Source organism: Oncorhynchus kisutch, linkage group LG12, assembly GCF_002021735.2.
Source record: "Oncorhynchus kisutch isolate 150728-3 linkage group LG12, Okis_V2, whole genome shotgun sequence".
In the NCBI taxonomy this organism is placed as follows: domain Eukaryota; kingdom Metazoa; phylum Chordata; class Actinopteri; order Salmoniformes; family Salmonidae; genus Oncorhynchus; species Oncorhynchus kisutch.
This window is the reverse complement of record NC_034185.2, coordinates 50,722,910-50,794,824: the sequence shown is the minus strand read 5'-3', so window position 1 is coordinate 50,794,824 and position 71,915 is coordinate 50,722,910. Positions and strand designations below refer to the sequence as shown.

At 42.6% G+C, this 71,915-nt stretch overlaps 4 protein-coding genes and 1 long non-coding RNA gene across 7 annotated transcripts; 2 read left to right on the top strand and 3 right to left on the bottom strand.

Moving 5' to 3' along the window:
- The first annotated feature begins 13,620 nt into the window (after positions 1-13,620).
- LOC116376552 (uncharacterized) lies at positions 13,621-14,179 on the top strand. Its single transcript, XR_004211996.1, has 2 exons — positions 13,621-13,844; positions 13,945-14,179. It is a non-coding gene; the product is annotated as an uncharacterized LOC116376552 (long non-coding RNA).
- Positions 14,180-22,922: 8,743 nt separating this feature from the next.
- LOC109901138 (uncharacterized) lies at positions 22,923-27,437 on the top strand. The gene is made up of 3 exons (XM_020497181.2): positions 22,923-25,278; positions 25,372-26,307; positions 26,529-27,437. Exons 1-2 carry the CDS (start codon positions 24,038-24,040, stop codon positions 25,478-25,480), a joined length of 1,350 nt encoding a protein of 449 aa, XP_020352770.1. The 5' UTR covers positions 22,923-24,037; the 3' UTR covers positions 25,481-26,307; positions 26,529-27,437.
- A 1,990-nt stretch (positions 27,438-29,427) lies between these two features.
- LOC109901137 (E3 ubiquitin/ISG15 ligase TRIM25-like) lies at positions 29,428-32,140 on the bottom strand. 2 transcript variants are annotated; one of them, XM_031837773.1, is made up of 2 exons: positions 31,708-32,140; positions 29,428-31,457 (listed from the first exon to the last, which is right to left on the bottom strand). In XM_031837773.1, exons 1-2 carry the CDS (start codon positions 31,794-31,796, stop codon positions 30,605-30,607), a joined length of 942 nt encoding a protein of 313 aa, XP_031693633.1. In that variant the 5' UTR covers positions 31,797-32,140; the 3' UTR covers positions 29,428-30,604. The 2 variants fall into 2 exon arrangements, with proteins under 2 accessions (XP_031693633.1, XP_031693634.1); XM_031837774.1 differs by having other exon boundaries at positions 29,428-31,446.
- A 10,343-nt stretch (positions 32,141-42,483) lies between these two features.
- Positions 42,484-50,534, bottom strand: LOC109901136 (pleiotropic regulator 1-like). The gene is made up of 15 exons (XM_020497180.2): positions 50,332-50,534; positions 49,904-50,010; positions 47,168-47,298; positions 46,998-47,051; positions 46,580-46,673; positions 46,220-46,313; positions 45,989-46,090; positions 45,634-45,726; positions 44,932-45,081; positions 44,698-44,799; positions 44,491-44,593; positions 44,084-44,192; positions 43,779-43,918; positions 43,231-43,424; positions 42,484-43,001 (listed from the first exon to the last, which is right to left on the bottom strand). Exons 1-15 carry the CDS (start codon positions 50,338-50,340, stop codon positions 42,942-42,944), a joined length of 1,542 nt encoding a protein of 513 aa, XP_020352769.1. The 5' UTR covers positions 50,341-50,534; the 3' UTR covers positions 42,484-42,941.
- A 2,637-nt stretch (positions 50,535-53,171) lies between these two features.
- On the bottom strand, positions 53,172-59,442 carry LOC109901135 (fibrinogen gamma chain). 2 transcript variants are annotated; one of them, XM_020497179.2, is made up of 9 exons: positions 59,089-59,442; positions 58,916-58,963; positions 58,253-58,436; positions 57,762-57,846; positions 57,212-57,342; positions 56,436-56,569; positions 56,028-56,212; positions 54,802-55,079; positions 53,172-54,509 (listed from the first exon to the last, which is right to left on the bottom strand). In XM_020497179.2, the coding sequence occupies exons 1-9, from the start codon at positions 59,149-59,151 to the stop codon at positions 54,319-54,321; spliced, it is 1,299 nt and encodes a 432-aa protein (XP_020352768.1). In that variant the 5' UTR covers positions 59,152-59,442; the 3' UTR covers positions 53,172-54,318. The 2 variants fall into 2 exon arrangements, with proteins under 2 accessions (XP_020352768.1, XP_031693632.1); XM_031837772.1 differs by lacking the exons at positions 58,916-58,963; positions 59,089-59,442 and adding an exon at positions 58,794-58,798.
- Between the last annotated feature and the right edge of the window lie 12,473 nt (positions 59,443-71,915).

Here is a 71,915-nt window from a genome sequence, read left to right as displayed (position 1 = left end):
CATCAGAGAGAATGCTAAAATATAATGTGCTTTAGGTACATATTTCACACACTGTGCATCTCTAGAGTAAGCAGGTGTCCCTCATTCCATTGGTCTAAGTAGGCCTACCGTGCTCCCTGGGAAACCAAGCCGCATACGCATTGTCTTAGCCACATTCTCATGCTACCTCCCTCTTAATTAAAAGACAACCAACAGGAGCTACAGCCAACTCTGCCAGAATGTCCTTATTTTGCTTGTGTCAACTGCATTCTATCTGGAGGGGAGAAGATGCCATCTCATGTGATGCCGTCATACCAGTGGCACGACCAGGCCCTGGTGAAAAGGATCTTTGATCGACCCTAAGAAGACAACCTGCCAGTGTGCATGGATATCGAAGGAGGGGTGACAGGGAACATCAATGACGTATAAATATTGCCCTTTGGATCAATCAATCATATATAATGCAGACAGTATTAAGTGATATTGTCCAAAAATGTGTGTAAAATACAATCAATGCACATTAGGCTGAATCAAACACAAATAATTATTTTAGAAAACAAATACAAATATGTGAATCCAGGAACCCTGTCCTCACCCATGTGAAGTCAAAATTTCAAACCCAGAGACTTCCAAAACGCTTGCGAAACAGACCAAGTAGACCAGGCCTGGGTTTTGAAAAGTCAACAATTCTTCCCTACCTGTCCATTATCTCTAACTCTAAAGACACAACCTCGATTCTAACCAATGTCTTCAGCTATTTTATTTTTTAATTTTACCCCTTTTTCTCCCCAATTTTGTGGTATCCAATTGTTAGTAGCTACTATCTTGTCTCGTCACTACAACTCCCATACGGGCTCGGGAGAGACGAAGGTTGAAAGTCATGCGTCCTCCGATACGCAACCCAACCAAGCCGCACTGCTTCTTAACACAGCTCGCATCCAACCCGGAAGCCAGCCGCACCAATGTGTCCCGCCACATTCACCTACATCCACAAACAGTTCAAAAGCTGAGTACGTCTTTAATCATCAACTCGATTCAGCAGCTGGACATTTTGTTTTGAGTGGATGGTTGAGGGCCAGAACATAATTACACATCATTTCTAGATTGTACATTTTTAGAATGGGTGGCTGGTAATGATCTGGTCCTGATCATCTCTAAAACTAAGAGCATGATATTGGGTTCAAATCATTCCCTAAATTCTAGACTTCAGTTGAATCTGGTAATGAATGGTGTGGCTGTTGAGCAAATTGAGGAGATGAAATGACTTGATGTTAGCTCATGGTAAAAACATATCGATTCAATGGTTGTAAAGATAGGGAGAGGTTTGTTTGTAATAAAGAGATGCTCTGCGTTTAAGACACCACACTCCACAAAGCAAGTCCTGCAGGCTCTAGTTGTATCTTATCTTGATTATTGTCTAGTCATATGGTCAAGTGCTGCAAGGACGGATCTAGTTTAGCTGTAGCTGCTCTTCATTGTAATCAGAGGGCTAGTATTAATACGAGGCATGCCAGTCTCTCTTGGCTAAGAGTTGAGGACAAACTGACTGCATCACTTCTTGTTTTTATAAGAAACATGTGTTGGAAATTCCAAATTGTTAGCATCGTCAACTTACACACAGCTCTGTCACATACACTTACCCCACCAGACATGCCACCAGGGGTCTTTTCACAGTCCCCAGGTCCAGAACAAATTCAAGGAATCGAACAGTATTATACAGAGCCATGAATGTATGGAATTCCCTTCCATCTCATTAGCGCAAGGGTTGAAGAGCAAAGCTGGTTTCAAAAAACTAATAAAGCAACACCTCATGACACAATCAAATCAAATGTATTTATATAGCCCTTCGTACATCAGTTGATATCTCAAAGTGCTGTACAGAAACCCAGCCCAAAACCCCAAACAGCAAGCAATGCAGGTGTAGAAGCACGGTGGCTAGGAAAAACTCCCTAGAAAGGCCAAAACCTAGGAAGAAACCAGGCTATGTGGGGTGGCCAGTCCTCTTCTGGCTGTGCCGGGTGGAGATTATAACAGAACATGGCCAAGATGTTCAAATGTTCATAAATGACCAGCATGGTCGAATAATAATAAGGCAGAACAGTTGAAACTGGAGCAGCAGCACAGTCAGGTGGAAGTTGAAACTGGAGCAGCAGCATGGCCAGGTGGACTGGGGACAGTGGACTGGGGACAATGCCTCTCCCCCATGTGACCTACTTTTTGTGTGTATGTACTGACATGTATATGTAACTGATAGATGCACATTAGATGTTAATATTTTAAATGAATGTACATTTTCAAGTATTTTGTCTGTAATGTATTTTTTGTTATGTGTCGGACTCCAGTAAAACTAGCTGTTGCCATTGACGTCGGCTAATGGGGATCCTAATAAACTCAAATCAAAAACTACTGCACAAAGCACAAACAGATATCAAATTTGATTTCAAACCTTGCTCACATTTGTATACGATCAAGTTTAAATTATGCATAAGAAATACTTTGGAACAGGTTTCCAAAATGTAAATCAATTGGAGATTTCCTGGTGTTTTTACACTCTTTTATGTCCAACACTTGGGGAACCCTGCTTTAAAGTAGAATTTTCCCAAAAACAATTGTGGGTATATTATATAAATAATCAAAGCAACATAACTTTTGATTTAAATACACATTTGATTGAAATTCATTCCAGTTGATAGTCTTCATTTTCAGCAAATACAAGCATTTATTATCCATGGTTTAGATGTACAAAACAGTTTCCATTTTCATTTGTTGACACTATTTCAGAGGACATCTGTGGATATTCTAATCGTGTGCCATGTCACCTGAATAAATATACTATTTTGTAAATATTGATGTATTTAATGATTTGTAAGTTAGTTCCATCGTTTAATCAGTGTGTGTGATTGACAGGAGATATGATGAGAGGAGATGAGTTTTTACCATCATCATTATCACAGGGGCTGAAGTATGGGTAGAGCTTCTCAGCGAAGGTGCAGCCAGTGAAAGAGTAGATATGAGACTTGGCTTCCACATCATAAAAGGAGACCTGACCCTCCTCATAGTCCACAAACACCCCCACCTTCTGGGGTTTCTCTCTCAGGGAGAGATAAACTTGAGGGGAGGCACAGGCTATGTACTGATTCCAATCTCTCAGGACCACAGTCCAGACTCCATCCTAAGAACTAGGTGATATAATCCCCTTCCTGTCAGTGGACTCTCTGGCAACTCCTGAATTGCAGTCAGTCTTCCCCATAACCGTCACCTCATAGTAAAATCTTCCTGAGGAGAAGCCATCCTTTCCAAGGACAATTAAATACGGATTAAACCTTTTTGGATTGCCAGGAAGATTGTGGTATGTTTTGAAGTCTTACATGTTTTCCATCCTCAGACAGATAAAAATCCCTCTAAGGTCAGGGCGTGAAAGTGACGTTGACATGCTGCTCCCCACCCAGTGCTGGTTGCTCTGTGCTCTGGAACAGAATTAACCCTTCACATGTCTGATCTCTCTTCATTCTTGATACATTCTTGGTACAAAAGTGTGAATCAGAAATGCCTAAACAAGGAATTACTGCAGATGTAAGAAGTTATTTTTAAAGACATCAACTACAATAGAATTCACAGGGGATAAATACATAGGTACACCTCACACACATGGTTATGGGATTAGCAAAAAATAAGACACCTGTACCAGTTCAGATATAGAATTGAAATGTAATCAAGATTGAATTTGCATCCCAATATTACATCACAGAAGACTGAAATATTGCAAAACTGTTTGACATAAAACACCGGAATTTCGGCTTTAAAAAAAAAATGTTTATTCATTCTGAAATTCTGAAAAATATTACCCCCCATGAGGCCATTAGGTAATTGGACGGCAGGAAGGGCTACATAAGCAGCAGGAAAAATCCCAGATTGTGCCATAGGCTTGGGGTCAGTTTTCGGAAGTTTGGATGACTGAGGTGCCCAAAGTAAACTGCCTGTTACTCAGGCCCAGAAGCTAGGATATGCATGTGCATGACAGTATTGGATATAAAACTCTAAAGTTTCTAAAACTGTTAAAATAATGTCTGTGAGTATAACAGAACTGATTTGGCAGGCGAAGCCCCGAGGACAATCCATCCATGATTTTTTTTAGGTCATTGAACTTTTCAATGCTTTTCTATGGGAAAGCCTAATTAATTAGGACCCAGATTGCAGTTCCTGAGGCTTCCACTAGATGTCAACAGTCTTCAGAAATGTTTAGATGTTATCTTTGTTGAAAAATTTAAAAGTATTCGTATTCTGTCACTCAGAAGGACTCTAGTCTTTTGGTGCACGTGAATGAGTGTGCGCTCATCGTTGTTTTTCTCTGGTATTGAAAACAGTTTATTCTGTCTTAAATTGTATTGATTATTTACATAGTAGGGTACCTGAGGTTGGATTAGAAATGTTGTTTGAAATGTTTGGACCAAGTTTACAGGTAACCTTTTAGATTCCTTTGTAGGCATGTTGGGCGAGTTGGAACAGGTGTATTTCTGAATCAAACGCGCCAAATAAACCACATGTTTGGGATATAAAGGACTTTATCGAACAAAACGACCATTCATTGTGTGACTGGGACCCTTGAGATTGTAAAAAGATGAAGATCTTCAAAGGTAAGCGATTTATTTTATCGCTATTTCTGACTTTCGTGATGCATCTGCTTGGTTGGAAAATGTTTATGACACGCTCCGGTGAGGGCGAGCACTTGGTTATTTATCTCCGATATTGAATATACTATTTTCCATCTTCAATTTGATCATTTATTTACATATTAGGGTACCTGAGGATTGATTAGGAATGTTGTTTGACATGTTTGGACCAAGTTTATTGGTAACGTTCGGGATTAATTTTGTATGCATTTTGAACGGGGGGAAACAGGTGGATTATTGAATGAAGCGCGCCAAATAAACTTACATTTTTGGGATATAAAGGACGTTATCGAACAAAAGGACCATTTGTTATGTAACTGGGACCCTTGTGATTGCAACCAGATGAAGATCTTCAAAGGTTTATTGTATCGCTATTTCAAACTTTCGCGATGCATCTGCTTGGTTGGAAAATATTTGTAATGCTTTTGTATGCAGGGTGCTGTCCTCAGTTAATTGCATGGTATGCTTTCGCCGTAAAGCCTTTTTGAAATATGACAAAGCGGCTGGATTAACAAGAAGTTAAGCTTTTAAATGATGTAAGACACTTTTTCTACATGGACAAGTCCCTCATGGCGAGGAGAAGGGAGGCGAGGCTGGGTGGGAGGTTATGGCTGCGTCCTGATTCTCCACCAGTCATGGATTTAAAAGGAATGGATTGGTGTAATAATTGGCTAGAGGGAGTTTCCACTGTTGTTAAATTCATGTTGTGCTCACTTTGGAAGAAGGATGGAGAATCGGGACATTGCCTTATAAATGCAGAGGTGGAAAAAGTACCCAATTGTCATACTTGAGTAAAAGTAAAGATACCTTAATAGAAAATGACTAAAGTAAAAGTGAAAGTTACCCAGTAAAATACTACTTGATTAAAAGTCTAAAAGTATTTGGTTTTAAATATACTTGAAGTATCAAAAGTAGAAGTATAAATAATTTCTTACATTAAGCAAACCTTGTTTTTATTGACGGATATCCAGGGGCACACTCCAACACATCATTTACAAACAAAGCATTTGTGTTTAGTGAGTCCGCCAGATCAGAGGCAGTAGGGATGACCAGGGATGTTCTCTTGAATAGTGTGTGAATTAGACCATTTTCCTGTCAAAATGTAACGAGTACTTTTGGGTGTCAGGGAAAATATATGGAGCAAAAAGTACCTTATTTTCTTTAAGAATGTAGTGAAGTTAAAGTAAAAGTTGGCAAAAATATAAATAGTTAAATAAAGTACAGATACCTAACAAAACAACTTAAGTAGTACATTTTATATAGTATATTTTTGCTTAAGTACTTTACACCACTGTATATGTCTGTATACAGTGCCTTGCGAAAGTATTCGGCCTCCTTGAACTTTGCAACCTTTTGACACATTTCAGGCTTCAAACATAAATATATAAAACTGTATTTTTTTGTGAAGAATCAACAACAAGTGGGACACAATCATGAAGTGGAACGACATTTATTGGATATTTCAAACTTTTTTAACAAATCAAAAACTGAAAAATTGGGCGTGCAAAATTATTCAGCCCCCTTAAGGTAATACTTTGTAGCGCCACCTTTTGCTGCGATTACAGCTGTAAGTCGCTTGGGGTATGTCTATCAGTTTTGCACATCGAGAGACTGACATTTTTTCCCATTCCTCCTTGCAAAACAGCTCGAGCTCAGTGAGGTTGGATGAGAGCATTTGTGAACAGCAGTTTTCAGTTCTTTCCACAGATTCTCGATTGGATTCAGGTCTGGACTTTGACTTGGCCATTCTAACACCTGGATATGTTTATTTTTGAACCATTCCATTGTAGATTTTGCTTTATGTTTTGGATCATTGTCTTGTTGGAAGACAAATCTCTGTCCCAGTCTCAGGTCTTTTGCAGACTCCATCAGGTTCTCTTCCAGAATGGTCCTGTATTTGGCTCCATCCATCTTCCCATCAATTTTAACCATCTTCCCTGTCCCTGCTGAAGAAAAGCAGGCCCAAACCATGATGCTGCCACCACCATGTTTGACAGTGGGGATGGTGTGTTCAGGGTGATGAGCTGTGTTGCTTTTACGCCAAACATAACATTTTGCATTGTTGCCAAAAAGTTCAATTTTGGTTTAATCTGACCAGAGCACCTTCTTCCACATGTTTGGTGTGTCTCCCAAGTGGCTTGTGGCAAACTTTAAACACTTTTTATGGATATCTTTAAAAATGGCTTTCTTGCCACTCTTCCATAAAGGCCAGATTTGTGCAATATATGACTGATTGTTGTCCAAAGGACAGAGTCTCCCACCTCAGCTGTAGATCTCTGCAGTTCATCCAGAGTGATCATGGGCCTCTTGGCTGCATCTCTGATCAGTCTTCTCCTTGTATGAGCTGAAATTATAGAGGGACGGCCAGGCCTTGGTAGATTTGCAGTGGTCTGATACTCCTTCCATTTCAATATTATCGCTTGCACAGTGCTCCTTGGGATGTTTAAAGCTTGGGAAATCTTTTTGTATCCAAATCCGGCTTTAAACTTCTTCACAACAGTATCTCGGACCTGCCTGGTGTGTTCCTTGTTCTTCATGATGCTCTCTGCGCTTTTAACGGACCTCTGAGACTATCACAGTGCAGGTGCATTTATACGGAGACTTGATTACACACAGGTGGATTGTATTTATCATCATTAGTCATTTAGGTCAACATTGGATCATTCAGAGATCCTCACTGAACTTCTGGAGAGAGTTTGCTGCACTGAAAGTAAAGGGGCTGAATAATTTTGCACGCCCAATTTCAGTTTTTGATTTGTTAAAAAAGTTTGAAATATCCAATAAATGTCGTTCCACTTCATGATTGTGTCCCACTTGTTGTTGATTCTTCACAAAAAATACAGTTTTATATCTTTATGTTTGAAGCCTGAAATGTGGCAAAAGGTCGCAAAGTTCAAGGGGGCCGAATACTTTTGCAAGGCACTGTATACACAGTAATATTTCTTAAATCGATCGTTGTAAATCTCTACTCACCTGTGTCTGTGTAAAATTGTGAGGGCGTGTTTTCTGATTTTTCTCTAGTATATACTGTAGTTTAAAAAAAACAACGAAGACTGTGTAGCTGTTTAAGAGAGATTTCTGAAGAGTTTGAAATAGTGTATTCATGTGTGCAACATACAGCACGTCTAGCAACTTCAGTTTCACTTTAGTAAAGTGACATCAACATGCTCCTCCCCACCCAGTGCTGCTCTGTGCTCTGGAACAGAATGAACCCTTCACATGGCTGATCTCTCTTCATTCTTGATACATTGTTTTCTTATCTCAATACAAACAGGGTTGAACAGTTTAAACAAGAGTTTTATAATTATTTTACTAGTCTAGGCAGAATGAGTGTGAATCAGAAATGTGAAACAAGGACCTATTGCAAGTGTATGGAAGGTTCTGTCAACAACAACAGAATTCAAATTCCACATTGGTTGTCTTGGCAGATTTGACCATTAATAAATAAGCAAGAAATATCCCATACTGTGCCTTTAAACATGCACACTTTCACTTATACGAACTACCAGTTTATCAAGTCAGACGATGGGTAGGGACAAAAATGCAGAATATCCTTTGACCCTTTACTGTTTGTAGGAAAATGCCTGTGCTCGCTGTATGCCGAAAGCCTGCATCTGCTGCTTGTGAAGCCTGAAGAAGTGTCTAACATACGTGAATCAATTTAGTGTTTTATCAGAATCCGATTTATTGTCATCCGAGTTGTGGATTGTTCTTACGAGTCCACGCTATATCATTGACAACAGTCTATTTTTACAATGGAGATGCCTCTATATCTTCATTGCTTGCCTGTGATTATTATTTGACCCTGCTGGTCATCCATGAACCTTTGTTCTTCAAGATGTTCAATCTGAACTGAGGGTGAGGGGTGGACTGGCCACCCCTCAGAGCCTGGTTCCACTCTGTTTCTTCCTAGGTTCCTGCCTTTTCAGGGAGTTTTTCCTAGCCACCGTGCTTCTACATCTGCATTGCTTGCTGTTTGGGGTTTTAGGCTGAGTTTCCGTATAGCACTTTGTGACATCAGCTGATGTAAAAAGGGCTTTATAAATACATTTGATTGATTGGTTTTTACCCAGTGCTACTTTTACTGCTTCTCTATATGGTAAATAGTGTTTATGCACATATTACAGTAAATTAGACTATCATATCTACATGCACACACGGTCACTCTCTCTCTCCATTCTCTCTCTTTCTCCATGAGTTTGTAGAGAAAAGTAACACAATTGGTTGAAGGGATTAGCCCGTGACGGTCATGAGATGAAGCCCATAAACAGTAAACAAAACCATTCAATCAGAGAATACATTGTTTTTTAGGTGTTAAGCCTGTGGTAGCCCTTTACATTCGTACCTGTATACAGGTTGACAATTTCAGGACTGATAAGCACTTAAATTGGAACTCAGTGGCTGTACACTAACACGCTATAAATGGTGTCAGAGCTCAGGCTCTGCGCCTTGCAGTCCTGTACCAGGTTTTGACTGAGCCATTCTGAAGTGCCACACTGCACATGACAAGAAGTTGCCTCCATCCCTCCCGTTAATTGGGCAACTTTTGGATGTTTGAGTGAGGGAAATGCTGTAAATTAACAGGACTCTATGTATTTTCGAAGATGAGGCATTGAGGATTATAATAAGTACCGCTTTGATGTCATACAAGCAAACCAAACACCTGTACGTCCAAAATGTGCACTTTATATTTCCATATCCTAAATCTCAAGTCTATACAGTGTCAATGTTTTTGATCACTATGTGTGATGTACAGTTACAAGATGACATGGCATCATACCCTGTTCTGAACAGAATGAGCCTATGTTTGTCTAATGTGAAGCAATTTTGCAGCAGAACAAGCACCTGAATGCACTCGGCTAGTCCTAGCTAGTCGTGTTGGCAATAGAACAAGCTTTATTTTTGGACTGCATAAACAACAGCAAGTGAGTGATGGTGGGGATGCAGGGTTGTGTTCCAAACAAAACTACTCTAGTTCTGCAATGGCACGGATAGGAGAGCCTAAAAAAGCACCTTATAGTTAAAGACTCTTCTTTGAGTCCTAAATGTGCATTGGCAATACTTTGGAGATGTGTGTGTCCACTTGGAGACACCAGTTAGTTCTGTTTCAAACCCATTTTTTCTTATATTATGTTTCACTTACCCCACATTGTCCAGGAATAGTCTGATCATTTACTGAATGTAACAAATGCAGCAAAACTTTTTAAATGTTTTAAATAAATCAAATAAATGTTTATTTGTCACATGCACGTGTATAGCAGAAAAAACATCCCCACATCATGACGCTGCCACCACCATGCTTCGCCGTAAGGGATGGTGCCAGGTTCCACCAGACGTGACGCTTGGCATTCAGATCAAAGAGTTCAATCTTGGTTTCATCAGACCAGAGAATCTTGTTTCTAATGGTCTGAGAGTCCTTTAGGTGCCTTTTGGCACTCCAAGTGGGCTGTCATGTGCCTTTTACTGAGGAGTGGCTTCGTCTGGCCACTCTACCATACAGGGCTGATTGGTGGAGTGCTGCAGACATGGTTGTCCTTCTGGAAGGTTCTCCCATCTCCAGAGACAAACTCTGGAGCTCTGTCAGAGTGACCATCGGGATCTTGGTCACATCCCTGACCAAGGCCCTTCTATCCCGATTGCTCAGTTTGGCCAGCTCTAGGAAAAGTCTTGGTGGTTCCAAACGTCTTCCATTTAACAATGATGGAGGCCACTGTGTTCTGGGGACCTTCAATGCTACAGAAATGTTTTGGTACCCTTCCCCAAATCTGTGCCTCTACACAATCCTGTCTCTGAGCTCTCCCCACAATTCCTTCGACCTGATGGCTTGGTTTTTGATCTGACATGCACTGTCAACTGTGGGACCTTATATAGAACAATGTGTGCCTTTCCAAATCGTGTCCAATCAATTGAATTTATCAAAGGTGGACTCCAATCAAGTTGTAGAATCATCTCAAGGATGATCAGTTGCCTAAGGTCTTCGAAAGCCTAGTCAACAAACAGATCACTGACCATCTCGAATCCCACCATACCTTCTCCGCTGTGCAATCTGGTTTCCGAGCCGGTCACGGCTGCACCTCAGCCACGCTCAAGGTACTAAACGATATCATAACCACCATCGATAAAAGACAGTACTGTGCAGCCGTCTTCATTGACCTGGCCAAGGCTTTCGACTCTGTCAATCACCATATTCTCATCGGCAGACTCAGTAGCCTCGGTTTTTCTAATGACTGCCTTGCCTGGTTCACCAACTACTTTGCAAACAGAGTTCAGTGTGTCAAATCGGAGGGCATGTTGTCCAGTCCTCTGGCAGTCTCTATGGGGGTGCCACAGGGTTCAATTCTCGGGCCGACTCTTTTCTCTGTATATATCAATGATGTTGCTCTTGCTGCGGGCGAGTCCCCTGATGCACCTCTACGCAGACGACACCATTCTGTATACTTCTGGCCCTTCCTTGGACACTGTGCAATCCAACCTCCAAACGAGCTTCAATGCCATACAACACTCCTTCCGTGGCCTCCAACTGCTCTTAAAACGCTAGTAAAACCAAATGCATGCTTTTCAACCGTTCGCTGCCTGCACCCGCACGCCCGACTAGCATCACCACCCTGGATGGTTCCGACCTAGAATATGTGGACATCTATAAGTACCTAGGTGTCTGGCTAGACTGTAAACTCTCATTCCAGACTCATATCAAACATCTCCAATCTAAAATCAAATCTAGAGTCGGATTTCTATTCCACAACAAAGCCTCCTTAACTCATGCCGCCAAACTTACCCTAGTAAAACTGACTATCCTACTGATCCTCGACGATGTCATCTACAAAATAGCTTCCAATACTCTACTCAGCAAACTGGATGCAGTTTATCACAGTGCCATCCGTTTTGTTACTAAAGCACCTTATACCACCCACCACTGCGACCTGTCTGCTCTAGTCGGCTGGTCCTCGCTACATATTCGTTGCCAGACCCACTGGCTCCAGGTCATCTACAAGTCCATGTTAGGTAAAGCTCCAACTTATCTCAGTTCACTGGTCATGATGGCAACACCCACCCGTAGCACGCGCTCCAGCAGGTGTATTTCACCGATCATCCCTAAAGCCAACACCTCATTTGGCCGCCTTTCCTTCCAGTTCTCTGCTGCCTGTGACTGGAACGAATTGCAAAAATCGCTGAAGTTGGAGACTTTTATCTCCCTCACCAACTTTAAACATCTGCTATCTGAGCAGCTAACCGATCGCTGCAGCTGTACATAGTCTATTGGTAAATAGCCCACCCTTTTTCACCTACCTCATCCCCATACTGTTTTTATTTACTTTTCTGCTCTTTTGCAAAACCAATATCTCTACCTGCACATAACCATCTGATCATTTATCACTCCAGTGTTAATCTGCTAAATTGTGATTATTCACCTACCTCCTCATGCCTTTTGCACACAATGTATATAGACTCTTTTTTTCTACTGTGTTATTGACTTGTATTGTTTACTCCATGTGTAACTCTGTGTTGTTGTCTGTTCACACCGCTATGCATTATCTTGGCCAGGTCGCAGTTGTAAATGAGAACTTGTTCTCAACTAGCCTACCTGGTTAAATAAAGGTGAAATAACATAAAATAAATAATCAATTGAAACAGGAGACACCTGAGCTCAATTTTGAGTCTCATAGCAGTTTTCGGTTTGTCATTATGGGGTATTGTGTAGATTGAGGAGGATAAAAAAAAAAAAAAATCTATTTTAGAATAAGGCTATAACGTAATAAAATGTGGAAAAGGTGAAGGGGTCTGAATACTTTCCGAATGCACTGTATACCCAACAATAAAATAATATATTTAATTAAATTAAACGCTTGTGATTGTGATGTGTTAATAAATGTAACTACATTTAATCTAAAATGTAATCTACATGATCCCCGAAAGAAAGTATTTATAATGAGAAGACAAGCAACAACTAGCATTGCTGCATACTCCAAAAGACGGTTAAAAGCTAACCCCTCTTGTAAAGATAATTATAAATTGCTGAGGTATAGTCACTTTTGAGGGCACAAGCAACATTTTTTATAAAATATTAAAATATGAAATATTTTATATGACATAGTTCCTATTAAACAAACTGCATGAATGAGACTTGAAATTACTTAGATCCTTTCTAAATATAGTATCATCAAATTACAAAACCACTCTTTAACCCACCCATCGTCCTCGTATAGTGTCTAGATCCCGCGTCCTCCGGATCACCCTGTCCCGTCTTGGCTGTGACACCACATGTCACAGTCTCACAGAGTGCATTCGGGAGGGTTTTGCTTGGCAGGACTGACTAATCAACCGTATCTCTGTCAGGGGTGGTTTATGCTGCTTTCCCCTCCCAATGTAAACACTAACCTGGAGCTGAAAATATAAGTGATGGGAGTGCAAAGCCTATCCTATTTGGGATATGAAACACTGCGAGCTATGCCTTGCATAGTAATGAGGGAGAGACAGGTGTAGGGGTAGCGATACATAGTCTATGTAACAACAGACACGGAACTGTGAGATGGACTGTTGAACAATTGATTCATATTCTTTTTCATGGCCATAGTACATACATACATACATGCATCCAAATGAGACAGTTTTCGGTAGCTGGTGGCCAAGTCAATGTCTTGAGGTTTGCTCCCTGACAGAATAAGTGTGTCAACTGCACGTACATGGGTCTGGTGAAGAGACTCTCCTTTGGGCCTATCACACGTTGACACGGTCCAGCTTTTCCTTCTCGTGATCTGTCAGGGTCCTGTTCTTCAAGAGGAGGCTGTCGTACCAGGCTGCCATAGCTTTAGTAGAAAGCGAAGGGAGTTGCTGTCAGAGACACTGGCCGGTCAGTGTTTGCTGTTGCCTGGGTTAATAGCTTACACGGGTTAACGTTCTTCACTCATTGCTGCCCGGACTTGAATTAGTAACCTATGAAACGTTTTGTTGAGCAGGCTGCCAGTAAATAGCCCTGTGCGAAAGGAGATGAGCGCTCGTTTACGGGCCACTGTAGCGCTTAACCTTTATACACTTCATCATACCGCTCCCCGTGACCCTCCTGTACACTTGGAGCTGTTCAGAGTTTGCAATGTCTCTGTTGAATAATTGTAAAAAATATGACACGCCTGTAATTCGCTATAAGTTCGACTCCCTGGCAATGGCAAGGACTGCCTTGTTCTTACTTATGGGGTGTAGGTGGGTTCTTAGACCCTTCTTCTCCACATAATTGTTGTAATGTCTGTGGCAGCCTGTTGTAATGACGAAACTAATAACTCACATCTCTGTCATTCCCTAGGTGTGTGGTGGGCTGTTGCATGTACCCGTTCTTCAAGAATGAGTTTATGGACACAGTCTACCACTGTCCTACCCGCAACGATGTTCTGGTTATAATAAAGAAGTGAAGTGTGGCGCCGATATGGACCGGACCAATGTAGCGGTTCCTATCACCCTAAAAACCTATTCAAACCTATGTGCCTATTCAAAATGTATTCCTTTGAACATGTGTCAATAAAAGACTGAACAGAAGCTCACACATTGGATCCTTGTCATTTATTCAAATAGGTAGCACAGCTTTGCCCACTGCTACAAACACTATATACCTGTGACATGTGAGAAAAGCCAGAGGGCTATGGTAACATCACACAGGACAATATACTGCTGTTTGGACAATGGTTTTACTTGTTGCCTCCAGTCTATTATTCGGTTCCATGAACTAATAAAGAAAGATATACCATACACAACATGTTACTTAACAAGTCATTAGAAGAAGATAGGGTCCATTCTTGGGAGACTGCTTTCAAGGTTGGTTTCATGTCTTCAGACGCACCCAGGTACAGAGCATCCGCTTCTCGCTATTGCTGATGCAGCTCCTGACAATTGGAATGTAACCACAATGCAGCAGGACACACTTAAGGTTCCTTGCAAAATATCATAATAGCTACATCTATTAGGCAAAGGTCTCCCAATGATGCCCTCAGGCTGTGTGGCTGGGTCCTGCTCCACGTTCCCCTTTGCCACTCAGCCCAAGCGGCGGAGACTTCGGGGAGAGGCTCGAGGTCCTTAGATGAAGCTCGACTGTGAATTGTACGAGTTGATGCTTCTGCTGATGCAGTCACGAGCTGAGGGTATCGCCACAGCCTCAGGGATGTCTCGCGGACCATGAACCGTGATCACTTTGTGCTTCCCCTTAAGAACAGTTGAAGTCAGCACCATGGTCACCACGTTCATGATGTAGATTATGATGTTGAACACTGCGATAGCACACTCCATGTTATGCAACCTTTGGGCGTCGCTGATCATAGGTTGGTAAAGCAACTCCATGCAGCCCGAGATCACGGCCATGAACAGCTCGATGTTCATCATGATGAGGCATGCCATCACGGTCCTGGTGCTCTTGACGGACTCCGGACGCTTGTAGAAGCAATCAGAGTCTATGCTCACCACCATGGCAAGATAACCAAGCGTGACGAGGGAAATCCCAGATTGGATGTACGCGTACTCACAGTCAGGTCTGCCTTCGGAATGGGACGACTGCTGCGAGTCTGAGGTCCTTGTACCGTGTTTGTTGTTGATGAAGTACAGAATGTTGTTGGAGATGGTAAGAAACCCCACGATGAGAGATGTGATGACTGCGATGGAGGCTCCCAACTTGCCCCCGAAACGGGCAGCGCTCAGTATGGGGCCGTTAGGGACCCCTAACCTTCTGTTGTTAAACAGGTTTCTTGCGATTCATATAGCTCAGAGGGGATCCCTGGGGCCTTGTTCCCCCTTCTTTGAACTTCCTTACTTACTGGCGTTGCAATAGTACGGGTACCTTAGCTGTGCTACTTCTGTTTCTCACAAAGGGACAGGGTTATCACAGCAACCTAACAATCCTAGAACATTTAATACAATGAAGCTCCAGGACCCTGTGATCGAGTTCCGGGGCTACGGTGGTGTGCTGTGTGCCAGGTCTACAGCTGACCACCGCTGGTACAATCACCAGAACCTTGGCGTCTACCATGTGCTGCAGGAAGTGCTCAACGGGCCACAACATGATAAGCATGGATCTGTTTACCAGGGATGTGCAGGACCTGAACGCCAACCCAGAGAGCTCGCTGGAGTGGCTGCCTGAGTACCTAAAAAACCTTAACGCGCCCGAGTCCAAGGGATCGGTGGTCAAGGAAGCCATGCTGCAACTGTTCAAGTGTAGACCCCTGACTCCAGCCGCTTGCAGACGCTTCTGAGATATGAGCCATATGTCCACAGTCATAGGCATTGCGGTAGACGTGCAGTGCAAGGACGTGTTCAACAGAAAGAGATTGCGAGACGTCGGCCCCATGTCGCGGCTCATTCTCACGCAGCTCGAGGCTCTGCGTCTTGCTCCCATTTGTGCAGGCCTCAAGGTTTCCGGTGTGCTAAAGCCCGATAGGTTATGTAAACCCGGATCGTACACGTGCCACAATGGCTGTAGGCGAGGCTGCAAGTCCATCCGCTGCACATGGGGCGTCTACACCGAGGTGGACCCAATGGCCCACGACACCGTAAAGGGAGACGTAGCCCTGCTGGAGCTCAAGACCAGGAACAAAGACGTTCTAGACCAGGCCACCTTGTGGCGATACAACACGCAACTATGGCTTACGTGGCTGATGTTCTCGCTCACGTACCCCGGCATGGCAGAGCGGTCTGCTGCGTATCTGATGATAGTCAGGCCATGCACCAACCAGGTTACCATACGGAGTTGTTTAAGGCCCACGATCTCTAAGACAATGCGACGGAAGTTCCCGTGACTGAACTGTTTCTGCTCCCAGGTGCTTAACTTTTTATGGCTGCAGGGGCAGTATTGAGTAGCTTGGATGAAAAGATGCCCATTGTAAATGGCCAGCTCCTCAGTCTCAGTTGCTAATACATGCATTTTATTATTAGAATTGGATAGAAAACTGTTTGAATTATGTCTGTGAGTATAACAGAACTCATATTGCAGGCAAAAACCTGAGAAATTCTACTTCCTGTTTGTATTTTTTCTGGGGGTGGCAGATTTTCAACCAAGCTCTCATTGAAATTACAGCGAGATATGGGTCAGATTTCACTTCCTACGCCTTCCACTAGATGTCAACAGTCAACAGAACTTTGTCTGATGACTAATGTGAAGGGGGGTCGAATGAGACAGGAAATAGTCACCACTGCCACGAGTTGACCATGCTTTCACCATGCGCGTTCACAGGGGAAGGACCTGCGTTCCAACGGTCATCTGAAGTCATTCTAATTCTCCGGTTGGAACGTTATTCAAGATGTATGTTAACAACATTCTAAAGATTGATTCAGTACATCGTTTGACATGTTTCTACTGACTGTTACGGAACTTTTGGACATTGTCACATAGTGGACGCGCTTTGTGACTTTGGAATTGTTTACCAAACGCGCTAACCAAAGTAGCTAATTGGACATAAATAATGGACATTTTCGAACAAATCAAGCATTTATTGTGGACCTGGGATTCCTAGGACTGCATTCTGATGAAGTTCATCAAAGGTAAGGAAACATTTATCATGTATTTTCTGGTTTCTGTTGACTCCAACATGGCGGCTAATTTGGCTACTGTTCTGAGCTCCGTCTCAGATTATTGCATGGGTTGCTTTTTCCGTAAACTTTTTTTGAAATCTGACACAGCGGTTGCATTAAGGAGAGGTATATCTATAATTCCATGTGTATAACGTGTATTATCTAAATTTATGATGAGTATTTCTGTTGAAACAATGTGGCTATGCAAAATCACTTGATGTTTTTGGAACTAGTGAATCGAATATGCCAAAGATTTTTTGATATAAATATGAACTTCATCAAACAAAATATGCATGTATTGTGTAACATGAAGTCCTATGAGTGTCATCTGATGAAGATAATTCAAGGTTGGTGATTAATTTGATCTCGATTTCTGCTTTTTGTGAATGCTATATTTCTCTGGAAAATGGCTGTGCTTATTGTGGTTTGGTGGAGACCTAACATAATCGTTTGTAATGCATTTGCTGAAAAGCATATCTGAAATCTGACACTTTGGTGGGATTGACAACGAGAATAGCTTTAAAATGGTATGAGACACGTGTGTTTTAGGAATGTTAATGATGAGATTTTTGATATTTTGAAAATGGCGCCCTAAACTTTGACTGGCTGTTGTCAAATCACTCCCGTTAACGGGATTGCAGCCATAAGAAGTTAACTGTCTGGCAGCTACGTGTGTCAACATGAGAGTGGAGAGGGTCGAGGCCAGCGGAGCCTCAACTGCAAGGGGAGAGACCCCAAGGCTAGAGCCTACCGATTTGTGTTACAGGAACATACTTTTCAACCAGGACAAACTGAATATCAGGAAGAGTGTACAGGTGACAATCACCCAAGACACCGATGTCGTTTCTCCTGTTGGAATCAACCACGATGAAGATGAATAAACGTACATGTAGTGTCCTTGCTCCTGCAACGCAATAGCTCCCTTGCGACCAATCCAAACAGGGCTCGAGTCGCCAACACTAGAGCAGTTCCTTGTAGCAGGGCTCATTGTCCAACCAGGGCTCCAACCATACAGCATTTGCCCAGAGGTGCATGAAAGACCCAACCAAAGGGTGACCCGCGGCTACATATTGCCCGGCTACACTGTCCCTGTAGACATACTTTAGACCTACTCCATCCCTCTTCTATTCGATGGTATAATGCATTGATGGACATGGGGTTGGCCCTGGACACAAGGCCCTTCACGCGATGCTCGCAAAACCGTTTTAATAGATCGACAGACCGTGGCAAAAACAGGATTGGACTCTGATAGACCATCTCATGGTAATCCACAAAGGAGGATGATCCTCAGGCATCCGTAGTTAGCATGGCCAGAACCCTGGGGTCTTGTTACATCTCGGAAAATGCACACAGCCGGTGTGTAGTGCTTCTAATGGACGGCGTGGGAGCTCAGAAGCCGGCCGTGAGGGAGATCAGACTGACCGCCCCCCGCTACCTCACATAGCATTCTGTAAGCGTAATCTGTGCGCAATAGAATACACCATGAAGATTTTGGCCGACATAGGTATGAAAAACAAGTTGTTGTGACCGGCGCGAAAGGAGCCTCCTCCGAGGACGAACCCCTAGAGGGAACCTCGGTCGATAACCTGGTGTCGTTCCACCAGACGTACCTGGAGTGTCAGGACGACATTCTATTCGTGAACACGTTTCAAGATCTGAACCCTCCTGAGCGTGGTGAGCTGTCAGACCTAGATCCCAGCTATGCTGACGGTTCGATAGACAGGCCTGAGGGACACGAGGGCGTCTTTGTGGCGACTTTCGCCGATCCCGAGACTATACAATTGTCTACATTGAGGGACGCGTGTCTAGGGTGTACGAGCACAGAGGCTGACACGCTGCTCGTGGAGTTGGCCAATGTTCTGAAAGGTAGCGTGACCGTGTGCACCGGAGACTCTGACCTGGTGGCCGTGCTGACGGCTTGTGGCCACGAGGGCATTACTATGAGGCTAGACAACAAGAGCTACCACGAGGATCGAGACATGCACATGTCCACCTTCGGGGAGCTGCTGTTTGACAGTCCAGACAATCGCCTACCCAAGCTTCAGTGTAGGGAACTGGCAGATGGTCAGTCCCGAAGGGCTACACCTAGAGCCTCAGCCCAGCTGTCCCGTTTATTACTTCAATGTTAAACTGTGTCCTGACGTCAGGTTGCCGGAGGTGTGCATAGATGGCTATCCAGGTTACCTTGTCAACTTTCAAGGCTCATTTACCCGGATACCAGTTACCTGGATACCATTTACAAAACACTGAGGGAAATGAACCAAAACAGCCTGGCAGACCAGTTGAAAAAGTACATAGCTGGCCTCAGTCCCTAGGATATGTAGTCAATGATAAACTGTTTTACTACACTGAACAGTATTAGTTCTATAAATGTGCCATTGCAACATGTCTCTATTGAGCTATAGCTTGCTGATATGTACCACTGCTTTGATTTGTGATATACTGCTCAATAAACCCGAGTGACAACAATGTATACTGTGCATGTCTCTACACACACACACACACACACACACTAAGTAGAGTACAACTTGCATTATAATGAAGTGCAGCCTTTTGTAATTACACTTTGTACCAGTAACAGCCACATATTTTACCTGCCAACAATAAATTATGTTATTCCTGGTTGTTTCAGTTACTCAGTAGCATGGATTATGGTGTAATTGCTGCACTTACCTGTCACGGCCGTCCTCCTCTTCATCTGAAGAGGAGAGGCGAGAAGGATCGGACCAAAATGCGGCGTCGTAAGTGTCCATGGTAAATCTTTAATACCGAAAGTACTGACACTGTATACAAAACAATAAACAAATGACGACCGTGAAGCTACAACATAGACAATCACCCACAAACAAACAGTGCAACCCAGGCTACCTAAGTATGATTCTCAATCAGAGACAATTAATGACACCTGCCTCTGATTGAGAACCATACTAGGCCGAAACATAGAAATACCCAAATCATAGAAAAACAAACATAGACTGCCCACCCAACTCACGCCCTGACCATACTAAATAAATACAAAACAAAGGAAATAAAGGTCAGAACGTGACATTACCTGATTGCTTGATACTGTTTTACAGTTTTTTCCAACTGCTTACACACAAAATATTTTCATGTCACACCTCTCACTCAAAGTGCAAAACTACACACCAAATATCCAAAACCATAAGCTATTTCTCAGCCTTTGACTCAGTTGTTAATTGCATGAAAAACGTTTTTCAAAACACTACACACAATTCTCTACCTAAAACACAAAACTCTAACAGGAAGTGACTTGCTTTCCTTTTCCAAACACAACCAATCAAAATACTACACTTATTCACCAGGTCACACACACAGTCCTCACATGTGCAAACACTAATAGCTTAACTGATCACTAACCAATCACTGCTTTACTGTAGTATAGGCCTATAAATAGGTCAAAGGTCAGATTACCTGTTTTGAACAATGGATGCCAACAATGGACAGAGAGCAAGAGGAGTAGGAGGGAGAGGAAGAGGAAGAAGAGGACGAGGGCAAAGAAGAGAAGGAAGGAAAGCCATCTCTGATGAGATTAGGGCAACACTTGTTGATCATGTGATCAACCACGGTTTGACCATGAGAGAGGCTGGACTGAGAGTCCAGCCCAACTTGAGTCGATTTACAGTGCCGTCCATAATTCAAACCTTCAGAAATGAGAACAGGTATGCAACTATCTAATGACTATTTTAGCATTACAGTAATGTACTGTAAAATACGTATGACTGCATAGTATTGCATAAACATTTGTAACTATAAGCCATCCATTTACTGCACTGCATTGAATGAATGAGGTTGGTTATCATGCTGTACTACATTTTTGTTGTACATTGTTTACAGTTCCTATGCTGAACACATACTGTTTGAATTCTGTACAGAGTGGAAAGGCAAAGACATCATGGAGGATGAGGACGCTTGTTTACAGATGTACAAAAGACTGCAATTATGTATATGGTTTTGGCCAACAATGCAATTAGGATTCGAGAGATAAGAGAGCATATCTTGAATAATGACACCATATTTAACAACATCAATACTGTAAGCCTGTTGAGCATACAACGCATCCTCCAACGGCACCGAGTGATGATGAAACAACTTTAAAAGGTGCCATTTGAGAGAAACTCTGACAGAGTCAAGAATATGCGACATGACTTTGTAGAGGTATGTATGCAACACTACTTCCAGTACTTCAGACATACCATATTTACTCATCTGTATATCCTTTTGTCTGTTACAGAGAGTATTGGAGCTGGATGCCCATGTAATTCGCCATTAATTTATTTATGTGGAGGAGGTTGTCTTTAACCTCACCAAAACCAGGCGCCGCGGAAGAAATGTAATAGGACAGAGGGCAATTACCAATGCCCCTGGACAGCGTGAGGGTAATATAACTATGTGTGCTGCCATCACTCAAAACGGGGTCCTCCATCACAATGCCACACTGGGTCCGTACAACACCGGCCATATGCTCACTTTTCTGGATGCAATTTACACAATGCTTGTCCCTGATCCAGATCAGGAGCCTGCTAGATTTGTGATTTTATGGGACAATGTTAGTTTTCACCGGGCTGTTCTGGTCCAAAACTAGTTTGCCACCCATCCACAATTTGTAGTTTTGTACCTACCCCCATATTCACTTTTTCTAAATCCCATAGAGGAATTCTTCTCAGCCTGGCGCTGGAAAGTGTATGAACGCCAACCCTATGCCCGCATGCCGCTTCTCCAGGCAATGGAGGACGCATGTGGGGACATAGAGGTTGCCTCTGTCCAAGGTTGGATACGCCATGCTAGGAGATGTTCCCTCGATGTTTGGCAAGAGAAAACGTATCTTGTGATGTGGACGAAGCATTGTGGCCAGACCCAGGCCGGAGAAGAGATGAAGCGTAGCTTAGCACTGGTGACTGCCCACCCCCTCCTACCAATTCCTGGACTGCCCCCCCGGGACCTCACACACACAATTGTGTTCTTTACTGTATTTTAAAGAAAATATTTTTGGTTTACATATGTTTATGGTTTTGTTGTATGCTACTGTATACAACAGTAATGTTTGGCCTAATAAATATTTTCTGTTTCTACATTGCATTGGTGTTTACAGTGAACTTGTTACCCCTCTCAGCAGATTACTTTCACTGTAGAACATTGTATTGAAATGTAGACATAAGCCTATGAAAGACCAAAGAGCTTTAGATTTGTTTACATGGTATATCCAAAAATGTACTATTATGAAAGCAGTGTTTGCCATTTGACACAAATGCTTCATTCTGACATGTGTTTATGGCATTTTGAATGCAGTGTTACATTTTGAAGGAGATGTGAGGCATTTTGCATTCTGTGTGTGCAGTTTTGGGAATTGTGTGTAGAGTTTTGAAAAAAGGAGACAGTTTTGAAAACGTGTGTAAGCAGTTGGAAAAAACTGTAATACACCTGTGACCATTGATTTGTCAGAGTCATCGTTATCACTTACCATCATTTAAATGTGTAACCGGTAGACATATAGCACCCTCCAATGTTCCCATACAGGTCGCCTTCATTGTATCTGTTCACACGGAAAATGTGCTGGATGAACAAACATGCCTTATAGATAAGGTCCCCTTGTTTACACCAGATCGTGTTTGGGTAGCACGGCAACAGGTCCAAAGTCAATCAGTTACTAACAGCTTCCACCTTAGACTCCCAAACAGAAAAGCTTGTTATTCTGTAGTTGAAATAGCTAAACGAATGACCTATCTATCTGGTGTGGATGTTTGCTCACCATGGAGATAGCAGTAGCTGGGTGAATCATTCACACTTGGACAGTCTGAGCTTCATTGACATAAAAGCTGTTGGAACCCCCTGCAGGCGTCGGATGTTCCGAGCCCCATATACATAACAGTGGTTGGACGATCTACCTTGCTCTGGATGTTTGAGCCCCATGGAGATAACATTAGTTGGGTGAGCCACCTGTACTTGGAAAGTGTGAGTTTCATCTGCGTAACAGTGGTTGGAAGACCCAGCTGCGGCCGGAGGTGTCAGCTCTGTTGGGATTGTATGAGCAATGTTCGATGAACAGCGGTTGGACGACTCGGGAGTTATTGGACGATTCCAGGTTATGTGCATAACATCGGAATGGACAATTCAGCAGGGGTTGGACGTATCGGAAGCCCGTAGAAACAGCAGTTGGTTGGATACACAGTGAGACATTGAAACTAGGTCACCTCAGGTTGACACCTAAGCAGTGAAACAGGAAAGATACAAATAGTCTACCTGATGCCACATTGTGGTGATTACTTCAAAGGCCTTGAAGCTTTTAGGAGGAGCCTCAGGTGCATATATAAGATTAGTTACACAGACAGTGGATAATTCAGTGTATGTTTGCAGCTGAACCATGAAGATGGTCCAGTACTAGTGTGAAGTACTTTACAAAACAACAAGAATGAGAAACAAAAGATAGAATGTCACATGACATTTATTCAACATACAATAACAGAGGCGAATGGTACTACCAGCATCACAATATGGCCCTAAGAGTTGAGGAATATACACAGTTGAGGGAATCTACACCCTCTCCCTTGCGCAACATACAGCAGAGAAGGAGGCATGAAAGAGTCTCTAATGACAGGCTGTATAACACAGAGAACACATATCAACACAACCTTCTGGTTCCACACAATGTACCTGTGTACCCTAGACACCCCCAACCCTTTGACTTAAGGGTTGTAGGTCTGACAAAAACAGGTTACAACAAGTTAGTCATGACATAGGACTGTCACCGAAGACCAAGGTTACAATGGACCGCCAACTCGGTACAACAAACGGCCACAAAACGTTTATCATGCTCCTACTACAGCAGAGACATGACCCATTGTTCTGTCAACTGTAGGCGAAGCAAAGAACCCAATACAGGCCTTAAAGCTCAAAGGTTGTGTCCCGAAGTCTCCTGTAGCAGCGGCCGCAATGGTGGTCTTGGTAGCAGCGTCACATCGGCAAAGATTGGCAGATATGAAAACAGGTTTTCTTCACAAAGCCACAGCATGCCTAGATCACATAGACCGTCCACTGGCACACATCAGAAACCTGTGACTGTGGACAATATTAAGAAGAGATCGGTCGACATGTCCTACAATCAGCCTGGTTCTCAGTCGAGCATTAAAAGTGGTTGCAGAAAGAGGGCCTGGATGTTCAACAGGAGACCGAACAACAGTGAGGAAGTAGACAGTGGCACATCAGAGGTTACCATGTCACGGATACCAATGAGGAGGCTAACCTACCTAGACTGTCACAATTCTGTACCCAAACATGTCGCGGAAAGGGTATCCTCTCCAGTCAAACATAGTGTACCTATCAAACAAAAAAGTACCAGAGTGGCTGGAGTCCAACAAGACCCTGATACTGAACCATGTGTATCTGCTGAGCCAGAGTATCAGTATACAGAAGATGCTGCCTGTTCTGGGACGGTATGCACTGTGCCTAATTCCCCCACGACGCAAACCCAGGAGCCAGACTCTGATGAGACTCAGACCCCAGAATCTGCTGAGACACAGACCGAGGAGCCAGACTCTGATGAGACTCAGGCCAATGATGTAGTGTCTGCTGAGACTCAGAACCCAGACTCTGATGAGACTCAGACCAAGGAGCCAGACTTGGATGAAACTCAGACCAATGAGGTAGTGTCCGCTCAGACTGTGTCTGCTGCGACTCAGACCCCAGAATCTGCTGAGACACAGACCGAGGAGCCAGACTCTGATGAGACTCAGACCAAGGAGCCAGACTCTGATGAGACTCAGACCAAGGAGGTAGTGTCTGCTGTACCCAAGCCCCAGTCTACAACTGATCCATCGTTCCAACAACCTATTGGTGAAACATGTGAAATGTCTCACAATGTGCCTGAATGTAGAGTTGACCATGCAATTGTATTAGCTGCGCCTGGGTATCAAGATAGGGCTGATGAAGTTGTCTCTGCGACAGAGCACGTAACCAGGGCCGGGTGTGCTACCTCAAAGGAACCTGAGACTGCCGTGGATAGCATCACAGCCATGTCTGGGTGTGATACATCAGAGGAGGTTGCTGCTGCCCTGGATAGCATGACATGTGTCACGTAAGTGTAACTATCACACACATTGTGTTATTACTGAACAGTAATCTATTGCCTTTGGGTAGAGGGGTGACTTGTTTCTGCCTTGTGTTACAGGGGTACCGAGAGAGTTCCGGATGATATGCTAACCGATGTGGAATATGCAAACGCCTTTCAAGAGTGTGAAGTGTCTCAATTCTATGCATCCCGAGCCGCATTTCAGTAGGCCACAGTGGAACGTTGACTCTTGTCCAGGTTCCATATTTTCTGCTACAACCGATCCCCTTCCCACCCAGCCTACAGATGTGGAACTCAACGCCTTCAATGCCTGTATTGGTGACATGGACCCTCTCGGGTACCTAGACAACTCCATGTTTGCTCTTGAGAGGGTCTGTGGTGAATATGTATTTCAACAACAACAACAGTCGGCACAGCCTCTAGAGGCCCAGCAGGTTGAGGTGCATCTGGAAACATTTCATCAAGTGCCTAGACCGCAGCAGGAGGCCCGGGTCCTACATCCCGAACAACCAGCATCTCAAGTGCCTGAAACGTCACAGCAGACTGTTGATTGTTCCCCATACCACCACAATCCGAAGCGGCTGTCACCTATGAAGAACCCGTGCCTGGTCCCAGCCGATATAACCTGGACAGCGACGGGGCTACCGTGTCGTCCATTGCGATGATAATCCCGGTGGTGAAACAGTTTATTATTATATGCGGCACATGTAAAAAAGAAGTTCAACAGAGCGTTCATCTGTAACAACTACTCGATTCATCTGAACAGGCCCATGCAATGTGCTGGCGGCTGTGTATTGTGCACACTGTGTTACAGTGAACAAAGTGGTTGCCGCCTACACAATATATCGTCCACAAGGCCCGCTGTAAGCACCACAGCCAACACCGTTGCAAATTGCCCTGCTCTGGAGAATGTAGGAGACTGGGATCTGGAACTCAACATAGATGATATGTTCAAGACTGACAAGGAGGTCAACGTCCATTTGCAGCTGATTATGAATGAGGAGCAATCCCCTGGAGTTGACACCCTGAAAAGAGGTATGTATATTACCATTTATAGATATATCTCTCTATGTCTATGTTATACTACTATGAATAAATCAAATCAAATCAAATTGATTTATATAGCCCTTCGTACATCAGCTGATATCTCAAAGTGCTGTACAGAAACCCAGCCTAAAACCCCAAACAGCAAGCAATGCAGGTGTAGAATAGCCCTGATAATGTAGCTGGACTGACAGTGTTCTCTTCCCACGCAGCGTTCAACCATCTCATCACAGTGAATGACACCATGTCCTTCAGGTACTGGGTAAACGAAGCAATTGCCAGAAGAGGTGGCCTACAGATATGTCTGCATCCCTCATGTACCTGGGTTCTTGGATCACGTTGTGGTGGGAACCCGTCCCCTTCCCAGAACAGAGAAGCTGATCGGACCAGATGACTCCCTACCGAGATTGTTCAATGTGTCACTTGGGTCCTACAGGTTTCATTGGTGCCGTTTTGTCTTGAAGAAACAGATCATTTTGACTACTTCGTTGCCCAGGAGAGGGCAGTCTAAGGTAGTCACAGTTGTTGGCAACACACTGAGAAACCTCACCTGGAGCAGAGAGTTTAGAAGAATGGTATTCTATCTGTGGAGGTGGTTTACAGCTCAGTACGTGTCACCACAAGACAGGCGGCTTAACCTTGTGTTAGATTGTAAACCCAGTGAAGGTGCTACTTTGGTCCATGTCATAGCTTTGTTGGCCTCCAGGATTGGGATGGAAACAGTAACACCTCACCTGGCCCAGCAACGGGCCAAAGATGATAGCAATTACTGCTTCAATGGCAGGAATGCCAATAACATGTTGGTAATTCAGATGGTAATTCCGGAGGTAATTACATCGATATTGTTGAGGAGTTTAGCTCCTACCACAACAGTGGCGATGATGGTATTGGTCTCCCTCGCGTGTCCACAACCATAGAGTATTACAGTTTCCTTTAAAGTAGAGCAATGATGTTTGTATATGGTTACCAATTTCACGTGTGTACAATTTTATACCTTACTTTAATTGACCATATTACACCTGAGTAATGTGTATACTCTTTTGTACCTACCCTTTTCTACTTTTCTATCAGCCAACTGTATATATCTATTGCCTTGAAATAAAATATGTCTTGCACATACATATATCTTGGTTGTGTTTATTTGAAAGATGACAGCGACACCACGTTTTGAAAGACAATTGACGTGACAGTAATTGAGAATGAACTGCCTATGATCGGGTGCACATCTATGTGGATTACTCAGTAGACACTGGTTCTGTGTTGCATTCCCTGCCTTAGTTCTACATGGCCAGAGGAATCAGAAGCTATTTCATTCAGCACAGGGACCTATCTGTGTACTGTCTATTTAGAACTTACAAAGGAAGGTGCTACTCGCCCCCTTATGCCAGTGATCCTGCTGGTGTTTCCATGTGATAGGGTAGTGGGATATACAGTGGGACAAACTTGCACCAATTGTGCAAGTTCTCCCACTTAAAAAGATGAGAGAGGCCTGTAATTTTCATCACAGGTACACTTCAACTATGACAGACAAAATGAGAAGAAAAAAAATCCAGAAAATCACATTGTAGGATTTTGTATTAATTTATTTGCAAATTATGGTGGAAAAATTAGTAATAAGAGTTGAGTCCCTGGCGGCGTAGTGTGTTACTGATGGTAGGCTTTGTTACTTTGGTCCCAGCTCTCTGCAGGTCATTCACTAGGTCCCCCCGTGTGGTTCTGGGATTTTTGCTCACCGTTCTTGTGATCATTTTGACCCCACGGGTTGAGATCTTGTGTGGAGCCCCAGATCAAGGGAGATTATCAGTGGTCTTGTATGTCTTCCATTTCCTAATAATTGCTCCCACAGTTGATTTCTTCAAACCAAGCTGCTTACCTATTGCAGATTCAGTCTTCCCAGCATGGTGCAGGTCTACAATTTTGTTTCTGGTGTCCTTTGACAGCTCTTTGGTCTTGGCCATAGTGGAGTTTGGAGTGTGACTGTTTGAGGTTGTGGACAGGTGTCTTTTATACTGATAACAAGTTCAAACAGGTGCCATTAATACAGGTAATGAGTGGAGGACAGAGGAGCCTCTTAAAGAAGAAGTTACAGATCTGTGAGAGCCAGAAATCTTGCTTGTTTGTAGGTGACCAAATACTTATTTTCCACCATAATTTGCAAATAAATTCATAAAAAATCCTACAATGTGATTTTCTGGATTTTTCCCCCTCATTTTGTCTGTAATAGTTGAAGTGTACCTATGATGAAAATTACAGGCCTCTCTCATCTTTTTTACACCAAACAACACAATTATCATAATTGTTGTAATATGCCTTTTTTTTCTAGCTTGGCTTCCCCAGTGATTTACCTACGCACAGCTACTGTGCACCACTCAACCAATAAACAAAGCATACTGACTTCGAGCACTTCAATATCATGGCATGCATTTTCAACAACAAAATAAATAGACTATGTCACTCTCAACAATCATAAAATACATCCCTTGCAACCTTGTAGGCTTACCCGTTATTGAAGGCTTGGCAATCTCTGAACGTTACGAAACTTTTAAGGTGTTTTGTAACAGATGTCTCTTTCTATTCATCAATTGGCCGCTGCACAGTTTGGATTGATTGATTTTATTTGTCAGTTTAAAAAACACATAAACAAAGATTTTTTTAAGTGAGCGGGATTGAACAATAAAGTCAGGGACTTATTTCCATAACTACATGTACATATATAATGACATAGATACAGACATATTACAAAGATAGACAAAACATTTTCAACATCCAGACGAATATGAGGGGGGAGTTTTAGTGCAATTCTTACCAGCTTGTTTGGCTGGTAGCTTATTCTTATTCTTTGGCTGGTAGCATCTCTTTATGTCAGATGGCTACCGCGTCTGTTATACAGAAATAGATGTACCGAAGGAGGGTATTCATAGATTTTCATTCCAAATATTTTGTATAAAGATGAGCATTATATTGTTAGATTATAGGGGTAACAATGGTTGGCATGAAAGTCTTCCTCACCTCAAATTCAACTGTCGAAATCAGTTGAAAAGCCCGGGCGCACTTCCATCACATCAAAGGCCTGCAGTAACTAAAGCTTAATAATAGACAAACCAAAACAAATTTCCCAAACGTTTCAAATCTTTATTAGGGTAATATCAAAAGTAAGTCATTGTTTATTGGGAGAATACGAGCAGAATGGTGAATGTAAATGAGGAAAAATTGCACTACCCCCCCCCCCCCCAAAAGAAAACACACAACCATCCCCAAAGCAATAAAAAAGGTTTGAGAACCCTCCCCTATTTCGGACCACCCCTCTCCCAATAATATTCCATCTGTCCCTAACAGAGTAAAGAGGTTTCACTTTTCATTTGATGATGAGATTTCAGAGGACATCCATGGAAAATATAATCATGTGTAATGTCGACTGATTAAATATAATAAATTGATATATTTAATGATTTATTAATGCAATTAATGAATGATCCATTCCCTTTCCGTTGTTTAATCAGTGTGTGTGATTGACAGGAGAGATGATGAGAGGGGCTGAGTTTTGACCATCATCATTATCAGAGGGGCCGAAGTATGGAAAGAGTTTCTCTGTAAAGGTGCAGCCAGTGTAAGATGAGATATGAGACCTGGCCTCCACATCATAAAAGGAGACCAGACCCTCCTCATAGTCCACAAACACCCCCACCTTCTGGGGCTTCTTTGTCAGGGAGAGGAGGACAGGGGGGAAGATCCAGCTCACGTACACATTTACGTCCCTTCGGGACACAGTCCAGAGTCCATCCTCAGGTCTCAGTATAATAATCCCCTTCCTGTCTATGGACTCTCTGACCACTCCTAAATTCCATCTAGCCTTCCCCTTAACAATCACCTCATAGTAAAATCTCCCTGTTGAGAAGCCATCCTTTCCAAGGACAAATCGATGACCGTCAAACCTTTTTGGATTGTCAGGACGATTATGCTGTGTGTCTCCAGTTCTCACTTGTTTCCCATCTTCAGACAGGATGAGTTTGTGATGTGCTGTATCAGGGTCCAGAGTCACATCCACTGCATACTGCTGAATCCTCTTCAGTTTGACCTCAGGCAGCTTCTCCATCTCTTTATTCAGTATCTCCTCCAGCTGGGACACAGCTCTCCTCACAGTCCCCACACACAGATCACTGTGAACACTGATCTCAGACAGGTTCTTGGTGGGTGGAGGTTTGTACACTCGTGATGGGTAGTTCTGGAGAAGTTGGAGGTGGTCCTCAGTCTGTGAGAGCTGCCTCAGATCAGTGCTTCTCCTCTTCAGCTACGTGATTTCCTGCTCCAGATCTTTAATGAACCCTTCAGCCTGCCTCTCTACTGCTTTCTGCCTCTCCTCAATCACCTCAACAAGCTCAGCCTGGCTTTTCTCAATGGAGCGCACCAGAGCAGTAAAGACTTGTACACTGTTTTCTATCTCTCTCTTTGCATCCTTCTTGCTGAGATCTACTGAGAGTTTGATCTGTTTAACATTCTTCTGTCGGTCCTGGATAATCAGCTTCACTTCCGCCTCAGTTTTCCCCAGCTGAGCCTTCCTCTCTCCACACTCTTCCTCTATAGAGACAGTGTCATGAGTCTTGTGGTCTGCCTCAGTGCAGAACTGACACACACATGTCTGGTCAGTCCTACAGAACAACTCCAGGAGTCTGTCATGCTTCTTACACATCCTGTCTTCCAGATTCTCCACAGGGTTGATCAGTTTGTGTCTCTTTAAGGGTGAGGCTATCTGATGAGGCTCCAGGTGAGTCTCACAGTAAGAGGTCAGACACACCAGGCAGGACTTCCAGGCCTTGCGCTTCATCCCAGTGCAGACGTCACAGGCAACATTTCCAGGTTTAAGAGGGGGCCCATGTCTACCCTTTTCTCTCCTCTTTTTAAAATTCTCTACAACCTCTCTGAAAGTTGTGTTGACACGAAGTGTAGGCCGTCTGGAGAATTTCTCCTGACACACTGGACATTGGTACAGATCCTTGCTATTCCAGTACGTTCTGATACAGGCCATGCAGAAGTTGTGTCCACATGAAGTGGTGACTTGCTCAGTGAACACATCCAGACAGATAGAACACAGGAACTGCTCTTCAGATAGGAGACTGCTGGAGGAAGCCATATCTAGAGAGATTCTAGAGAGATTAAATGATTTCCTGGAAAGAGTCAGCTCTCGATAGTTTTAGTGCCACTGTCAACATGGCATTTTGAGAATCTAACCAAAGTTGTTTAACCATACAACATACAGTATAAATCAGTAAATGTACAAAATAAAGTTAAACATAGGTACTGTAGTCAAAAACTGGAGAATAAAGGAATTCATTAGAATACAAGATTTCACACACTAGAATGCATCTTCACCTGCCCTTGTAAATCTGTGCTCACCTGTATCTGTGTGTGGAAGAGGGTGGGCACTTTCTCCAATTTATCGGTACTGTTTTAGATTTTACACAAGAGTGTGAGACCGTTTGCATATGTGGGCAATGTACAGTACGTCTACACACTTCAGTTTCACTTCAGTAAAGTGACGTTGCATGCTCCTCCCCACCCAGTGCTGCTCTGTGCTCTGGAACAGAATTAACCTTTCACATGTCTGATCTCTCTTCATGCATGAAACATTCTCGATACAAAAGTGTGAATCAGAAATGCTAGACAAGGAATTACTGCAGATGTATTGAAGGTATTCTAAAATCAACAACTACAATAGAATTCTACAATAGACTAGTTGAGTCTTGTCGAATCCCTGAGCGTCATTTCCGGTCACAACTTGCAGACTTGTTTACGTGCGGCTGTGCGTTTTGTTGGCAACCTTACTTTGCTACCTGACAACTTTACTTTTGAATTACCGTTTATATTTACATTTTTTCCCTCACTCAACTGTTTTTACTCCGGACGTTTTATCTGGACATGGTTCGTCAGGACTTCCAACAGCCGAAGCTAAGTAGTAACATTAACATGATGCATTATACCGCCTCCAACGTTCTAATTTACTTCCGATCGAGTTGATGACTTCCGGAGCGAGTTCTGCTATTGTTTTTAGCATTAGCTTACTAGCTATCGTCGATGCATCTCTGACTGAAATAGTTAGCAATGACTACGTTTAAATTACAGCCCCGAGAAGGAGGTGCTAATGAACATTGTTCAGTGCCTCTGTGTTCAGTTTATTCCAAATGTAATGGTATTGTGAGCTTCCATCGTTTCCCGGTCGATGTAGAGCTCAGAAAAAGGTGTTTGGTGGCAGTACGTCGTGACAACTTTACTGTCACCAAACACACAAAGGTGTGTAGTACACATTTCGTCGAAAGTGACTTTGTTGAGGGAAAATTGGGGGGCGACAATACCTAAAAAGAGGTCTTGTTCTTACTGTCTTCGCGTTGAACTGGCACATTAAAAAGAGACCTGATGTTTGGGAAAGAAGACTGAAACCTGCTCCGACGGATTGGGATGAAGAACCAGGTGCGCTGCCTATGGACTGTGCCGTCTCTGATCCGGTCCAGACCCATGATTACTGTGCAGTCCCTGAACCCGCAGCCCTGGACATGGCCCTGGCCCTAATGGCAATCCATGAGCACGTAAGAGAAATTGAGGAGCTTCGAGCCAAGCTGGAGAAACTGACCACCCAACGCGGCTTTGGTCTACAACGATTTGCTGGATCTGACGATGATATACGTTTTTACACAAGGTACAGTAATAATTTATTATTATCCAGCATTATTATTATTTACTATTAATTATTAGTATTATTATCCTAAAGTCCATCTTACCTTTAAGTACATGTTCATTGTTATTTGATACTGGTCTAGCATATCTTAGTCTAAGTAGGCACATTGAATGTATATTGTCTTTACATTATTTTTCAGTTAACCCCCAAAAATGCTCCCAGGTCGTTGCTTCAAATAAGATTTGGTTCTTAGTCCACTTTCCAGGTTAAATAACAGAACATTTAAAACAAATTCACTGCTGTGATGATAGCTGCTGTGAATTACAGTACGAATTGCAGTAACAAGAAAACAGGCTACAATAGCCGCTAGGTCATGTATAGTGCTAGGGCTTAGAGAAGATGGACAATAACAGTAATGAGCTTTTTTGGTATTCAAATACTCTGGGTCCATCTTTAGATTTGCAAGCTATACCCACCTGATGGCCTTCTGGCACTTGATTGAGCGGGCAGCAGAGACCAAGTTTATAAGAGTCACAAGCACCAATCCATCTGAAACAAGTGTTACTCGAAGAAAACCGGTAAGGGACAACTTAATTAAATACTTAAGAGTATATTATTTGATCTTACTGTAATTGTTAAACATAATTTACTTTTTGTTATGGACCGAATATAAGGACTATTGTACTAAAATGGGTTTCTTTACGTTCAGACACTGCCATCAATCGATGAGTTCTTCTTGTTTATGACTCATCTGTCGCTGGGTCTGAAGCAGAAGGATTCAGCCCACCGGTTCAGCATCCACCAATCGACAGTGAGCCGGATTATCATCTCTTGGGCCAACTTCCTCTACTGTCTACTTGGATCAGCATGGATATGGATCCCCAAGAAAACCATCAAAGCCCACCTGCCAGACACCATCTTCACTACTACTGCAGAGTGAAGTGTTTTCTTCCTTCAAGTCACTCTGTACCTTTAAGGGCATGTTGGGAATGTCACCACATGGAGCTGTCGCTTTTGTGTCATCCTTGTGTGCTGGATCTGTGAGTGACAAGGAGATTTTCAAACAGTCTGGAATTATTTCCTTACTCACACATCAACAACTGACACCCATGGGTAACGATGCTTCGAGGGTGACTGTTGATGTGTGCAGAGGGTCCCTAGTTCGAGCCCGGGTAGGGGCGAGGGGACGGACGAAAGCTATACTGTTACATTGGTGCCTTGACCCGGATCACTGGTTGCTGCGGAAAAGGAGGAGGTCAAAAGGGGGGTGAGTGTAACCGATGTGAAATGGCTAGCTAGTTAGCGGTGGTGCGCGCTAATAGCGTTTCAATCGGTGACGTCACTCGCTCTGAGACCTGAAGTAGTTGTTCCCCTTGCTCTGCAAGGGCCGTGGCTTTTGTGGAGCGATGGGTAACGATGCTTCGTGGGTGTCAGTTGTTGATGTGTGCAGAGGGTCCCTGGTTCGACTAGACTGACCGGAAATTGCCAAACCGATAGGAAGTGTATTTAAAACGTTCGATCATGGAATGTGCATACGGGCTATTGCAGTCGTTGTACTCATAATATACAGGAGAACGATCGCCTTAAGGCGAGGATAGCTGTGCTGCAAGCCCAGCTTCAGACGCAATCATTAGGCAAGGGTAATTTCAGTGTAGGAAAGGATGAAACAGCATCTGTGCCACCAGTAAGTACAGATTGTAACCTTAGGAGGCTGAAGAAATTCGGCTTGTCACCAAAAGCACTCACAAACTTCTACAGATGCACAATCGAGAGCATCCTGGCGGGCTGTATCACCGCCTGGTATGGCAACTGCACCGCCCTCAACCGTAAGGCTCTCCAGAGGGTAGTGAGGTCTGCACAACGCATCACCGGGGGCAAACTACCTGCCCTACAGGACACCTACACCACCCGATGCTACAGGAAGGCCATAAAGATTATCAAGGACATCAACCACCCGAGCTACTGCCTGTTCACCCCGCTGTCATCCAGAAGGCGAGGTCAGTACAGGTGCATCAAAGCTGGGACCGAGAGACTGAAAAACAGCTTCTATCTCAAGGCCATCAGACTGTTAAACAGCCACCACTAACATTGAGTGGCTGCTGCCAACACACTGACAATGACACTGGCTCAACTCCAGCCACTTTAATAATGGGAATTGATGGGAAATGATGTAAATATATCACTAGCCACTTTAAACAATGCTACCTTATATAATGTTACTTACCCTACATTATTCATCTCATATGCATACGTATATACTGTACTCTATATCATCGACTGCATCCTTATGTAATACATGTATCAATAGCCACTTTAACTATGCCACTTTGTTTACATACTCATCTCATATGTTATACTGTACTCGATATCATCTACTGTATCTTGCCTATGCTGCTCTGTACCATCACTCATTCATATATCCTTATGTACATATTCTTTATCCCCTTACACTGTGTATAAGACAGTCGTTTTTTTGGAATTGTTAGTTAGATTACTTGTTCGTTATTACTGCATTGTCGGAACTAGAAGCACAAGCATTTCGCTACACTCGCATTAACATCTGCTAACCATGTGTATGTGACAAATAAAATTTGATTTGATTAGTATAAATCTCCTCGCACGGTCCCCGCAGCCGGACAACTTTCTCATGGCTTCTGGAGGGAAATGCTGTAGGAATGCTCAACCGATGTTTCTCATTTAGCCGACAAACTTCCAACTGGTTCTCCCCATTAAGCAGCGAGTCGGAGTCAGAGGCCGAGCCTTCCCTGATCTCTACTTATCCCTTTACGGGGTCTGAGACGCTGAAGCTTCCCACCATTAGCTCTGACAAATTGAAAACCCTAGTCATTGGCAACTCCACTACCCGCAGTATTAGTCTTAAAATGTATCATCCAGCGATCATACACTGTTTACCAAGGGGCAGGGCTACTGACGTTAAGGCTAATCTGAAGATGGTGCTGGCTAAAGCTAAAACTAGCGAGTGTAGAGAGTATAGAGAAATTGTTATCCGTGTCGGCACCAACGATGTTAGGATGAAACAGTCAGAGGTCACCAAGCGCAACATAGCTTCAGCGTGTAAATCAGCTAGAAAGATACGTCGGCATCGAGTAATTGTCTCTGGCCCCCTCCCAGTTAGGGGGAGTCATGAGTTCTACAGCAGAGTCTCACAACTCATTCGCTGGTTGAAAACTGTTTTACTGCCCCTCCCAAAATATAGAATTTGTAGATTGTTGGCCCTCTTTCTGGGACTCACCCACAAACAGGACTAAGCCTGGCCTGTTGAGGAGTGACGGACTCCATCCTAGCTGGAGGGGTGCTCTCATCTTATCTACGACCATAGACAGGGCTCTAACTCCACAATGAAATGGGGTGCAGGCCAGGCAGCAGGTTGTTAGCCAGTCTGCCAGCTTAGTGGAGTCTGCCACTAGCACAGTCAGTGTAGTCAGCTCAGCTATCCCCATTGAGACCGTGTCTGCCTCGACTTAGGTTGGGCAAAACTAAACATGGCGGTGTTCGCTTTAGCAATCTCACTAGAATAAAGACCTCCATTCCAGCCATTATTGAAAGAGATTGTGATATCTCATATCTCAAAATAGGGCTACTTAATGTTAGATCCCTCACTTCAAAGGCAGTTATAGTCAATGAACTGATCATGATCTTGATGTGATTGGCCTGACTAAAACATGGCTTAAACCTGATGAATTTACTGTGTTAAATGAGGCCTCACCTCCTGGTTACACTAGTGACCATATCCCCCCGTGCAGATTTTCACCTTGTCAGCTCGGGGGATCCAATCTTGCAACCTTACAGTTAACTAGTCCATCGCTATAACCACCTGCCTCTCGTTGCACTCCACAAGGAGACTAACTGCCTAGTTAACTACACATGGTTGATGATATTACTAGTTTATCTAGCGTGTCCTGCGTTGCATATAATCTGACTGAGCATACAAGCATACAAGTATCTGACTGAGCGGTGGTAGGCAGCAGCAGGCTCATAAGCATTCATTCAAACAGCACTTTCGTGCGTTTTGCCAGCAGCTCTTCGTTGTGCGTCAAGCATTGCACTGTTTATGACTTCAAGCCTATCAACTCCCGAGATGAGGCTGGTGTAACCGATGTGAAATGGCTAGCTAGTTAGCGGGGTGCGCGCTAATAGCGTTTCAAACGCCACTCGCTCTGAGACTTGGAGTGGTTGTTCCCCTTGCTCTGCATGGGTAACGCTGCTTTGAGGGTGGCTGTTGTCGTTGTGTTCCTGGTTCGAGCCCAGGGTGGAGCGAGGAGAGGGACGGAAGCTATACTGTTACACTGGCAATACTAAAGTGCCTATAAGAACATCAAATAGTCAAAGGTTAATGAAATACAAATGGTATAGAGGAAAATAGTCCTATAATAACTACAACCTAAAACTTCTTACCTGGGAATATTGAAGACTCATGTTAAAAACAACCACCAGCTTTCATATGTTTTCATGTTCTGAGCAAGGAACTTAAACGTTAGCTTTCTTACATGGCACATATTGCACTTTTACTTTCTTCTCCAATGCTTTGTTTTTGCATTATTTAAACCAAATTGAACATGTTTCATTATTTATTTGAGGCTAAATTGATTTAATTGATGTATTATATTAAATTAAAATAAGTGTTCATTCAGTATTGTTGTAATTGTCATTTATTACAAATACATTTTTAAAAAATCGTCCGATTAATCGGTATCTTCCTTTTTTTGGTCCTCCAATAATCGGTATCGGTGTTGAAAAATCATAATCGGTCGACCTCTACTATAAATTCTCAGACAACCCAAAGATTCCTTGATGCCCTTCCAGTCTCCCTCTGCCTACCCAAGGACGTCAGAGGACAAAAAACAGTTAACCACCTAACTGAGGAACTCAATTTAACCGTGCGCAATACCCTAGATGCAGTTCCATCTAAAAACTAAAAACATTTGTCATAAGAAACTAGCTCCCTGGTATACAGAAAATACCTGCGCTCTGAAGCAAGCTTCCAGAAAATTGGAACGGAAATGGCGCCACACCAAACTGGAACTCTCCCGACGAGCTTGGAAAGACCGTACCGTGCAGCATCAAAGAGCCCTCACTGCTGCTCGATCATCCTATTTTTCCAACTTAATTGAGGAAAATAAGAACAATCCAAAATGTATTTTTGTTACTGTCGCAAAGCTAACTAAAAAGCAGCATTCCCCAAGAGAGGATGGCTTTCACTTCAGCAGTAATAAATTCATGAACTTCTTTGAGGAAAAGATCATGATCATTAGAAAGCAAATTACAGACTCTTTAAATCTGTGTATTCCTCCAAAGCTCCGTTGTCCTGAGTCTGCGCAACTCTACCAGGACCTAGGATAAAGGGAGACACTCATGTGTTTTAGTACAAATGATGAAAATAATCATGGCCTCTAAACCTTCAAGCTGCATACTGGACCATATTCCAACTAAACTACTGAAAGAGCTGCTTCCTGTGCCTGGCCCTCCTATGTTGAACATAATAAACGGCTCTCTATCCACCGATGTGTACCAAACTCACTAAAAGTGTCAGTAATAAAGCCTCTCTTGAAAAAGCCAAACCTTGACCCAGAAAATATAATAAACTATCGGCCTATACGGAATCTTCCATTCCTCTCAAACATTTTAGAAAAAGCTGTTGCGCAGCAACTCACTGCCTTCCTGAAGACAAACAATGTATACGAAATGCTTCATTCTGGTTTTAGACCCCATCCTAGCACTGAGACTGCACTTGTGAAGGTGGTAAATTACCTTTTAATGGCGTCAGACCGAGGCTCTGCATCTGTCCTCATGCTGCTCGACCTTAGTGCTGCTATTGATACCATCGATCACCACGTTCATTTGGAGAGATTGGAAACCCAAATTGGTCTACACAGACAAGTTCTGGCCTGGTTTAGATCTTATCTGTCGGGAAAGATATCAATTTGTCTCTGTGAATGGTTTGTCCTCTGACAAATCAACTGTAAATTTCGGTGTTCCTCAAGGTTCCGTTTTAGGACCACTATTGTTTTCACTATATATTTTACCTCTTGGGGATGTCATTCGAAAACATAATGTTAACTTTCACTGATATGCGGATGACACACAGCTATACATTTCAATGAAACATAGTGAAGCCCCAAAATTGCTCTCGTTAGAAGCCTGTGTTTCAGGCATAAGGAAGTGGATGGCTGTAAACTTTTTACTTTTAAACTCGGAGAAAACAGATGCTTGTTCTAGGTCCCAAGAAACAAAGAGATCTTCTGTTGAATCTGACAATTAATCTTAATGGCTGTACAGTTGTCTCAAATAAAACTGAAGGACCTCGGCGTTACTCTGGACCCTCATCTCTCTTTTGAAGAACATATCAAGACTGTTTCAAGGACAGCTTTTTTCCTCATCTACGAAACATTGCAAAAATCTGAAACTTCCTGTCCAAAAATGATGCAGAAAAGTTCATCCATGCTTTTGTTACTTCTAGGTTGGACTACTGCAATGCTCTACTTTCCAGCTACCCGGATAAAGCACTAAATAAACTTCAGTTAGTGCTAAATAAGGCTGTTAGACTCCTGACTAGAACCAAAATATGTGATCATATTATACCATGCTAGCCTCCCTACACTGGCTTACTGTTAAGGCAAGTGCTGATTTCAAGGTTCTACTGCTAACCTTCAAAGCATTACATGGGCTTGCTCCTACCCAGCTTTCCAATTTGGTCCTGCCGTACATACCTACATGTACGCTACGGTCACAAGATGCAGGCCTCCTAATTGTCTTTAGAATTTCTAAGCAAACAACTGGAGGCAGGGCTTTCTCCTATAGAGCTACATTTTTATGTAATGGTCTGCCTACCCATGTGAGAGACGCAGACTCGGTCTCGACCTTTAAGTCTTTACTGAAGACTCATCTCTTCAGTAGGTCCTATGATTGAGTGTAGTCTGGCCCAGGAGTGTGAAGGTGAACGGAAAGGCTCTGGAACAATGAACCGCCTTTGCTGTCTCTGCCTAGCCGGTTCCCCTCTCTCCACTGGGATTCTCTGCCTCTAACCCTATTACAGGGACTGAGTCACTGGCTTACTGGTGCTCTTCCATGCCGTCCCTAGGAGGGGTGCGTCACTTGAGTAGGTTGAGTCACTGACGTGGTCTTCCTGTCTGGGTTGGCGCCCCCCCTGGTTTGTGCCGTGGCGGAGATCTTTGTGGGCTATACTCGGCCTTGTCTCAGGATGGTAAGTTGGCGGTTGAAGATATCCCTCCAGTTGTGTGGGGGCTGTGCTTTGGCAAAACTGACCAGCATAACAGATAATTAACAGGCACTTTTCACGTCTGAAATAACTCCATCATACCTTGTTCAAAGTCTTCTTGCATGGACATTCTTTTTTTATTCTAAATTTGTGCAAGCTGTTGTCCCACGCCCGATAACAGGATCAGGTTACTACGGTGGATCAAATATGAATGAGCCACTTTCTCTGAGGATGTTTGATATTACTCTGTTTGAAAGGCAGGTCCTACAAGTACTGAAGTTGTCATGTCAGAGGCAATGCATGATCATAACTGACAATCCCTACATTGTGGCAACGTTGAGTCATTACTGCTTACTGAGTTTGTAAAACTGTATCCATAGAAAACGTGATTCCCTATTATTGTATCTCTATTCCCTTCATGAGTTTTTGTTATTTTACAGAAATGTTAAACCTTTTTTTGCATACTAATTAAAGAAAACAATCAATGTCCTCTTTTCTTTGTGAGAGCTGTGGGGCAAGAGAGGATCAGTTTAATCTTGAACATGGGTTTGTATCTGTATGTTATTTAATAGTTTTGATGCCTTCACCATTATTCTACAATGTAGAACATGGTAAAAAGTAAAAACCCTTGAATGAGTAGGTGTTCTAAAACTTTTGACCAGTAGTGTATATATATCCATTGATTCTTGAATAACTTATGAGTTCAGTTCAACTGTCACACTCCTTGAGAACCCAAAATATAAGCTTGTTTTTCGCCAATGTTTGTAAACATTGTCAATGTAAACAAACACTGTATACCATATCATGGTTAAAACGTTCATTTTTATATCACTGATGGTCAGTCCTTGTAACCATAGCTGTCTATTAATCTGAGTGTTTACATTTCTCCAGGCCCATCCCTCAGTTTTGACCAAAACAGAGGCAGGGAAATCATTTTGTTGTTTCATCTGTGAACTTGCCCTTTTAAAGAGCTGCATATTATCAAGCATATTATCAAGATATCAAAGACTTACTGTGGCAAGTCAAATTCTGTAATATAAATACAGTATCAAAGGAAGTACTGTGTAATGACAGTACAATACCATAACATTGATTATTATACTGTTAAAAAAGTGAATATTAGCATAATCATAATGAATGATAAATGGTTTACTGTAATTACAAGGGATTGGTGCGAGCAGGTTGGCTGCTAAGTGTTTACACATTACTGCATATTAATGAATAGTTGGTGTCTTATAACATTTGCACTTCTGGAAGCTTCCAAACTGGCAGCGACTACAGGGGAAAACAGAGCACAGGACATGACAAAATGTGCAACCATTTAAGGTTGAAGACTTGCCCCAGTCCAATCTGTCCCCTATACATTTTAAATTGATGGGGAACTATAACCATATAGGACTTAAATTGGTACAGCATTCTCACTCACAGGTGCAATGTAGCCTCTTACAAAGCCTCAAATATGTTAAGCCAGAAACAATACCATTTTTGGCACTCCCAATGATACAGTACAGATACTGTATTATGTGGGTTGGAATTAAACAATGCTACCTTATATAATGTTACTTACCCTACATTATTCATCTCATATGCATACGTAGATACTGTACTCTATATCATCGACTGCATCCTTATGTAATACATGTATCACTAGCGACTTTAACTACGCCACTTGGTTTACATACTCATCTCATATGTATATACTGTACTCGATATCATCTACTGTATCTTGCCTATGCTGCTCTTTACCATCACTCATTCATATATCCTTATGTACATATTCTTTATCCCCTTACACTGTGTATAAGACAGTTTTTTTGGAATTGTTAGTTAGATTACTTGTTTGTTATTACTGCATTGTCGGAACTAGAAGCACAAGCATTTCGCTACACTCGCATTAACATCTGCTAACCATGTGTATGTGACAAATAACATTTGATTTGATTGATTTGATTTGAATTACAGTACCACTCAAAATAGACCAATTATTTCCCCGCCCACATTTTCCCACAATGGCCCATCATTTACAGTATGCTACAGTAAAACAGAGTATTTCACTGTTGATAATACCCCAAATAACCATATACAGTAGTTTTGTTACAGTGAACATCTGCTTTGTCTAACAGGTGAGCAGAAGTTCCATGATATCAGTGAAACCAGGAATACGGTAGAGCTCCAGGACCACCCAGGAGATGATGGATACTGGGAGATCAATGCAAACAGCTGCAAACACTATGGGTGAGTCACGCTTCACGAAAATTCAAAATGAGATGCAACATTTTCTTTTTCTTTTTATCATACAGTGATTTCATACACCAGATTGCACAACAAATTACGTTTCTCTTGTATATACAGTTGGTGTTTCTGAAATAAAGAAAGAAAACCTTTCTAATGATGAGAAAATCTTAATTTTCCACACGTTTACTAGATTTGACCCGAGTGGGGGACTATGTGTACACTAAGCTGAGAAGTGGCTTCTCATGGTGGACGAGAGTGACCAGAGATATGAGAGAGCATTCATCATCAAGAACAAACATTCTGGAAGGTTATTGGCTGTCCAAAATGGTACTTAGAATAAGGACTACATTGAAAACCCCCAAAATTACAGTAAAAATAGAAGCAAACTCATTTTTGTGCGAATATTCTTCTTTCAAAAATTATGGGAGTTCTATTGATGGGAATATTGACAACAGAAATTAATGTATTTTTTTGTTTGTTGCAAAACTAGAATCTTTTCCTCTTGAGGATTTCCGGTTTCCAGTTGATTGGGTGGCTTTCCTCGGTCTGAAAGAAAAAAAACAATCCCACCCTAGTCAGAAACAAGAACTTATGAAGTACTCAAAGTAATACCACAGTTTCATTAGCTTAGCAATGTTTTAGTGACTGTCATTTTCACTGACTGAATAAACATCCACTTTGTATGAGGTTGTAATTAACACGTCCATTACTGAATCAAATCTCAAATCAACAAAAACGTGTGTTTTTACAGCACAGGATACAAGTATTTCCCTACCGCCGTGTCGTCCTCTTTGTACACCTTGATGGTCTTGTCGGCCTCGGCCGTGATCAGCCTGCTCTCCGAGTGGTCGAACATGCAGGCGAAGATCCCCGATTCGCTGTCCAGTGAGCCGGGCTGCACGGCGGCGTGGATACGCTGGAAGTTGTAGCCGGTCCGCCAGTCCCACAGGTGAATGGTGCCGTTGTCAGCTAACGGAGACAATAAAAAGATGTAAGGATTAGCTGTATCTAGATCAAGACATAGGCATAGTAGTAGGATTTCCTATCACTTCAATATATTTGCTTCCAGCCTCTGCAGTTACCACTTCCCTTACATTTGTTGCCCATCTTTAGTAGTGGGCTTTCGAAGCAACAAAGCCCTTCAGAATCATTCAATGTACTATGACTAGAAATAATCTGACCAAATCATCCTGACAGAGGCTCAAAACTGTCTATTTCAATCGCAACATATATACAAGATATCTTTTGTTCAAACACGAGTCGCTAGTGCGCGATGGGACAAGGATATCCCTGTTGGGGAAAAAGTAAAGGACGTTTTCATACCTCCTGATACCAGCACGCCGTCTGAGTTGACCGCCATTGCGTTGATGATGGCGTTGTGTCCAGAGAGGTTCTGGATGAAGTTGCCGTCTGGGAACGTCCACTGCTTGATGTTGTCGGCAGAGCCAGAGGCTAAGGTATACCTGTAACATTCAGCCAACCAATGGTTCAGTGCCATAACTCAAAACACACAAATAAAATGAGCGAGCCTATCAACCCTATCATTACCTACAACTAGATAACAAAAGATGGCGAACGTGGGTGCAACATATGCATCACCGTTTACTACGTATGAGGAAGTGACGTACTGTCTGGGATGTAGGGCCAGTGCTCTGACAGACTTCTTGTGATTGGTGAGAGTGGCTCTGGTCTTCCCAGCTATCAGATCCCATAGCCTGATGGTAGAGTCGTGGCTCCCTGGAACGGAAAAAGCCAGGTCGTGTTCAGGTCACACCGTAGAAAAATGTTTTGAAACTTAACAATAAAACGCTGCATTCTTATTCGGACAAGTTCAAGTGTTCTATCCTATTTTTTTCCCTACTGAACATGACCCAGGAGAAAAGGTCAAAATTTTAAAAATCCTGATTTCTCCTCGCGCCAGCTCATAATAGAATGTAACAAGATGATAAGCCTTTGATGGTAGTTTGGAGTGAGTCAACTAGCCAATATATGAACACAGCAAGGCAAAGCAGTTGTAACATATCCTTGTCCGTACCTGTGATGATCTGCGGTTCGGCGGCCTGGCATCTGACTGTGGCCACTGTGTTGGTGTGTCCGGACAGGGTGTGCACGTTGGCTTTGCTCCTGATATCCCACACCTATAGACATAGAGATTTCATATTGATCTCCCAATACACTCCAAAATGTTCCACTAAAATAACGTTTTTGAAAGTTAAGACAACTAGTAATTAGCAAGACTTACCCTGGCTGTGGCATCTCGGCTGCATGTGACCAGCACGTCGATGGTTGGGTGCAGGTCCAAGTCGTACACGGCGCTGAGGTGGCCGTGGTAGTGCCTGATAACCTAAAAAAATTTTTTTTAAGTGAGGTAGAGCAGAAACTATACTAAATACTTAACTAGATAATAATGGACCAACAGTCCATTGAAACACATCATATAAAGTAAAGCAGAAATGAAAGGGTACTAGTACAATACCTTGTTGTACTCCAGATCCCAGCACTTGACCTGCTTGTCCTCGCCGCAGGAGAACAGGTAGGGGCTCCGGGTGCTCACAGCCACGCCGCGCACTGTGCTGATGTGTCCTGTTAAGGAGAGCTTTAGCTTCCCACTGGCTAGGTCCCAGATCTGTCAGGAGAATGAGAAACAATGGGGATTAGACGTCACGGGCGAACTTATAGCTGACGTATTACGAGATACATGACTAAATGCCACCAGTTGACTGACATTGAATAGATCAAATGGGTGTCCCAAAACCCTTATGTCACTTCTTATTATCATATCTGTTTCACTGGCTGCACCTTTACAGAGGCGATCTACCCATTCTTCAGTCCCTGTAGTGATGATAGTGGTAAAAACGTAGCCCCTCTCATTATCTCAAATCAAATCAAACAAATTGTATTGGTCACATCTCTCCTGTCAATCACACACACTGATAAAACAAAGGCGTTACTCTTCCTTTAAAGCTGCAAAATGTAACTTTTTGGGGGGACCCGACCAAATTCATAGAAATGCTAGTTGTAGATTTCTCATTGAAAGCAAGTAGAAGAAGCGGTATATCTGTTCTATGTGCACTATTTCTATGCGTCCCATTCTTAAGTTTAATTTTTGCATCTTTTACTTTCGATTTTGTACCGCTGTTTAGAAGTTACAGATCTCTCGGTCTCTCTCTGTACTCACCTTAATGGTTCTGTCGCCAGCGCCTGTCACAAACCACTGGTTGCCGGGCTCTACGGCAATGGACCTCACCCAGCCAAGATGACCACTGATGACCTGGAAGGGATAAAGCAAACCTGTATCAGTTACCACACAAAACAGGGAGCAAGTCAATACACCTGAAGTTATCTTAAAACGCATAGGCCTTGCATGAAGATATTCTACGATTATTGTACTGCGTTCGAAGGACTAGGGACAGTTCCTTACAAAACATCCATGCTTTTTGTGAGTGTGCCCTGTGCATTTGATAAAGTGTGTAGACTGTAGAGGAAGTAAGTGCATTCAGAAGCTCTTGACATGACAAAACGACGTCCTTTACCCGAAACAGCTTCCATGGAGCGTGCCACTGGGGCTTGGGCATAGTGGGGGCTTTTCTGGCAACGAGGGACGAGTTTTTGGTGCCGCCTCCTTCCAAAAGAGACTAGAAATAAGACAGAAAACGATTAGTATTATCCACAGTGGTAGCATTATATCATACAAGACTGAATGGAATGTTGGTGCAGAAATGCATGCGAAGTGTAATGATACGTATCAGAGAGCGTTACCCCACCATAGCGTGCGAGTGAGGAGCAGAAGACCTCTCGGCCCCCCCTGCGTTTCTGTGAATGTCCCCGACACCGGCTGCAGTGCGACTGGCGTCCAGCCTGCAATTACACACACGCAAAGAAATGGATGCTGGATGGTGTCAAAGTGCACTCTAATAAGATAGGCAATCCCGATTGGAGTCCCGTGTTGCTTGGATACAATAACACTTTGTTCATGTCTCTAACATCTGGGGTCTGTACAGGAGGTTGTGGTGCTACGGAATTGCGGGGAAGTACAGACTGTCTGACGTGGACTATTGAATTCCGTTTGCTCTGGTGTCTTCTCACTTCGACACATCTACCGTGCATCATCTGAAAGGAAGTACCTGGCTTGTGATGGCGGCAGGGCAAGAGCCATGGCGTGAACTCCCCCCTCACTGGGGTTCCTATGTATCTGAGTGTCCGCCGTCAGAGCCACCCCTGGGGAACGACAATACACAGCGTTATAAAGGTCACGTAACACCACCCCGTGGACACAATATGAACAAATGTGGTTTTGCATGCAACAGTAGCATTGCATGGGGTTAGACCAGAGGGAGGGTTCTCCAAGTCTGGTCCTAGAGAGATACTGAGTGTGCAGGGTTTTGTTCCGACCCATCATTTAACACACCAGATTCAAATAAGCATCTCCAGCCATGATTCGCTGAAATCAGGTGTTAGGATAGGGCTGGAACGAAAGCCTGCACCCCCAGTACCTCTCCAGGAGCAGAGTAAGGGAACCCTGGGTAAGACTGTTGTAATTACCAGGTCCTGAGGGGTATGCGTGTGTCCCAGTGATCAAGTACTCTGGATCATCACCTGGAAGACCAGAGGGTTATAAATGAGAAATACTTGGGAGGTTTTGCTCTCATTCATTGCCCATGAAATCAATAATGATTTGTCAATGATTGATGTTGAAGTGATGGCATTCTTACCAGGTTGGGCATAGTTCTGATTGCCAGGCATGTTGGAGCCCAGTGGTCTGTCCTTGCCCTCTTTCAGAATGGGCATGTGTAGAACGGCACTGTAGTCTGCCCTGAGCTTCGCTGCCATCTTCACCTTGTGACTACGAAGGGAAACGCTAGTTAACTCAGTTGAACATATCAGAGCATGAAAGTAGGGGTGGGCGATATGGCCTAAAAATCATATCTTGATCTTTTCAAACGTATAGGTGATTCACAATATATATATACAGTACCAGCCAAAAGTTTGGACACACCTACTCATTCAAGGGTTTTTCTTTATTTTATACTATTTTCTACATTGTAGAATAATAGTGAAGACATCTTGACTATGATATAACACACGGAAGCATGTAGTAGCCAAGAAACTGTGAAACAAATCAAAATATATTTAAGATTTTAGATTCTTCAAAGTAGCCACGCTTTGCCTTGATGACAGCTTTGCACACTCTTGGCATTCTCTCAACCAGCTTTACCTAGAACAATTTTCCAACAGTCTTGAAGGAATTCCCACTTATGCTGAGCACTTGCTGGCTGCTTTTCCTTCAATCTGCAGTCCAACTAATCCCAAACCATCTCAATTGGGTTGAGGTCGGGTGATTATGGAGGCCAGGTCATCTGACGCTACACTCCATCACTCTCCTTCTTGGTCAAATAGCCCTTACACAGCCTGGAGGTGTGTTGGGTTATTGTCCTGTTGAAAAACAAATGATAGTCCCACTAAACCAAAACCAGATGGAATATCGCTGTAGAATGCTGTGGTAGTCATGCTGGTCAAGTGTACCTCGAATTATAAATATTCACCAACAGTGTCACCAGCAAAGCACCATCACACCACCTCCTCTATGCTTCATGGTGGGAACTACACATGCGGATATCAAACATCTCAAATTTGGACTCATCAGACCAAAGGACAGATTTCCACCGGTCTAATGTCCATTGCTCGTGTTTCTTGGTCCAAGCAAGTCTTCTTATTATTGGTGTCCTTTAGTAGTGGTTTGTTTGCAGCAATTCGATCATGAAGGCCTGATTCATGCAGTCTCCTCTGAGCAGTTGATGTTGAGATGTGTCTTTTACTTGAACTCTGTAGCATTTTTTGTAACGCTAATGAACTTATCTTCTGCAGCAGAGGTAACTCTGGGTCTTCCTTTCCTGTGGCAGTCCTCATTAGAGACAGTTTTATCATAGTGCTTGATGGTTTGTGACTGCACTTGAAGAAACGTTCAAAGTTCTTGACATTTTCTGGATTGACTTCATGTCTTAAAGTAATGATGGACTTTCATTTATCTTTGCTTATTTGAGCTGTTCATGACCTACTATGGACTTAGCCTTTTACCAAATAGGGCTATCTTCTGTATACCACTCCTACCTTGTCACAACACAACTGAATGGCTCAAACGCATTAAGGAAAGAAATTCCACAAATGAACTTTTAACAAGGTACACCTGTTATTTGAAATGCATTCCAGGTGACTACCTCATGAAGCTGGTTGAGAGAATGCCAAGAGTGTGCAAAGCTGTCATGAAGGCAATGGTTGGCTACTTTGAAGAATTTCAAATCTGTTGGTTACTACATGATTCCATGTGTTATTTCATAGTTTTGAAAATAGTAAATATAAATAAAACCCTTGAACGTGTCCAAACTTTTGACTGGCACTGAATACTTTTTTAAAAGCTTTGTCGTACAATTAAAGGTAAAATATGTCAGCCAATCAGCTCCTATGTTGTTCAATGAGATGTGCCATTCCATAATGGCTGTGTGGCTACTGCTATCTAGCATGATGAAAACGTCAGTTTACTTAAAGCGGTCTAAGGCACTGCGTCTCAGTGCTAGAGGTGACACTACAGACCCTAGTTCGATTCCAGGCTGTATCACAACCGGCCATGACTGGGAGTCCCGTAGGGCGGTGCACAATTGGCCCAGCATGGTTAGGGTTTGGCCGGAGTAGGCCGTCATTGTAAATAAGAATGTGTTCTTAACTGAGTTTCCTAGTTAAATAAAGGTAATAAAAAAAGTGTAACTCACATACGTATTACACTGACACCCCAACACACACATACTTGTTTTCACTAACTCCCCTATGAGCACACAGTGGACTCTACCTACACACAAGTAACAGGTGCACACATGCACACACTTTCACACTCACCACATACACTGCTGCTACTGTCTATTATCTATCCTTGCCTAGACCCTACCTATATGTACATAGATCTCAACCTTGTATCCCTGCACATTCTACTCTGTACTGGTACTCCCTGTATATAGCCATGTTATTTTTACTCGTTATTCACTGTGTATTTATTCCTCGTGTTACTATTTCTATTTAATATGTATATCTTGAATTCTGCATTTTTGGAAAAGACTTGTAAATAAGACCTGTATGTAAGCATTTCACTACACGTGTTGTTTACGAAGCATGTGACAAATAACATTTTACTGGATGATGGGCCAATTCGGAGTACAACGAATTTCTCATCCCTGGGTGGGGGTAGGGTTTCTAAGATGCGCTGGGTCCCGGTATCTTAATCTAAACAGAAAGCCTGTACGACCCCCTGCGCAAGTGTAGGGTCGGAAACTATTATGTCTATCCTGAACACACAGACAGGACCCCCACACACACAGCTGATCTTTATCTCACACAGAAACGAGTAACGTTAGCTAGATGAGAGAGCAAAGACAGCATATTGTTTTACAAACCACGAGTACCTTGTTTCATCCAAGGAGACTGGTTTGGCATGGTCAGCCACAAACATATCATGAGTTCTCTTGAGGGACCTGAACACGAGCGTGTGCACAGAGTGCTTTTGCACATCCTGAAAAATAAAATACACGGAAACATTACTATCGACAACATCAATATCTGTCATTGCTAGTTACCTACTAGTAGCTACATATTCATGATACATGCTAGCTTGCCAAGTATATCTCAACTCCACGATACCACATCCGCGGATGTTACTTGGGCTAGATGTATATATAAAGTTGATCCGACTAATATTAATCTCCCAAATTGAATTATGTTAAGTGTGCTTCAAATAGACTAGGCATCATGCTAACGTTAGGTAGTGGCGCGTCAGCTACACCTATTGTTATTTCAGCTTTACTGACATGAAGATGCACGAATGAGCACACACCTCAGTCATTTCTGATGTTATTTAGCCAGATACCTTTCCGATCTGTAAAAAAAAACGTTAGATAAAACAGATGTAGAAATTGAGCTAGGTCCAGCTTTCTAAACAAACGCAGATGCTGTTCCGATGCACCGGATGTAAACAATACGGTTCACGTGTTCATTTCCGGGTTAAATTAGTTTTTCTCCCCCTGACGATGAGCGCCACTCCATGGCCACATCTAGTAACATTTACGGTACAAGTATTTGATTAATTCTGCAGCGCTGCTTAACAAAACATAACAATTCAGGCCTTATTTTCAAGGCCTTATTTACATTTTAAGCCCTAATCACATGTAAAGCCTAGGCCCGTTGTTGTTGTTGTGGCTTTCGAACACTTCAAATGGTCTATTTGGATTTCATCCTGACTTTATCAAATCAAATCGTATTGGTCACATACACATGATTAGCAGATGTTATTGCGAGTGTAGCGAAATGCTTGTGCTTCTAGTTCCAACAGTGCAGTAATATCAAACAAATTACACAACATATACCCAATACACACAAATCTAAGTAGGAATGAATTAAGACTATATACTGTACAGTATATGGACGAGCGCTGTCAAAGCAGAACGGACTAAGATACAGTAGAATGGTATAGAATACAGCATATACGTATGAGATGAGCAATGCAAGATATGTAAACATTATTAAGTGAATGAGATACCGTAGAATAGAATAGAAAACAGTATAAACATCAGATGAGTAATGCCAGATATGTAAACATTAAGTGGCTAACATACCTTAGAATAGTGTAGAATACAGTATATACATATGAGAAGAGTAATGCAAGATATGTAAACATTATTGATTAAGATACCGTAGAATAGTATAGAATACAGTATATACATATGAGATGAGTAATGCAAGATATGTAAACATTATTAAAGTGACTAGTGTTCCATTCCTTAAAGTGGCCAGGGATTCCTAGTCTATGCCTATAGGCAGCAGCCTCTAATGTGCTAGTGATGGCTGTTTCACAGTCTGATGGCCTTGAGATAGAAGCTGGTTTTCAGTCTCTTGGTCCCAGCTTTGACGCACCTGTACTGACCTCGCCTTCTGGATGATAGTGGGGTGAACAGGCAGTGGCTCGGGTGGTTGATTTTTTTGGGCTTTCCTGCGACATCGTGTGCTTTATGTTCTGAATACGTCAACACTGCCTTTTGAAAACCTTTGGAAACTATGGTACTTGGACAATGTTTGCCAAGGAAAGTACATTGATTAATATGTGTCTAATACACTCAATTCTAAATTACCCCCATTCAAGACACACCTCTGCATTTGGCAATTTTCAATGTGTATTTCAAATCAAATCAAATGTCATTGGTACAATACACATACTTAGCAGATGTTATTGTGGGTGTAGCGAAATGCTTGTGTTCTTAGCTCCAATAGTGCAGTATTATCTATCAATTCACAACAATACACACAAATCTAAAAGTAAAAGAATGGAATTAAGAAAATATAAATATTAGATTGAGCAATGTCGGAGTGGCATTCACTAAAAGACAGTAGAATAGAATACAATATATAAATAGGAGACGAGTAAAGCAGTATGTAAACATTATTAAAGTGACTAGTGTTCCATTATTAAAGTGACTAGTGTTCCATTATTAAAGTGACTAGTGTTCCATTTTTAAAGTGACTAGTGTTCCATTATTAAAGTGGCCAGTGATTCCAAGTCTATGTATAGTTCAGCAGCCTCTAAGGTGCAGGGTTGAGTAACCGGGAGGAAGCCAGTTAGTGATGGCTGTTTAACAGTCTGATGACCTTAAGATAGAAGCTGTTTTTCAGTCTCTCGGCCCCAGCTTTGACGCACCTGTACTGACCTCGCCTTCTGGATGATAGCGGGGTGAACAGGCCGTGACTCGGGTGGTTGTTTTCATTTATGCTTTTTTTTTTTACATCGGGTGCTGTTATGTTTACTGGAGGGCAGGTAGTATTTCAATCACAATCAAAAAGCAAACAGAAATCTCTTAATCTCTACTGTAGATTCTAGCATATTTGTGTTATTTCCCTGCAGTCCAATGCTTCGAAAACGTGATTAAGCATATTGCAGCTAACATATTTGACTCAATATGAGTAACAAGTATGGAATGTCTGTCAGAGACGTGGACTTCTATTCAACCAACATCGATACTACTATCCAAAAGTGTTGAATAAAAGTGTTCCCTGATCCCATTTATCTCCAGGATGGAAAAGTTATTGTAAATTGATGACAATTGCAGCAGTACGTTATGAAATACAATAATTGACTAATTTTGGCTTTTGGTTGACTCCATAAAAATGCTGATAGGAAAATGCAATGCATGTTGGGTAATATTGACATAAAGAGTGTTCACATAGGGGACCTGTGCAATGTACAAACAAAGACAAATAAACACCCACACATAGCCTACTTACCAGTCAGCAGAAACCCACACACACACACACACACACACACACACACACACACACACACACACACACACACACACACACACACACACACACACACACACACACACACACACCCCTCCGTAGTACACAAGGCCTTTCTGAGATCCCTCTGATTAGACGGGAGAAAGAGCGAGAGCCTCAGAGGCTTTTTGGTCATAGTGCCACATCTACCGAATGACATCCAAACATGGTTTTGTCCATGCACAGTCAAGTAAATCACGTGACAATGATTACAACATGTTCTTCTCAAAACATGTATGGAGAACATTTGTCTTGGTAATGCCCACGCACCAATGGGACAACAACAGTATAGGTTCTAATTCCTGTACTGTTGGTGTTGTAGGAAAGAAAATATTGACTGAGTCGTATGTTCAGGTAGGTATTTATTTTGTAATAGAACAGCATAAATGACATAACAGGATTTGTAATAGATTCACTCTGTCTCAGAACGTTTTGTCCATACTGAACATGACCCTGGATTTGGTGGGCAAAACACACATACCCTCTTTAATACGGTAAATTCCTACTTAACATTCCTACCTAATAGCGTCAGTTTGTTTCCCCGTTGACACATCCTCTCAGAATTCAAACCAGGCCATTTGAATATTGGTTCAAAGAACTTCCAATAGATGATTTCCAAGAACTTCAAAATAGCAGTGAATCAGAATAGCTTCTAAAAATCGTTGAACAAATTGATTGAGTTTGGTCCTCCCAGCACAGAGCCTTCTATTTCAAATCCTTTCAATGCCGCCACCAACTTCCATGGTTATTTCATTTATCATCCGATGCCTATGTGCAATTCATCATATACTGCTTGTTCGATTTCTAAATGAAATGTATATCATATAAATGTGGGTATCATTTATCACATTTAGAACAATTACAAGTGGTACCAGGAATGGATATCAGGGAAAGTACAATAAAGAAATTGGCATGGTCTTTTAAATGCTATTTGAGGTGATTCGGCACCTTGGCCTGAGACCTGAAGACGTGTGTTATCTCCCTGAGGTATTGGCTTTTAGCTTAGAGGGCTTACACAGTCTTATGGCTTTCAGACCACCCAGGTTCAAACCCTGTCTTAGATCATGTAGTCGGGGCGGGGGTATCTAAAACCAGCACAAAATACATCTTACATGTAGACAAATACAACATTTATTCACTGGTTAAACCAACCAGATCCAATTATTCTCCATAGACAGTAGATAAAGTTTGTTCTAAGATGGTGCTAAATAGAAGAAGTCGAACCAATCTTCCAAGGTCCAACAACAGCGATTTGATCATAGACAATATTTTAGGCAAGAGGGCAAAAAAACGAAATTGATCGAACCAATAAAAAAAAGTTACAAGACAGAGGGCCTTTTTTCCCAGACACAGATTAGGCCTAAAGTTAGTCCTGGACTACATGTTTAATAGAGATTCTCCATGTGCGTTTTAGGACTTGGCTTAATCTGTGCCCGGAAAAATTCAAGGAAGTTCGAGCTTCCTTGAACTTTCCCAGGACACAGTATGTGTTTTAGTTGTCTCCCAGGCCTCCAAACTGTTTGACCTCTCCGACCTGCTGTCCGTCTCCCGCCGTGATCCTGTTGGTGGGGATGATCTTCATGGTAGTCTCCTTCAAGGAGTACCAGCGGCTGTGCCACGTGGCCCAGATGATGCCATTGTCGTAGCCTGACTCGCCGGCGTCCTTCTCCGTGTACTTCCCACCTAGGGATGGAAAGACGGAAAGAGAGAAGTGTCAATGAAACGTTTGTTACAAGTAAGAAAATCACAGTGTTGGGCCTACTCCTAAATGTGGCCTTCTTGGAAAGGTAACAGTAGAAATGTCAGAGAAACCCCAAAACTGACATTGGTATAGGTTGGTAGTGACTTGCATAAATGTATAACTGTAGTATGGTTCATGTTACTTGGAGAGTAGTATTCTTTCAAAGAAAAACAGAAAAACGCAAGAACGTGCACGTGTCTGTGTGTGAGAGTGCGCACGTGTGTGTGTCCTTACCCGGGTAGTATTTCCCGTTGAGGTGGGCGGCGTGGCATCGGTTCATCCACCAACCGGAGCCGTCCTGCTTAGCACAGTTGCCCTGGAACTTGTCATTGTCCTTGTCGCTGGTACTAAACTGCATGCCGTTGTGAGACGTGTAGAACTTGTCGCTGGGGTCATCGCCGAAGTCAAAGCCATCAAACGCGTCACCCGCGTCGCCGCCGAAGTAGAACGCGTAGGTCAGACGGTACATGTCGACTTCCGGACCCACTTTGAACATGGCGTAGTCGGCATGCCTAAAGAAAGAAAATAAATACATTATATATTTTTTTTACGCGTGTGGTTTTATTGAATAAATAAGACAAGAAAAGCATGAGCGGCGCAGGTCAGAAAGGCATTTGAACCCATGCCTACTGTGGTGTGAGTACCGGGGTCCGCTGCACAAAGCACTAGACCACACAGGCCACAAAGTATTCATTTAAAATGCAGCATACTATCCTGACGGCTTGGGTCATGGCCTCCAAAAACCAGTGTCATGAAGTAAAATACGTTGTTTGCTTTGATTGTGGAGGTCAGTTCTTTCAGTTATGTAACTTGGCACCAGAAAATCTATTCCACAAACTAAAGTCCAGAGGTTTGAGATGTGTGGAGAAACATATTCTTTTTAAGTTAGACACCTCACCAAAGAAAAGGCTTACCGCTGCTTATTTCCACAATTCATCATATAAAATAGCACTAAATGGCACTAAATATTTCAGGACTAAATATATTAAAGGGGCAAATCCTAACTTCCACTTAAGTCAAATGTCAACTTAGTCTCTTATTGACATTAATGACTAAGTGAAAATTTGACTTGCTGAAATATTTAATTAATTTAGTGGAGAGAATTGCGCGAGTAAATGTGTCATATAGGCAAGAGCAATGGTGCCAAGCCCCCAATAACTTTGAGTGGGAATTGATAATAGCAAAATCTGGTATTTATAGCATTTCTATAGCGTGAAACCTAGACACCACAGAATTGGATTGGTAAGCATCCCAGTGGGTCAAGATGGTTGCAATGATGTCATTATAACGGCCTTACAACGGGTTGCAGTGACATCATTGCAACCAGTTTTACCTGCTGGGATAAGACTTTGAGCTGTTCCCACTACATTTTGAACACCATTTTCTATTCAGGAGAGGGGGAATGTAGGCTCTAAGTGTGCACTAGTAGTAGCCTTAGTAGAGAACATAGTAGTGCGTACTTCTTGTTGCCCTGCCAGTCGGTGAGCTCGATCCTCAACACGTATGGGATGGAGGACTGGGTGGAGAGCAGGTGCATCTTCTCATTGCCCAGCCAGAACTCGGTGGTGTCATCTGGGCTCAGGTAGCCGAAGCCCTCCTTATACTGGATCCAGTCCTTGTTGAAGTCCACGCTGCCATCACGTCTCTGTGGAGATATATGTTGGACGGTGCTTATGGCAATAATACAATATGTGCTTCCAATCGGGTGTGGGTCAATAACATTTCACTTTAGTCAATCCGGGAACTGAAATCCCAATTGGAATGTTTACTATCTGAAATAACTGAAATGGAATTAGGGGTTTGAATCCTGCATGGGCCAACCATAATGAATATGCTACGTGTCACTTGCAAGGGAAGAACACACGTACCCGCTGCAGGACGGTAAAGCCGCGGCCGAAGCTGTCGATCTCACAGTAGACCAGGAACTGCTCCTTAGCCTTCAGTGGCTTCACATAGAACAGACCGCTGCTTTTGGCACCCTTGTTGGCAATATCCTGGCAATCTAATACGGGGGAAAACGACATGCCATGACCATGTTGTTACGTGTTAATAACAAAGATTACTGTTCCCATAAGGCAATGCGCTAGGCACAATGTTTTTTGTAGTGTTTTTAGCCTGTTCCTGGACTACAGATGGAAATGAGCTCTGGCTCTATTACATTGCTGATTATGTTCTTATGATCTTGAGCATTGTTGATTTATTGTCCCTTGTCCCTGGTAATGATCCACTCTGTGGTATTTATTAACAGCCATTTTTGATCATTTCAATTAAATTAAAGCTACAGTATACCTATTTATGGAAGAATCCCTTATAAAATGCCAATAAATGACATAAAGTAATTCATTAAACTAATCTAAAGTACATCCATATAACTGGATTGATACCCCTCACTTAAAGAATATCACTTAGAAATGCCAACAAGTGAAATAAACAAATGAATTCATGAACCATTGCTAAAGTGCATCCATATAACTGGATTGGGACAAATCGGCTCAGCCTCTATTGATTGATGCCATTGATTCGCTTCTGACTAAACAAGCAGCAAGGACAAATGATGGGTACGTAGAGCGATTTCTCCAGGAGCAGGATTGAGCAACCTCTCTGATGAAATGGGGAACGACCTACAGAACGTTGTCGATGTTACCTTTCCCTGTAATGGGTTTGATTTCCACGGTGTCCTTGCAGGGATCTTGGCATTTCTGATCCAGCTGAATGGACATCTGTTTGAGGTCTAACATCCTCTTCTTATTGGATTCCAGCATCCCCTGGAGTTGACTGAGCAGAAGGGGGGGGGGGGGGAACAGACGGATAATGTTTCTCAGGTGATTTGGATATAAACTTAGATTGCGGTTTATATCGTAGGTCAGCCAGCGGGTGTGTGATTTGACTATCAATGTGTTTGAAGTACACATAATTTGACACTTGTACCCTTACTTAGTCCGGGTATTTCCAATTTTAGCAGGTAATTCGTCCCCAGCAGGGAATGATTGTTTGTAATGATGTCATTGAATGGTTTCAACCAGCTTTAGCCGCTGAGAGACATACAAGCATTGGGGTCAATTCCAACTAAATCCCAATCAATTCCAGAAGTGAATTGCTCTACTAAGGAAAAGTTCTGAGTCCAATTGTAAGTGAATTGAGACCAAATTAGATTCTGATGTAAAAAAAAAAAATAGTTTAAAAGAAGGACTTACTATATTTGCTCCTCCTGGGAGACGATGGTCTTCTCGAAGCGCAGGACATCATCCAGTATGCTCGCGGACCTTTTGTAGTGGACGTCTGCGGAACAATCACAATACCTGCTTCAGTTACAGTAACCTAAATGAGTGGCCAGAGTCTATACTTCTTTTAAAATTAGCCTAACACCTGGGTGTCTTCAGTAGGGCAAACTGTAGAAAGTTCAGACACTACCTCCCGGATTCACTCTGTTTCAAAATGTTTTCTCCCTATTGAACACAACCCCGATGACGGTTCGAGACAAACCGTTTGTGAAGTGATATAAAATCAAATCCCGTAGCAATGAAAAGCGGAATGTGCCACTGATGTATTCCTTTAAAGTTTGGACTTTTCTGCTACTGACTCCTCCACTTCTTAGCCCCACATCTAATAGTGTTGATTTGTTGTCATTTCTGTGTTAGCCAGGTTAACACAGTCAAGTAACCAAAGGTACAGAAAAGTCAATCACCTCCACCAGACTTCTGATGTTGTGTTGCCGAATCCTTCATATAGGTGACTTTCTCCGTGGCCCCCGTGGTAAGGTTGGTTATTCTACCCAGGATGTCCTCCATTTCATCAAGGTCCTTATCCACCGCCGGCTTGTACCTGTTGAGGTAGTCAGCCACGCCACATGTCGTCGGGCAGTACTTGCCCTACAACAGGCACAGAACACAGATGCTTTCATTTGAACACTCTGTGAGAGATGTGTCTGTGTCGCAAAGGACACCCTATTCCCTTTATAGTGCGCTGCCTTTTGACCGGGGCGCATTGATCTTTGGTCACAAGTAGAGCACTTTATATGGAATAGAGTGCCATTGGGGACACATATTTACAATATATTGCTATATTGTGACAGTGGGTGTGTGAGTATTGGAAAACGTCATTGGATTCAAAGAAACTAGAAAAGGTTTAATTACGTGTGTCCTTTGAAGAGGCACCAACTAAATTGGTTGTAATGTCCCAGAATTAACTACATATCATATTGCGTGAGAGGAATATAATTCAGCAACAAATCCATCTAAATAACAATGTCAATAAGTATTCGGCACAAAGAGGACGGAATAGTAAGACGGGGTCATTTCTTCCTGAACACACCGAGTACCTGGGCGCATCCATCTACAATCATACTTACAAATCCATCCCTTGGTGTGCAGTCCTCAGAATAGTCTCCCCTCGTTTGCTGTGGAACAGAAGCAAAACAGCACAGTCTGTAATCTTAGTAGATGCCACTGTATCTCTTGTTGCAGAACACTGTTTACGAGAACACGCTCAATTCAGACAGGTTCGCTGAAATGTGACACTTACTGCAGAGGAGAGGGAGAACAGCAAAAGAACGCCTGCGGCTGTGGACAAAAGGGAAGGAGCCATGTTACTAGCCTTTGGTACACCAGTTGTGGTGTTGTCCAGTTGGAGAATGAAGAGCCTCTGGCCCCTGATGGTATATTTATCCGATCAAGGTCCTCCTTTTTGTTGCAGATAAGGGGTTCGCGTGTAAACAGAACCGGGTCATCCAACTCATGTCCTAGTAGATGACTCAACAACGTTGTGACTCAAATGTCCTACTACTTGTCATTTCCCAGATGTGACAGGGATTGATTAACAGATTTGATTAACAGGTTTGGTGTGGTTCCTTCCATGTGATTTGTGATCACAGGGAAAGTCGTGGGCAGCAGGCTTGCGTGGTGAACTTCATTGGGGTCAAAACAACACTGGGTCAATCGTGCCATATCATTACCTTGCAAATTCCAATCCAACCAGTATAAAACATATGACAAGATACTACATTAGATATTATATTAGAGTGTTTTCTAAATAAAAGGTCTATAATTTGTGTGCCCCCTTTAAGGTTATTTTAGGACCGCAATCACTCCTCAAGTTACAGTCCTCTACCCTTTGGCTGTTTTTGTGGCAAGAGTGATGCACTATATACACAAAAGTATGTGGATAACCCTTCAAATGAGTGGATTCAGCTATTTCAGCTACACCCGTTGCTGACAGCTGTATACAATCGAACACACAGCCATGCAATCTCCATAGACAAACAGTGGCAGTAGAATGGCCTCACTGAAGAGCTCAGTGACTTTCAACGTGGCACCGTCATAGGATGCCATCTTTCCAACAAGTCAGTTCATAACATTTCTGCCATGCTAAAGCTGCCCCGGTCAACTGTAAGCACTGTTATTGTGAAGTGGAAACGTCTAAGAGCAACAACGTGAAGTGGTAGGCCACAAAAGCTCACAGAACGGGACCGCCGAGTGCTGTAGCGCGTAGTGAGTAAAAATAATCTGTCCTCGGATGTAACACTCACTGCCGATTTCCAAACTGCCTCTGGAAGCAATGTCTGCACAATAACTGTTCGTCAGGAGCTTCATGGGATGGGTTTCCATGGCCGAGAAGCCGCACACAAGCCTAAGATCACTATGCGCAATGCTAGGGATTGGCTGGAGCGGTGTAAAGCTCGCCGCCATTGGACTCTGGAGCAGTGGAAACGCTTTCTCCGGAGTGATGAATCACGCTTCACCATCTGGCAGTCCAATGGACGAATCGGGGTTTGGCAGATGCCAGGAGAACGCTACATGCCCCAATGCATAGTGCCAACTGTAAAGTTTGGTGGAGGAGGAATAATGGTCTGGGGCTGTTTTTCATGGTTCAGGCCCATTAGTTCCAGTGAAGGGAAATCTTAATGCTACAGCATACAATGACCTTCTAGATGATTCTGTGTTACCAACTGCATGACAATGCCCCCGTGCACAGGCGAGGTCCATACAGAAATGGTTTGTCGAGATCGGTGTGGAAGAACTTGACTGCCCTTAGATGTTGGAATTAGATGTTCGACGAACAGGCGTCCACATAGTTTCGGTCATGTAGTGTATAAGCTTTGTTTGTAAACAATGTGATTGTAAACAACGGCTGTTTAACCTTAAAACATGGTTAAAACTATCATGTGGATATCATGGACGATCAGTCCTTTCATCCATAGCTCATCCATAGCTCTGTCTATGAATTTGAAAGTGCCAACATTTCTTCATGCCCATCACTCAGCTGTTTACTGAAACAGTGACGGCTTTGTTATTGTTTAAAGTGCAGATTGACCCTTTAACCCCAAATCCTTCCATTGAACATTAGGAGAGTAAAAAAAGACCTAGCCCCGGATCAGCAGTTAGGAACAACTTGATCCATCCTCCCCCAATACCAACACAACTTGTGGGCACAAAGCCACTGTACTGTAGGCAGCCTCAAGCTAATGATTACCACTAATGCAATATTTATTTTCCAAACATTGGAAGTAGTGCTCGACTGTTCCTCTCTTCAAACCTTCCAATAAGATGTGAAAATGAAACAGAAAAAACAGCAACTACATTTGAAGAGAGTTCCACATATAGTAGTTTCACAAGTACTAGTAAGACAAACTCTGTAACTTCGTTTGTTTACAACTGTTTCCTAACAATGGTCGTTGTGAAAGTGGTGTACATTTCAGATGTGCTCATTTGCAACAGGCTGAAGTTGTTCTCTAGCATTATGGAGACTCGTTTGTGTTCATATTAGTAACCAAGTAGATTCTGATAGGCAATGCTGAGGCAGACAGTTGGAGCAATGTTGCTGATGCTATTCTGTTTCTTGCTGATGATTGTAGGAGACATTGGTATGGATCAATACTCTGGCATACCATAGGAGAATCTCAATTGCATACTTTTTGAGACTTCTGGCTTTCTGATCCAATGGGTTTTGAAAAAGAGCTGAGGAGAGTCGAAGTAGGAATTGCTATTAACCACAGATCAGATTATCCTTGATCCCCCCCTAATGGAAGGGGTCACTTCCCCCAATACTAATTTGAACAAATAGTGGGATGAAAAGCATCTGTAATGATGAATAATAACCAGAGGTGTAAAGTAACTAATTACAAAAACTCTCATTACTGTAATTGAGTAGCTTTTCAGAGTACTTGTACATTTTCTTTTGTATTTTTCAAAAGTCAGTAATTTTATTTATACTTGTGTACATATGAATTAAAGTAAAAGTACTACTTAAGTAGGATATTTCAGTACTCTTTCCACCCCTGGTGAGGGAAGGAGGGACTGTTAATGAGTGAGTGAATGTCAGCCGGTAACAGAGAGATGAATGAGGGATTGAATGGGGGACATTTTAATTGCTTTGAGTGTTTAATTTATTTTCAAATGTAATAGTATATCCTTCATCTTTTACATACAGATGCCACAATGGCCTATTTACTATTTATTGCCTTACCTCTCTTATTCTACCTCATTAGCACATGCTGTATATAGAGTTTTCTACTGTATTATTGATTGTATGTTTGTTTATTCCATGTGTAACTCTGTGTTGTTGTGTGTCGAATTGCTTTGCTTTATCTTGGCCAGGTCGCAGTTGCAAATGAGAACTTGTTCTCAACTAGCCTACCTGGTTAAATAAAGGTGAAATAAAATAAATAAAAAGATGTGCCTGGTTGCGACACATAAAATAAATGAACTTAGTTCCTGCTGTACATTTGATTTACTCTCTTCCTTTTTCAATTTAATGCATGGAAAATATCATTTGTAACAATGTTCAGGTAACTGTAGAGAAATTAGCTAATTATCAAGGTCAATGTTTTTATTTAAAAAGTAACTCAATTACTTTTACTCTGAGTACTTTTTAAATTAGCTACTTTGTACATGTACTCGAGCAACTTTTTTATAGCAGTGATTTTACTTCTACTTGAGTAAAATGTCATTAAAGTAACAGTACCTCTACTTGAGTAGGATATTTCAGTACTCTTTCCACCCCTGGTAATGAGCCTCTGTCAGTAGTAGGGCGGGCAAATGTGTCCTATTCCAACCATGGCTGCATTTATTAGGATAACCACCAGAGGGAGATGAGCTACCATGATCTGAGGAACACTGGAGGCCATAAACAATTCAGCTGTTGGATGAAGTTGCCTCTAGATGCTGATCTGGGGTCAGTTTAGCATTTTCCATACTAATGGTAAAGGTTAGGATTGGGGGAGAGAGAGCTGATCCTAGATCTGTACAGAGGGGAAACTTCACCCAGGAGCTAAATTTAAGACAACGGTGTCCACATTATAACAGCCTCAGTTTGGATCTCAGCTTCTTACAGACAGTTACAAAAAGAGGGAACATTCCTACAACCCTTCTTTCTACAGACATAGAAAAATAGGAAACATGACCACAAACATTCGTCTTACCGACACTGAAAAATAGGAAACGTTTTCACAACTATTTTCAGAAAATAGGAAATGTTCCCACAACCATTCTTTTTACAGACAGAGAAAGAGGAAATGTTCCCACAACCATTCTTTTTACAGACAGTGAAAGAGGAAACGTTCCCACAACCATTATTTTTACAGACAGCGAAAAAGAGGAAACGTTCCCACAACCATTCTTTTTACAGACGGTGAAAGAGGAAATGTTCCCACAACCATTCTTTTTACAGACAGTGAAAGAGGAAACGTTCCCACAACCATTCTTTTTACAGACAGCGAAAAAGAGGAAACATTCCCACAACCATTCTTTTTACAGACAGCGAAAAAGAGGAAATGTTCCCACAACCATTCTATTTCCAGACAGTGAAAAAGAGGAAACATTCCCACAACCATTCTTTTTCCAGACAGTGAAAAAGAGGAAACGTTCCCACAACCATTCTTTTTCCAGACAGTGAAAAAGAGGAAACGTTCCCACAACCATTAAAAAGGCCTGTGATTCACAGCAATGACAGAGACATCTCTTTAACCCGTCAATCTATCTGAATGAGCGTTGTTAAGCCTATGAAGTGAATCAAACCGAATGAACAAACACACAAATAATGTTCATGGTGCTTCTGAAAAGACCTTTGTGTTCCGTTGAGAAAGAACGAGACGGGCAAAGACGACACGGTCGGTGGTGATGCAATGTCAACACAATAGTCCACGTCAGTTTCTCACTGCCATCAAATGACTGTTTTACGAGAAGGGCCTTGAATTATAGTTTCAGTAACATGTGGGCATTTAATTGTTAGTTTGGCTTCGGCCTGTTGGGCAAACACATTTCCATGTGTTGATGTTGCGCAAAAACAAAGCAGCTTTTTGTTGTTGAAGAGCTTAAAAAGTTTTTATTTTGTATTCTTGAGACACTCTCACAACAACAATTAGGCTATTGGGACTCTGTGATTTGAATTGGAGCCTAGCAGAGCACGTAGGGGGTAAATAGAGTAGAGAAAAGTAAGAATGGAGGCTACTTCCAATGCTGAACCCCCCCCCCCCCCTCCCCCAAAAGAAGAAAAAACTGACCTGCCTACGTACATCGCATGCAAATGTCCCCACTCGAAAGGGACACAGGGACAATGCAGTATGTTCAAGAGTGCCTTGTTTGACGTCAGTGAATTGTAGCAAAAGCATGCCTACTGGTAAGAGAGCGAAACGATTAGAGGTTTCTTTCGTTTCACAGTTAAGGTGAGCTACAGTCAGGTCCAAAATTATTGGCACCCTTGATAAAGATGAGCAAAAAAGACTGTCAAATAAATAATACACATACTGAGCTATATTTGTGTGCTCAACATTTTTGGAAAATTATATTATTTTATACAAAGTAATAATAAATATGTATTTATTTTTATTTTTATGATAAGAGTTCAAAATGATTGGCACCACTGTTTTCAATACCTTTCCATACTTCACCTTGAGAGGATAAAGACACTGAGCATTTTTTCTAAAATAGTTAATTGACCACAAAATCAACATTTTGCAAAGGCCATCTCAGTCTCCGGACTTGGAAACCTGTGGTTTGAATTGAAGAGGGCAGCCCATTAGCACAAATGAAGGGTATCAAGGATCTGGAAAGATATTGTACGGAGGACCTGTAGCAGTCACGTCTGTAGCCATGAGGTGCTTTGAAAGGCTGGCCATGGCTCACATCAACACCATTATCCCAGAAACCCTAGACCCACTCCAATTTGCATACCGCCCCAACAGATCCACAGATGATGCAATCTCTATTGCATTCAACACTGCCCTTTCCCACCTGGACAAAAGGAACACCTATGTGAGAATGCTATTCATTGACTACAGCTCAATGTTCAACATCATAGTGCCCTCAAAGCTCATCACTAAGCTAAGGACCCTGGGACTAAACACCTCCCTCTGCAACTGGATCCTGGACTTCCTGACGGGCCGCCCCCCAGGTGGTAGTGTAGGTAACAACACATCCACCACGCTGATCCTCAACATGAGGGCCCCTCAGGGGTGCGTGCTCAGTCCCCTCCTGTACGCCCTGTTCACTCATGACTGCATGGCCAGGCAAGACTCCAACACCATCATCAAGTTCGCAGATGAGACAACAGTGGTAGGCCTGATCACCGACAACGATGAGACAGCCTATAGGGAGGAGGTCAGAGACCTGGATGTGTAGTGCCAGGACAACAACCTCTCCCTCAACGTGATCAAGACAAAGGAGATGATTGTGGACTACAGGAAAAGGAAGGCATAGCACACCCCTGCTTCGGCTCCAACCTCAAGGCACTACAGAGGGTATTGCGTACGGCCCAGTACATCACTGGGGCCAAGCTTCCTGACATCCAGGACCTCTATACCAGGCGGCGTCAGAGGAAGGCCCTAAAAATGGTCACCCTAGTCATAGACCGTTCTCTCTGCTACCGCAAAGCAAGAGGTACCGGTACCTTAACAGCTTCTACCCCCAAGCCATAAGACTCCTAATCAAAGGGCTACCCAGTCTATTTGCATTGCCCCTTCTTTTACACTGCTACTACTCTCTGTTTATTATGTATGCGTAGTCACTTTAACTCAACCTACATGTATATATTACCTCAATTACCTCGACTAACCAGTGCCCCCACACATTGACTCTGTACCTGTACTCCCTGTATATAGCCCCGCTCTTGCTATTTTACTGTTGCTCTTTAATTATTTGTAACTTTTATTTCTCTATTTCTTACTTATCTATTTTTTACTTAACACTTCTTTTTCTTAAAACTGCATTGTTGGATAAGGGCTTGTAAGTTAGCGTTTCACTGTAAGGTCTACACCTGTTTTATTCGGCCCATGTGACAAATACAATAAGATTTGACTGGTTTAAGATCCCCTAAATCGTTTGAGAAAAAGGATCAGTGCTGTTATCCTCGGAAGGTGAGGTCTCGCAAGCTATTGAAAACAGTGGTGCCAAATTATTTTGACCCCAATCTTTTTTGAGAGAAAGAAATATGACTTGTTCAAACAAAGTCAATTCTTCTGAGCAATTGTATTAGTTTAAAGGTGAAATCCGTAATGGTGAATGGTGACTTGCCTGGTAATGGTGAAACAGCCACGTCTGTTTTTTAGCATACAGTAATACTTTTGACTATACGGTGCGACATCTCCACAGCTCGGCAAAAAAAACAACAACAATGGTGGTAGTGCGGCCGTGGCGCTGTTTACTCCTACTGCGTATTCCATCTTTAAATCATGTAATCATACAGTAGCAGTCAAAAGTCTAGGCACACTAATAGACACACACTAAAACTTACACACTTTTGATAGACTACTCGAAAAAACTCTTGAATGAGTAGGTGTGTCCAAACTTGGTTAAATAAATAAAAAGGCTCATTATATTATTTATTTTGTATAGTCTTGTTTGATCATCTTTAAATAGAGCACTGGAGAATGACTGCCCCTTCTCATTGAAGCCACGGGGTTCAAGGCCGACCTCTGTACTGCAGGCACTGATAGACAAAAACAGGATCCCCATTATAGTGAATGGGAAGAATTCTTCATATAAATATACACCATTTTCAAAGACAATCATGGTACTAACATTTGTTTCCAATACACCAGATGTATGTCCTTCAACCAATTATTTGGAAATAATTTTTGGGGAAATCATAATAAGTTGATAATTTCTCATCTCAGCCTGCAGCACAAACTGTTCCCGACCGGAGACGCCATCTTAACCGACTTCATTTGGCTTCAATGCGCTATTGAGTCTTCACATAGGTATGAGTGGTGTCACGTGATAGATGGCTTTGTCTATTCATAAATACATTTACTGATCAAGGGTGACAATAATTTGGGACTTGACTGTATTTCAATGTATACATTTACACATTGATTCAACATTAATTCCTATTGAAAAGAGAAAGACTTGTTTGTAATGGAAAATTGGTAAAGCATTTAGCCCTCTGGATATATTGCAAGAGGTCATTCACTATTTATATTCCGGAATATCCATGCATCTCCTGCCCTGTCGAAAAGAATAAACATCACTGTAGCCAGTTCTTGACCTAAAATGGCTTTGAACCTCCTGAGAAAGTTTTTCAGACATACTGACACACCAAGTTTTCCCATGAGTCAGGATGTGAAAGCTATGACACATTTGTCCAAAATCAATCACCGGTCTGTAATCAATTACTTTAACCACCGTTGTGAAAACAACCATTCAAAAAATGTTGTGACAGTCCTTTTCATTGTGGTCCTCCTGGGAAGAGAGTTGTTCTGAGCTACACATATTGTTAGCCCTGAAGCTAACACTGAAGCTACACGCATTGTGTGCACTGTGTAGCCCCAACGCTACACACATTGTTAGTCCTGAAGCTAACACTGAAGCTACACACATTGTGTGTACTGTGTAGCCCCAACGCTACACACATTGTTAGCCCTGAAGCTAACACTGAAGCTACACACATTGTGTGGACTGTGTAGTCCCAACGCTACACACATTTTTAGCACAAAGCCTATGAACAAAAACAAAGGCTTCCAATGGGCAATTTGCTGCTAATTGGCTGCGGTATCTGGTATGTATTCTTAAAGAACTTTTGAAGGATGGAACCAGATGGCCATTTGTTTCTGGCATCGAGACCATAAACAACACATCAGTGTCCTCATATGTCCCAAGACTTGCAGAGGAATACTTGGGTTCATTTGAGGCCACGGAAGAGACAATATTTCCTGTTTGTTTCTTAAAGGCCTACTACTGAATATGAACCATCAGGGCGTTCTAGGTCTTTGTTATTTCAGTCGCCTGACACAGATTATCAGCCCTGACCCTAGCCTAAACGGCCTGGTTATGATCTCCAGAAGTATCTCATTTAGCAGACACGTTTATCTAAAGTGACTTAAAGTAAGTGCCTCCGTACATTTTTCACATGGGTGGCCCAAGCAAGAATTGAAGATCCGCAAGGAGGGGTTTCCCTGTCACCGTTCGCTATAGTGGTGTGCTGCCTGCGAGGTCATCGGAGATTCGTGTTCATGTGAAGGACTCATGAAATGCAGTGTCAAGACCCTTACCTCGGTAGGCTTTCGATCTGGGAGACCAGGGGATCGAGACCCACAAGGGACATTCTCCTGTCGCTGTTTGTTACAATACAGCAATGTACTGAGATTCCCAACTAGACTTCAATAAAGATGACTAGGAATGCAATGTCAATGTTGTAGCTCTCACGTGCTTTTACTTGACCATGGGAAAAAGGGTCGTGGTGAAAAAAAATCCAGAATGAGAGTTTGATTGAATTGAACTCGGTGTTCTGATACGTTGGACACCCCTCTACGCTGTTTTCCAGGGGATTTCAAGCATTCAGGGGGTTGAGAAATCGGAATCTCTGACTGGGCAGTAGTTCTGCTCTGAGCACTGCCATCTGAATGCAATCAAAGGTTTAAACGAAGACAAACTGTGCCATTGCAACCAAAACACTCATTTCAGTTTTGTTACTGAGGGGAGAAACTGTCACATCTCGGGTTTGTCTCAGACAGTAATGGGTCGCTTATAGCGTTTCCACAATTGAATGTATTCAAAGGTTTAAATGAGGACAAACTGCGCCAGTGCACTCAAAACCCCTCAAACTAATTTCAGATTTGTCTCTGTCTCAGACAGTAATAGGTTGCTTGGAGCGTATCTACGTGGTTCTGTTGGGTTTTGTGTGGTTGCGTGTTCCACCACATAACCCTATACTTGGAATACTTTTTTTGGGGTATCGTTTTATGCTTCATTTAGACCGATTAGAAGAAGAGGGAGAGATAGAGTAGGTAGTTTGGACATCGAACCACCAGTTTCAGGGGTCGACCTGCACCGAATGTACAAAATATTAGGAACACCTGCTCTTGCCATGACATAGACTGACCAGGTGAATGCAGGTGAAAGCTATGATCCCTCATTGATGTCACTTGTTAAGTCCTCTTCAATTAGTGTAGATGGAGCGGAGGAGACAGGTTAAATAATTATTTTTAAGCCTTGAGGCAGTTGAGACATGGATTATGTATGTGTGTCTTTCAGAGGGTGAATGGGTTTGACAAAAGATTCAAAAAGTTTCAAAGTGCCTTTGAACCGGGTATGATAGTAGGTGCCCGGTGCACCGGTTTGTGTCAAGAACTGCACCGCTGCTGGGTTTTTCATGCTCAATAGTCTCCCGTGTGTATCAAGAATGGTCCACTACCCAAAGGACATCCAGCCAACTTGACACAACTGTGGGAAGCATTGGAGTCAACATTTGCCTAATGACTTGCATGGTTAAGTAAAGGTTAAATAAAATAAATACATTGTGGAATGTTTTTGACACCTTGTAGAGTCCATGCCTCAACGAATTGAGGCTGTTCTGAGGGCAAAAGAGGGTGGCAACTGAACATTAAGAAGGTGTTCCGAAGGTTTTGTACACCCAGTGTATAATTGCTAGGAGTAGTATGTTATAGGGTAGGACGATATTTGGGGAGACCTCTTCTACGATGTGCTACTCCAAATATCGCCATATCTGATAGAATCGTTTTGCACCGTTAATGACTCCATCATTGCAGACTGTCCAATTGTTATCCTTATTTACAATATCATAGTCACACTCTCATTAAATCATCTTTGTGTGGCGGAAAAAAACTGAGGCTTAGATAAATCTTAGAACGGCACAGTTGTGATTTGTGAAGTTCAAATAGAGTATAGTCTTCCACATCGTCAATGTCAAATATCACAATATCCGATTGAGTTATATATCGGCCGAGTCGGCCCCAACCCTTGTCTGTTACCACTAAAACACAGACCATAGGCCGCTAGACCACATATTTAAAATGCTGTTCCTGTGAGAGATCTGGGTGACCACTTTCTCAGAACTGCTTTCGCCCAATAGGGGCCCATTATTTTCGACATACAGCATGCTGGGAGGTCAGTCGGTGGGTCGGTAAGCCCGGCTGTGCTCCTCAACTTCGTCCCACTTCCACCTATAATACATGGCATTCTCAATGGTATTCCTCTCTAGAAAATGCACTCACTGTTCTCTCAAGAACTTGGCTATACTGGGGTAGCACTTGCCTGTGCTCTTGTACCCATTACAAAACTAGGGCATTATAATATTTATAGTCTCAAGAGAGCATTGCAATTGTTTTTATTTGTACAAATAGGCCTATACATATTCACCCAGGCAGTGCTCCAGCATTTTCTGATTTCCCACCAGGGTCTCTATTTGACGGATCAATATGTAATATGCTGTAAATGAACGTTAACTGACTCTTCACACCACCATAAACACAATGCTAGTTGTATCTTATTTACTGGTAGCCAGGCTACATCTCTGACAAGGGTGTCCTAGATCTTCTTTCAGTTCTGTTTCGCTTTCCACACCAAAGCAAACAGTTGGCGGAGTCATAACGATACCTAGTGGGATATAAAGTTACATCTGTAGCCCCCGTTGTTGACATAGGTGATAAATCACACCTTGGCTACCTCTCGATGACCCACTCTTACTATGGGAAACAACATGTGAAACCCAGGCACCCAGACAGATAAGGCCTGGCTGACCTGGGAGTCAACTGTCGGGCCCCCAAACCTAAACAACAGTAAACTCTCCCTGAACTCTCGTTGAACTGCCCTCTTCCTCCTCCTTGAAACTGGAGAGACGCCAGATGGAAAGTGTTTCCTAGTGCTCTCTCAAGTGCCAGGAAAAATACTTATTTTCTAGGCTTGGGACCAACTGATTAGATAGGGCTTGGATGCTCTGTCATGTGTTGGTGAGACTGTCTGTTGAAGGGAATTTGTGTTGGAGAGTTTTCAGTCACGTATGCATTAACATGAGAAAACAGAACACCTCATCTAGTTCATTAGTTAGTTACACTGAGGGAACTGTATGGATATTTGAACCTGCAATCTGCCCTTTTCCAATCCTGTATTTAGTCTGCTGCACCCACTGATGTGTATAAACCGTGGATGACTGTCAGGGGCGCTGAAGACACCACGCAGCCATTTTGGCGGTACGCCTCCATTGCATATTTTTTTGGGGGGTGCGCTATAATTTTCTTAAATCCTGCTCCTTCTGGGGGTACCAATATGGCGGCCGACGGCATCAAAGCCTCTCATTGGCCATTACATAGGCTTCACCACAAAGAGATAGCTGTGTTTCATTTTTCATTAATATACAGTACAGTTAGCTGTTCAGCCAGTTAGTCTAAGAATTTTAAGTCTCAGTATTGGGAGGGGGGGGGGGGCTTGAACTTCAGTCAAATATTAATTTAGTCTCCCAAAGACATCAATTCACGACCAAGTGGAAAATCTGCTTAAAGATGGAATCCGCTGGAGGGGGAAAGAGCGCCACTGGGGATTTGCAGTATCTTCTTTGTTGTTGTATCACAAACAGACCTGGCAGTTTTATCATGAAGGATTCCAGCTTTAAGTGGAAGTTAAGGTTCACCCCTATTTGCCTTTGCAACCCTAAATGGTTAAATGAGTTATACAGTGTATATCACTGACAGTTCATTCAAAAGAAGTGCATAACGAGACGTTTTTGGGTTATCCTCAAACTGGTGACATGCTTCTCTCAGTAAAACTCTCAAGTTTATGGAGTCAAGAACAAAGCCGACACTGACTATTGGTGGCCCTCACGGAATTACCTTTCAGGACCCTTGTTAAAAGTCCCCCAGTGGTGACTGCTATAACTATGGGGCCATTTGACTGGGAAGTAAATCTCTGAGTGGGGAGAGGCCAAAGGTTTGTTTTAATGCCACCCAGGAGTTCAATGTATGGTCATGAACTGTAAACTCATTCAACTGAATGTGGAACGTGAGAGCGCTGGTTGACATGTGGTTATCATAAAATCTTCTTAATTTTTATACCACATTCTGCATATGATCATTTCTTAAAATATGACACCATTTGGTTTTTATAATAATATATACAGCCATGAAT

Coding starts and splice junctions, on each gene's coding strand:
- LOC109901138 (XM_020497181.2), top strand. CDS start 24,038: ATGACCCATTGTTCTGTCAACTGTAGGCGAAGCAAAGAACCCAATACA. Junction 25,279..25,371: donor GATAGCATGACATGTGTCAC/GTAAGTGTAACT, acceptor CTTGTGTTACAG/GGGTACCGAGAGAGTTCCGG.
- LOC109901135 (XM_020497179.2), bottom strand. CDS start 59,151: ATGGCTCCTTCCCTTTTGTCCACAGCCGCAGGCGTTCTTTTGCTGTTC. Junction 56,570..57,211: donor CAAACCCATTACAGGGAAAG/GTAACATCGACA, acceptor CCCCCGTATTAG/ATTGCCAGGATATTGCCAAC. Junction 54,510..54,801: donor CAACGGGAAATACTACCCGG/GTAAGGACACAC, acceptor TTCCATCCCTAG/GTGGGAAGTACACGGAGAAG.
- LOC109901137 (XM_031837773.1), bottom strand. CDS start 31,796: ATGCAAACGGTCTCACACTCTTGTGTAAAATCTAAAACAGTACCGATA. Junction 31,458..31,707: donor TCTTCCACACACAGATACAG/GTGAGCACAGAT, acceptor TAATCTCTCTAG/AATCTCTCTAGATATGGCTT.
- LOC109901136 (XM_020497180.2), bottom strand. Junction 43,425..43,778: donor CGGCGTGCTGGTATCAGGAG/GTATGAAAACGT, acceptor TGTCTCCGTTAG/CTGACAACGGCACCATTCAC. Junction 43,002..43,230: donor ACAAAGAGGACGACACGGCG/GTAGGGAAATAC, acceptor TTTTTCTTTCAG/ACCGAGGAAAGCCACCCAAT.